Below are 53,549 nucleotides of genomic sequence, written 5' to 3' on the forward strand. Positions count from 1 at the left end.
GTTTCTCTCCCCCCCCCCAGTTCACATTAACACATGAACTGAAACTAAACGGCTCAAAAAGGAAAAACAGACCATTTCTGTCATTTTGGTATCAAATGTGTCTCAGTGGTAGCGTGCAGAGCAAACAGACTCAAACCCCATTCGAATCGAACCCACAGCCCGGGAATCCAGGGGCACCAGCGCTACCCGCTGCTCCACCATGCGGCCAAATGTGGAGAGCAGAGCTACACGTGACTTATACCACAGGGTCGGTGCGCTGCAGCGGAGGAACAGAAACCGTGGCGGAAATTCTCGCTTCTCGGCGTCGTTCCGTTTTACGAGAACTCCCTTCACAGACACAGGAGCCCTATTTCTTCTGCTCGCTTCGGTACGGATCGGAACACGTCGGTCCTCTTCGGCCCAGATCGCCACCCGACCCCTCCCCTTCCTTCCCTTCCCTTCCCTTCCCTTCCAGCTCATTTTTCCCCGCCGGAGGAAGGAACGGGAGGAAAAGACAACAGACATGGCGGCGGAGATCCACTCGAGGCCCCAGAGCTCCAGACCCGTCCTTGTGAACAAGATCGAGGGCCATCAGGACGCCGTGAACGCCGCCGTGCTCATACCGAAGGAGGACGGTCTCATCACGGTCAGCGAGGACCGGTGAGCGGCGCTCGGAGCTGCGGGGTTCGGGGTTCGGTGTCCGGCGGGGACGCGAACGAACGGCTCCACACAGTCAGTCACTTGACTTGACTTGAGAGTTGAGTTGAGTGACTGACAGCGAACTCTGTTGCTGTTTCTTTCTCCAGTTGTTCTTATTGTTTGTTTCTCTGTGACAAACCTGAAGTGAGCAAGCAAGGCGTTACCTCTTTTCACCACGGTAACTAGTCACACTAAGATAAGAACTAGTCGACGTTTGTTGGCGAAATCTCGTCTCTCGCCGACGCGACGGTCTTGGGTTCAAACTCCCCTGAGCGCCTCCAATTAAACGCCCCCTCGCGCCATCATCCCCCCCCCCGACCAAGTTTCTAATAATAATAATGACCGTGTTCGCGGTTGTGTGTTACATGATTGTCACATTTGGCTGCACGGTGTCTATAAAAGCAGCTACATCATCGTCCTGTCTTAGACTTAGAGGCTTAAACAGCTGAGCTTGTGACCTCTTTCAAGCGCTGAATTACATCGTGTTTTTATCGTAACGTTTGGCACGTATCCGCGATTTGTGCCTGGCTTGACGCTGTTCCTCGGAAGCGATTTACAATTTTAAGCTGCTTACACAGTTTATTCACTTGTTTAAACGGCTGCCTAATTTTACTGGAGCAATTAAAATATTTAGGGTAAAGTATGTTGCCAAATCGTACTATTTGAACCCGTGACCTCCGGGGCCGAAGGCAGCGGCTGTAACCGCTGCGCCACCAGTTCCTTTATTGCTCTTCGAACCGTTCACGCGCTTAGTTACGTGTTTTTAGTGATTAGTGACAGTGTTGTTGGTGTCGCGCTTTGATGACGTCACCGGTTAAGTTTAGTGGGTGTTTTTTTTTTTTTTTTTTTTTTTCTTTTTCTTTGGGAGTCTTTTCGTTGCTTTGTGGTCTTACAAGCATGTCTTCGTGTGAAACCGCCTCGAAGGTTTGTTTATTCGTTCATCTGACACTTTTCTCCAAATCGACTTACTGAAAACGCTTACAATTGTTTTCCCATTTTATACAGCTGAGTGAGTAATTTTACTGGAGCAACTTGTGATTTACCCTTCTTGTACAACAGCAGGGAGGGTAATTCTTACCGTATCGGTTCAGGGTGGGTTCCTTCGTTGGGGAACTACGGTAAGAGGTGGAGTTCAAACCCAGGTTTTTCAGTTGTAAGGCAGGGCTCCAACCACCACGCCACCCGCTGTCCTCTTTTCGTAACAACGTCGACATCCGACACCACAAAGGACTTTTTAAAGGCGACGCACAGTCTGTGGCTGTTGCAGACGGGTACGTGCGTTGGTCAACTGCTCGTGTCGTGCTTGGAGCTGCTGCCTTTGGATCCAAAGGTCGCAGGTTCGAATCTCAAGTGCTGCTGAGCAAGGTACTTGCCCTGCCTGAATTGCTCCGGTAAAAGTTACCCTGCTGTATAAACGGGTAAATAATAGTAAGTAGCATCCGATAAATGAATACATGTAAATATACGTGAAGCTGCACGTGGCTGTTGACGTTGTGCGGGTTTTTACAGTACATTTTCCATTTATTTATTTAATCAGACACTTTTCTCCAAAGTGACTTCCAATGAACTCTGTGTAGTGTTATCAGCCCACACAACTTATTCACCGCGGTGACTTACACTGATAGATGCACTACTTACACTGGGTCACTCATCCATACATCAGTGGAACACACACACACTCTCTCTGTCACTCACACACTATGGGTGACCCTTAACAGCATGTTTTTCACTGTGGGAGGAAACCAGAGCACCCGGCGGAAACCCACGCAGACGGGGAGAGAACATGCAGACTCCACACAGACCGAGTGAGGATCGAACCCGTATCCTCTCGCACCACCAAGGCGCTGTGAGACAGCAGCGCTACTCACCGTGTCACCAGATCAGGTCTAGTTCGCATGGCTCTCAGGAGACGGCGCCGCGCGGGTCTGTGGGCCTGTTTGCAGGGGACCGGCTCTCTAATCGGGTTACGAAAGTACGTTACGAAAGGAATCGGATCGGAAGGACGCAGCACGCGCAGGGGAGTGACGGGGAGCGAAGGGTATCGGCTGTCATCGCTCCCTCCATCCGCTTCCTTACGTCCCCTAATAAGACGGAGCAGAAGGAATGTTTGTCCTCCACTCTGCATGTGATCTGCTATTAAAATATTGAAAACTGTAGTATGTGAATATAGTGTGCTGTTTAATTTTATTATATTTATTAATTAATTAATCTAATGGCTCCCGTTCCTCCACAGGACAATCCGCGTATGGCTGAAGCGCGACAGCGGCCAGTACTGGCCCAGCATCTACCACACAGTCTCCTGTGAGTGCGAAACAACACGCTGTCTCGTCACACCGTGGAGTTCGTGCCGTTTCCGCACATTTGCCGATCGCTGTCCGCGGTGACCGTGACTTCGTACCGATAACGGTCGTCCCCGCCGTGGGAAACCCCTTATCCGTTGCGATTGTCTCGTCCCTGCGCCGAAATGTGTGTTGCGCACGGCGCCGCCGAAGGCGTGTTTAACACGGCATCTCTCTTTCGAAGCGCCGTGCTCCTCCATGACATACCACCATGACAGCAAACGCATCTTCGTGGGCCAGGACAACGGTGCTCTGGTGGTAAGTTACTGTGTTTTAGTGCGATCGCTTTGCTTACTGTGAGTAAGCAATTATTTGCTGTTCACTTCAGGACAATGACAATGACCATGACACAGAAATATCTTCTGGCTCATGTATTGTAGCTTTTTTCCCCCCCAGCCTTCTTTTTATTGTCACAGATTTCTATGGCATAGTTGGATTTTGAGCTGAGCTGCAGTTTGACTTTGTTCTTTCTCAGATCGTTTGATTCACCTATTATTATTAACTCTTTCCAGTGCGGGGTCATGGTTGTCCGGAACCTGTCCCGGAAATGGAGAGTGTGAGGCAGGGTAGACCTTAAAAGGGCAATCTCTCTCTCTCTCTCTCTCTCTCTCTCTCTCTCTCTCTCTCTCTCTCATACGCATACACACTCTGTTAAGGGCAATTGAGTGACTAGGTCACCTGAAACACTTCTCTTAGGACTGTGTGAGGAAACCAGAGCAACTGCAGCCAGCTGATAGCCATTCTTGCACTCAGTTAGGGATCTGTTTCAAGTTTGCCTTGAAGGTCACGAGTGTGTTGGCGTGTGTTAAAGGGACACACGCACACACTTTCTGAACCGCTTGTCCCATACGGGGTCGCGGGGAACCGGAGCCTACCCGGCAACACAGGTTGTAAGGCCGGAGGGGGAGGGGACACACCCAGGACGGGACACCAGTCCGTCGCAAGGCACCCCAAGCGGGACTCGAACCCCAGACCCACCGGAGAGCAGGACCCGGTCCAACCCACTGCGCCACCGCACCCCCTAATTGTTAAAGGGACACTTGGTATGATTCATGGTTCTTTGAGAAAATTACCAATAATCTTTTTGGTGTTAAGGTATTGTACTTTGTTCCCACATCTCTTTCAAACATGCTTTAACTGTCATCATTTTTCCTGAAACTTCTCTGGCTGAACTCTTCCCGAAGCCAGATAAATTGGCGGGTTTGGGCTGTGTGCGGTGACCTAACGGTGACATCATTGTCATGCTGTGCCGCGCGACGGATAAGAAGCTCGCCCTGCTGGGTCACGGTCACATTAAGATAATGGTTTTTTTCCAACAAATCTGGTGCCATTTTTCCAGCCCACACCCTGTTGGGAAAGTGCATGTTGGGTAATTTTTCTTTATTTATTTATTTATTTATTTATTTATTTATTTATTTATTTGCTTGCTTGCTCTTGCAGGAATTCCTCATCTCTGAAGACTTCAACAAGATGAACCACATGAAAACATACCCAGGTTAGGTGAAGAAATCACATTTTTAAATCACACCTCAGGGTTTCTACTGGAAACTGGGCTGGGAGTTACTGCTGGCTTGTGTCGGGGGGGGGGGGGAACAACACAGAGCTTCGCTAGCGCACCCAAAGGCCCTGAGGTTTCCGTGCTCCTTGGCTCCAGTCTCCACCCAGATCAGTCACAGGATTATCATCTGCTCTCTTCTCAGTGTTCTCAAGGCAAGCGATCCCATGTGTGCCGCTGCTCACAGGAAGTGCATGTTTGTGCGACCAGGGACTTCCCTGCGCTCTATAATAATTACATTATTTTCTTTTCTTACTACGCCGGCCTGCCTTGCACCGCAAAATGACCCCCCCCCCCCCCCCCGACCTCCCGGCGCTTTCCGTAGGATTTCGCCATTATTAACGAGTCGGGTTTGAGAGCAAAGTCGTCATGGCGTCGCTATGCAGTCCATGGCGTTTGTGGGAAAACGTTGTCGGGTTTTAATTCCAAAAAGCAGATGTCAGGGTAGAGCCCCCCATCTGTTTTTCCCCCGGCCTTTCCCAGCAATCAGGCAGAAAGTGCTGAGGTGCGCAGGATTGGCATTGCGGCACATGCAAGGGCACAGAGTGGTGCAAAGTGAATCGAATTAATTTTTTTTTTTTTTTTTTTTTCCTCTCTCTTCTCTCTCATCCCCCTCCTTCCCACCCCCCTCGTTTCTTTGCGTGCCGACAGCCCATCAGAACCGTGTGACGGCCATTGTGTTCTCCCTGGAGAGCGAGTGGGTGGTGAGCACCGGACACGACAAGTGCGTCAGCTGGATGTGCACACGGAGCGGCACCATGCTGGGGCGACACTACTTCTCCTCCTGGGCCTCCTGCCTGCAGTATCCTTCACCTGATGGGGCACCAAACAGCTGGAACGTACCCCCCCACCATTAACCCCTTGCACCCGTGCTGGAAAAACAGACCTGATTTCTTTGCAGTTCAGAAAGTAGGGCAGCACTTTTTTTTTGCAGCCACTTGGCTCACTGGCTGAATTATTTAGCTTTTTGTATTTATAGCTATTTTTATTCTAAATGAAAAGACCCGGGTTTGAATCCCACCTCCTGCTGTAGGACCCTTGATCAAGGCAACTGGCCAGAACAATTACATTAAAAATGATTCTGCTGTATAAATAGTTAAATCATTGTATGCTACTTTGGAGAAAAGTGTGAAATATGTATTTATAGATGACAACCTTTGCTGATCTTTGATCAGGGAAGATTTCATGCCGGCCTGTGCTTTTTCCACCTTCTCCAGGTGCACGGGCTGTTCACTCTGGAGTGTTACTGCTCGCTCATTATGAGTGCTGTCATGACACTGTGGTTCAGACTGTAACTGCTCACTGCTTCTCCTCCAGCTCTGTAGATGCTGGAGGTTTTACAGCTACCAGCAGCAACTCAGCAGCCCTCCAGGACCAGGTATGAATGCAGGCTTCCTGATAGTTAAGACATGGTCCTTTTAGGTGGTTATCAAAGGGGAGTTCTAGAATTATTATTTTTAAATTTTCTGTCCTATACAATATGAGGCTTATATAGTTGGCTACATACAGTGATTTACCCATTTGTATAGCTGGGTAACTTTTACTGTATCGGTTCAGGCTAAATACTGTGATCAAGGGTGCTACAGTGTGAGCTGGATTCCAGCCGAGGTCTTTCAACTGTAAGGCCATGTTCTAACCGCTGCGCCCCCTGCTACCCCTGTTGTAGCGTGTTACTGTCTCCGCCCAGTGCTGAGCGACGTTAACGGGGGGTCTAGCTGTGTTCGGAGATGCTCGTGTTTTCCGCGGTTGGCAAAGCTGCAGGATCCTTAACCGCGCCCGCAGGTACGACAACGAGACGCAGCACGCCTTCGTGGGAGACTACTCGGGCCAGATCACGCTGCTAAAGCTGGAGAGACAGACGTGCTCCACCATCACCACACTGAAAGGCCATGAAGGTGAGCTGCGAACACTCGCATGCATGGCGAGGAAACATGTTGAAGTCTCACACGTGCTGTAAGCTGTTCACCAGAGAAAAGGCTTTGTGTGCTGCCCGGGGGTGGGATCGGGGGCAGTGTTTGCTGTTCGCAGGATAGGAAGGCCATTGTCTACAGCACAAAGGGAGGAGATCACACGCGTCGCCTTTGACCTTGATTTCTCTCCAGCTTTTCGGTTATTACTGGCGTAGGAGTGACCCTACGTGGGCAGCATAGGTTCACATGGTTTCAAATGGGTAAATTGGGTGAATTAATTTACTCAAGTCTTTTTAATGCTCACGCACCCACCCAAGCACTTTCCGGAAGGGCTGAGCCATGATAAACATTATGCCTTAACTGCCCATTGTAGGAGGTTATTCCTGCTTTTCATGAATTTAACTGATTCCTGTCTCAAAAGTGAATTAGTGTTATGTACAGTGTAGTACTCTAGTTTAGAGATTAGAACTGCAAGGAAGTGATAGTAAGGGCAGCAGGTCGGGTAATGGTCTGAGCCAGTGCCTTGTGCTCTAAGGATCTGGGTTCGAATCACTGCACCTACCACAGTACCTTCGATCAAGGTACTTACTCTGAATTTATGCAGTAAGACTTGGCTGGCTCTATAAATGGGTAAGTAGTTTTAATAAGCATTGGAAAAAAGCAACGGACAAATTAATAAATGATAATGGCATAGTTTTTACACCAGTGGTGTCTCGACGCTGAAATGCGTCACACTTCTTTGTGGCCTGGTGAGCAAAACTCTGATGTCTCATGAGAAGAAATGCGATGGAGAGGGAAATGGTCCTGCGCTTAACGTCCGGTGCCGAAGAGGAAGCTGGAGTTTTCCTGAGCCAGACCCCCTCCGGCTTTGCGTTTTCATGGGAACTTGTTCACCGGGTTGTCATGGAAGAAGCGGACCCACGGAACAGGAGGCAAAGCGGCTCTCGGTCACAGAGGGCTGCTGTGCTGTCGGGGTCCCAGACAAACCGGAACAAGACAAGAATGTCAGTCAGTGACGGGAGAGGAGCTAGCAACATGAAGTAGCTGTGGCCAGGGGCGATGCTAGGATTTTTTTTAAATGAGGTGGCACGGGGGAACAAGAACCAGTCGGGGGGGTGTGGGGATGTCAGAACGTTAGCTAAGCCACCTACGTAATATGATGGGACTCTTGGGAGCTTTTGAAGTCGTTATACCCGCAAGGGTCGTCTTTATTGGGGCAGTCGAGCTCCCATACTGTTGCTGTTATCTGGAGTTGCAAATTATAGTATGCAAACAAAATATGCATATTATTGTTGCAGAGAATTACAACACTCCAGTCCACATATTTCAAAATATATAGTTGTGTGTACACACTATGAAGAGACGTGATTCGTCATCGCGGTCACCTGTGTGTGTGTGTGTGTGTGTGTGTGTGTGTGTGTGTGTGTGTGTGTGTGTGTGTGTTTGTGGGGTCACTCCTGGACAGGCAGCATCAGTGCTTTGTGGTGGGACCCTGTGCAGAGGCTGCTGTTCTCAGGAGCTTCGGACCACAGCATCATCATGTGGGACATCGGGGGCCGCAAGGGCCGCACTCTCCTGCTGCAGGGCCACCAGTAAGAAGCTCTTTTTTTTTCCCCCTTCTGCAAGGCCAAAACTGAATTTTTACTCTAAATAAAAAGACCGGTTCTGCCTTGCTGGTGTAAAAATTCGGCTCAAGGTAAATCACAGAATGAGGCTCCCCTCCAATAGCAGTATAAAAAAATATTTTATTATTCGGCCTATGCTGTAGTGAAGTAAAAAAAAAAAGGATTAATTAGGATGAAATAAAAGATAAAAATTAAATTTCCAATTCCAACACTTTTAACTAGAAATTTTTTACATAGATTGACATGTGTAATACATGATCTATTATACGTTTATGTTTTGACATTTTTATTTAAAGGCAATTTTTCTGTGTATAGTTCCCATGCTATGTCACTTCCCCACTGTGTGTGTGTGTGTGTGTGTGTGTGTGTGTGTGATGACTGCACTCTGTTCCCAGTGAGCGCGTGCAGGCCTTGCGCTACCTGCAGCTCACAAGACAGCTGGTGTCCTGCTCGGCGGACGGCGGCATCACCGTGTGGAACATGGACACACCCCGAGAGGAGGTGGGTCTAGAACATGTAACACGCGGTGCCGCAGACACACCCGGAGAGCGAGGTCCCAGTTTATGAGCCCGAGGGTCTTTCGGCGAAGTGTGACGCTCCTTAACGTATATCGTGTGTGCCTGTGCTATTAGTGCGTCGGGGAGCAAGTGTGAGTGGCGTGTTAAGGAAGTAGCCAGTGTGTGCGATTCTCTCAGTGCAGGCACCTCTGAGTCACACATCGACTCCTTTCTTTTCCCACGTTCTGTGCGTCTCCTTGGTTACGTGGCACTGAACTGAGCGCAGACTCTTCCGTGTTCCGGAGGAGAGTGTATCTATTGCTCTGGATCCCTCACCTTGTTTTATAAAAACATACTTATTTTACCCCCCCCCCCTTTTTTTTTCTTTTCTTTTCATCCTTTCCTCTGCAAGGCCCCTCAGTGGCTGGATAGCGACTCTTGTCAGAAATGTGAGCAGCCTTTCTTCTGGAACCTCAAGCAGATGTGGGACACGAAGACGCTCGGCCTGCGGCAGGTTGGTAGGGGTGGGTTCTTAGGGTGGGGACTGGGCTTTGTGGGGCCCTGAGATTTGATTTCATCCACTACCATCCCCATCCTCCCACTGGCAAAGCAGGCCTAATTTTTGCAGGTTACCCTTAGTGATGCGTATGTTACACCGGTGACCTGCGGTAACAGTTGTGCCATATGTGTAAAGCGCGAAATGTCTGAATGCTGCAGGGAACCGCTTTAACCAGGTTGTTTTGGCCTGTAACGTGAAGGCTGGTAGGGGTTCCGAAGCTTTCCGCGCTCTCAGCACCTCCGTCTCTCTGTCTCTTTCTTTCTTTCTTTCTTTCTTCCTTCCAACGCTCAGCACCACTGCAGGAAGTGCGGCAAGGCGGTGTGTGGAAAGTGCAGCTCCAAACGCTCCACCTACCCGCTGATGGGCTTCGAGTTCCAGGTTCGAGTGTGTGACTCCTGCTACGAGTCCATCAAAGACGAAGAGTGAGTTCGCTTTCGTACGTGACCGTAGTTGTGAGTTAAGCAGGTCGTAGTTTTTCTAATTTGGTGAGAGTAGCTGCTCTTTTATTAATTTTTGGTGTATGGGCTATGCCAACACATTCCTAGCATGCTAACGGTAAGTTAAAGGTGTGAAAAGATGAAATGTATTCAGATTAAAGTAACAGATCTCTTTTAAGAGGAGTTTTGCTCCCAACAACCTTGCTGTGAGATGAATCAAAGTTGTAGTTACGTTTAGTTTCAGTGATTTCTGTTGGAGCCCCATAGCTGAGACACAGTTATGGTGACAAATCAATCCCGTTGAAATGGGCAATTAATTATTAATAGTTATTAGTTGTCATAACGCAACACAAGAAAGCAGTTCCCCTTCGTTAATTACTCACATCCTGTCCATGACTATCTGTTGTAGAAGAGCTGCTCGTTCTAGACGTGCACGTCAAAGGGGCTGCGGTTTTTTTTATTTTTTATATAAAAAATTGGCTCTCTCGTTCACCTAACCCTTGGCGTTGACCGTTTCCAGTCATACCGTCTCGACTTGCCTCCCTGTGTGTGTTTCAGCCGCACCGCTCTGGCCACGTTCCACGAGGGCAAACACAACATCAGCCACATGGACATGGATCCCTCCAGAGGCCTCATGGCGACCGGTGGAAGCGATCGTGTGGTCAAGGTGAGCTGAATTGGCCTTCACGCCCGCTGACGTGGATTAACGTTGTTCTTCTCTCATATCCGGCATCCTGTTCTTGCGTGTGCAGATCTGGGACATGACCCAGGTGGTGGGCTGCAGCATAGCCACTGGATTCTCCCCACGCTGAGCGCCACCACCTTGCCCAGCCTTGGCTCCGCCCACTTCATCCACACTCCACTAAACTCCGTCCTCCCATTCCACTGGCAGACCTCCACCAAGGAACAATCGCTGTCAGGGGAAAACTCATCAAAACCCATTTGCCTCCTTTTCTGCTTACGTCTCGAACCCCGCACATCCACAGCACATACACTAAGTACCCTTTGTTTACACGCTCACATGCCAACCGAAAGTAAGTCGTCCCCCATCTCCGTAAAATCTCTTATATAATCTGACATGTGCTTGCAGCCGGTAGCATAAAACGCGTAGCTTGATCAGAGCAGTTCGTGAAACAGAGTCCGAAGGAGAGGACCGCACGCTGTGTAGGAGCTCCTACCCTGTTTGCACGCGCGTGTGTAGCGCTTCGCTCTGTACTCTGTTTGTTTGGCTCTTTGACAGTCCAAGGTTTTGGTTTTTCTGCAAGTTAGGGAGAGGTGTAGACTTTGAAGCACAGCGCAGAGACGTTTGTTCGGTGGATCGGGAAGGCGGTTTGTGTCCGGTGTGGGGTGGCGTGCTGTCGGCATCTACGTCTGCGTGCGATGAAACCGCGCGACAGCTAGGTGCGATGCGGCGCGCCGAGGAACGACCGCCGCGAGCGAGCAAGGGAAGGGATCCGTTGGTGGTCGTGCGGCGAACCGCGGACCCCCATCCCCAGGAGCGGTGTGCTGCGCCAGCCTCGCGGTCCTTTGTCTCGTTTCTTCTCTCGTCTCGACTGTGTTTTTGCCCCCGGGGGCCGAGGTGGCGGCCCCGGGCGCGGCTCGACTCTCGTCTCCTCTCTCTGGAACATATCTCTCCTCTTTCCCATTCCCATTTCTGCACAGAACCGTCGTTCTTCAGAAGAGCAAATTCCTTCACTAGGTGGCCTTACAAGTTCTCTATGTAATGCATAGTTTGCCTCAGGGGAAGCAGTAGGTGCTCACATGAGGACGGGGCTGATCAGGGAGAGGCCTGTGATCGGCCCTCCATTGCTCACCTGGGCGTGTCCAGCTTTACCGCATGTGACCGGTGTCAATTCACTACTTTTCAGCGGCAGTGATTTTGAATATATTTCTAAGTATGCTATATATATATATATATATATTACGAGATATTAAATACTAAGCATTTTCTCCATTGCCTCTCTGAAATAGCATTTAAGGAAGGCTTTTATTTGTAAGAAGAACATAATGTGAGTATAATATTCTATATAGATTTCTATCTTTGGGCGGAAATGAAGAGAAAATGGGATTTATTTGAAATGTTGATTAACGTGGTAGTGACTAAAATATTTTGATACGCTAGAAGGCCTCGTTTCCGAGGCATTGTGGGTAGTGTAGGCAGTGTGGAGAGGAAGCATGTGTAGCCCCTCTGTGACTTGAGCAGAAATAACGTGAGACTTTTTGTGCGAAGAACTGCTTATTCATGATGTAAAAACCATTCCACTGAGAAAATGTGCAGCACTTACTACTCTTAATCTGTATCTGTGGGCTTCTTTACTATGGTGGCCTCCTTTGCCTTCTTCGTCAACGCCTGTATGGACTTTCTTTGGAGTTGATGGACTTTTCCTTTGACTCTACTGCACTGAAATGCACAGTTAGTGGTTTTGTGAGCGAATAACTAATGTGTTTTTTCTTTCTCCCCACCCTTTTTCTTTTTGTCATTTTTTTGAACTACTGTAATATGCCTGGAAATTTTACTGCATAGGGTCTTTGAAACTGTATTGTAAAATATACTAATTTTGTGGTAGGATCAAAGTAAGGCTTTACAGTGTGTGGGAATCCACGTTTGCTCAAGTAACTCTAGTATCCATGGAGATCGGTAGCCTCAAGTTTTTTTTTTTTTTTTTTTTTTTTTTCCCTCTCTCTCTCTCTCTCTCTTTCTCTCTCTTTTTAAATGGTATACTGACTTAGCCTAAAGGGGTGTTTCTTTGCAAGTAAAAGGTTTTCCCTGAGGGTTCTTTCTCTCTCACACACACACACACACACACACACACACACACAGAGCTGATAGAAGCACTTGAGAGCAGGACTGATTTATACTTATTGCTACAGTACAATCAAAGTTCGAGCCCATTTGTTTGTAATTTTAAACACGACTCTGGTACTTCGGCAAATGAAGTTTTGACACTTATGGCTAGTTATGTCATGAAAGCTGTGTGAAATTTTTTTCTTGCTGTGGGCCAGTGAAGTTTACTGGTCAGTATTACAGTCCATCAGCGTATGAACCGCAGGGCCCAAGCAAGGATGTAGAAACACTCCTGTCATTTACTGTCACTACTGGTCTTTTAATGCAGCGGTTGAAACAGCTTCACTCAAATTCAAGGCATTTCCCCGAGTTTGGTTAGAGAAGCCATCCCGTATCTTAATTATTAATGTAAAGAATAGTAATAAGTTGTACAGATCTATGTCTTTGCTATTTAATCTGAATGGAACCCTGCAGGTGTCACATTGCATTATTCACGTGTTACTCTGTCCTTTGTAATGACTGTTTTTTAAATGCATATTCTTGCACTGTTTGTGCGCAGCCGCCCTAAAGGTGGCTTACTGAAGGGTGTTTGACCCGGGTACGACTGGGGGACCCTCCCTCACCGCGTTGTATATTGCCAACCGCAAAGCACTTGTACACTTGTTAACGTAAGAAAGTTGCTGAATTCCCACATGGTACCGAGACTAATTTCTGCTTTCATTTTAATCGCTGATGTGTACCGACGGTAATTCCGCAGATGCCGTCGGCGGTCGCACTGTTTGTTTGTCCATCTCAGTTTTTTTTTTTAGAGGAGGACTTGTTAATGTCTCTTCCAGGCCAGACCTTCTAGTTGTGGATGAGGCATGCGCTGAAGAACTATTGTATGTATTAAAAAAAAAAACTGCTTAATAAAGTTGTACACATGAAGTTTGATACTGAAGTTCAATTTTGTAACACATAGAAGATGTAGATCTTTGTTTTTTCAACAGGTCAATCCATTCCATTTACTTGTTGCCAGAAACCACTTGTCCATTTGAGGGTCAAGGTGGTCTGGAGCTTATCCTGGAGGCATATGGCAAAAGACAAGGTACACCCTGGACAGGATACCAGTCTATCAGAGGGCAGTTACACACACACACACACACACAGACACTTCTTCTTAGCAATTTAGAGACACAGGTCCACCTGAAACACATCTTTGGACTGTGAGAGGAAACCAGAGCACCTGGAGGAAACTCATGGGGACAACATGCGAACTCCGCACAGACTGAGCTGGCGTCAAACCCATGAGCTCAGTGCCTTCCCTTTCACTCACACGCACACTGAAACATTTACAAGTGCCTTGCGTGGTCAATAAGTGCAGTTTATTTCAACTGGACATCTTGGATATGTGTCCACGGCAGTCTGAGGGTACACTGACCTCCGGTGCCACACTTAAAACTTCTCCCAGACAAGAAAACAAACAAAAATGCAGTTACAGGCTCATGTTAACACACTTTTCATCATTACAGCAGTTCAGTTTATACACGCACACACACACTGAGTATTGCCTGTTTATTTATTAACAAGCACTGGAACCGCAGCCGTTCCAAGGACACTTGCCAGCTATACATTCTCAAGCCTCTTTCACAAGCTCATCCTGGAAGCAAAGCAGCTGGAACGCCAGTTGTGTTTCTCGATGGTGTTCCAGTCCCGAGCGACACAAAACCCTTTCGCCTGCTCGACGACGCAGCGATCCGCTATCGCTGTAAGCGGCCAAATGAATGCGGTAAAACTGGGTAGTGATTCTTTGTGCCAAGTTTTAATGTGTCCGACCCCCGTGAGACGAGCTGCAGATGTGCTGTCCTCTGGGCTGGAGCTGTTCCGATCTCTGTAAATTAGACGTTCCTGCCGCTACGCCCCTGACGGGAAGAAGGTCGTTCCAAACACGTGAGCTCATACCTCGCACCTCCCAGTTTTCCCAAGTTCAGACAGTCATAAGCCATTCTCTGCACCACAGCCGAGATCCCCTGCTCCGTACCACCGACTACAGTAAAACCACACTTTTGTGCCAGACATCCACTATACAAGTACTTCCCTCCACTGCTCTTCTACTTTTAGTGCTGCGCTACAAGGACACCGACTGAATTTTCAGGGTTAGACTTCAGACACACCATTCCAAACAGGCCATGTGTGAGGCTAGGAGAAAAGGTTATAGCAAATCTGTTAGGAAATCGACTTTCGGTCGATGCGGGGGGCCGTCCTAGGGGACCCCGGTTTTGACGCAGAGGTAAGTTCAGCTGGACAGGTAGAGATGGGGAGCCCATTATCTCAGTGGGGCTGGGAGGCCTTGGCCAGCTCCTCCAGCAAAGTCATGAACCTCTCCTTCTGCTCCAGGGAGCTGTGGGTCCAGGCCAGGGGCAGGTGGGTGGGAATCATCTTGCGGTCTGAAACACAAAGAGCCCAACAGGTGGTGTCAAGTTACCTTTTTAAATACCTTATAGAACTATGAATTTCTTTATATACAGTATATACATTTATACACATACACCTTATATGCTTATACTATAGCTACATACCCAATACAAAACCTTTATTGCCGAATTTGTACTTATAGTCTCTGGGAGACGGAGGGAAAAATTTTATTGTACGATATACATGTGTACTATGTATGCATTCCTGTAAACTCAGCTATTATTATTTATTCATATATAGATATTTAGCAAAAAGAACATATCTTTTCCCCAAAGTGACTTACAGGTTGATTTATACACTGAGCTGCTATTTTTATCCATTTATACAGCTGGGAAGTTTTTAACTGAAAAAATCCAAGGTATGTACCTTACTTAAGGGCACTGCTGTTAGAGCAGGGATTCGAACCCAGGTCCTTCTAGTGCAAGGTGATGACTCCGATCGCTATGGCAACCTAAGGAAGCTACTCTGACTCTAACCGCTGGCCGAAACTATGAGACACAATAATTCTCTATCACCGTCCGTTTGCTGAAAATTAAAATGAAGACCGGGTGGACGAGTCTTCTATCGGTTGCTTGCGATTAAGGATCTCGATGCCTGACGGACGATTGCTGGTTAAAATCCGACGAGTCGACTGTTTTTAACTCCCCGAGACCAGTTAAGTGCATGCGTTGCCTAAAGGTGAATAACACGCATATAAACAGTTTCGGTTTAGTGTTTTAGCAGTACAGCACGTACACACCTGCCACAAAGAGAAAGGAGAGGCGTGACTGCACTCACACACACACACACACACACACAATTATTACTATTATTACGCTATTATTATTATTGATGCTACTTCAGTGATTGGTTTGTTAGACTTCTCTTAGTTCTTTATGGTGACTGATGTATTTTAATGTATTATTTCTCCTTACAAAATTTTCTTCATAAATCTGTTGCATTGGCAATATGAATATGTAAATATCCAACTGCAGAAGTTAAAAAGTATGCTGATGTGGTAACTGTAAGCATACAGATACAGTACTCTCACAGATCAAAGTGCCCCCACCCCCACGCCCCGATCGGCGCTGAGTGAATGTATTGAAGCCGCGCTCCCATACACACGGGGCGGAGAATGAGCTCACACTGCGCGAAGGGCACTGCTCTCGCTGGCACTGTCTGTCACTGAGCGGCGTCAGAGCCCAGCTGCGCTGGACCTCATCCAGAGCCGGCCGGGGCGCTGACAGACCCCCTTCGTCAATGACAGCTTTCAGCCAGCGCCGCCGCCCCCCCACCCAGCGACGCCAAGGGCACTCCATGGGTTTTTTCAGAGCCTCTTTCAACAGCACTCCATTCCCAGAGGCCCGCGGTCACGGGGAAACAGTTGGTTTAATATTATTCGCCGTGGTTGCGTTCAGAACGTCAGTATGCAGAAAGGGGCCGATACTCAGTCCCATCATGCTTTGCGATCTCAAGCCAAGCAGTCATGCGTGAACGGTGTGCGTGAGAGGGTACTCGATGCGGGTCTACGCTTACCCTGGAAGAAACGGCCGCTCGGCTTGGCCGCGGAGGCCTCGGACACGGCGAGCCACACCACGGTGTCGGCACCCTGCTCTGGAGTGCGCAGCTTGTTCTTCATGGACTGGTAGAAGTCTGGCATGGCTTCGGCAGCTGCTGGCGGAGAGGGCAGCGCGAAGGGTTAAGCTGTGCTCTTCATTGCTTCTCTGATTTATGCAGACAAAAAAAATTGAATTTTTATATACAGCATGTTCACGCTTGCTCTCCTGAAAGAAAAAGGGTCTTGTTTGACTTGGTCTACATCCCATGTTGGACTTTAGATGTGTTATTAGCTGATGCTTTACACTAAAACAAATCACAGGACATTCCTCAGTGACGCTCCTGCAGTGATGGGGAACGGACCTCGAACTGGAATGTTCAGGTTACAAGTCCATGGTACCAACTGCTACGCCATCTGTTGCCCACACTGTATATAAGAGCTTAATAAAAGAAAGAAGCATCCAAGAGTAATAACCAAGAGACACCAAGCTTGCTTCCTTGGACCCATGAGATCGATCAAGGCAGATGGAAAGGTGCCGGATGATAGTACCTGGGGTGTCAACCCAGCCCGGGTGCATGACGGAGAAGTGGATGTTGGCATGGGCCTTGGCCAGCTGCTCAGTCATCACCACCAACTGCCTCTGAAAGGGAGGAAGTCATGGGACCTCAACACTGGTGATGTCTTCACAGATGGATGGTCAAGCATCACTTCCTCAAGTGACACTTCATTACACGGAATCCATTTTTAACTGGACAAGGAACACCTCATCAGGTCTTCTCCTGCACATCCCAAAAAACAAGCAGCGTATACTTGGAGTGACTCCACTGCTGATGTTCAGAACCAGTGCTGGGTACCTCTTCTCTAGTTATGTTTGAAAAATAACCACAGCAGCCATGGGCTAATGCAATTCCCAGCTTTGTTTACTTACCTTATGCTGTGCGTAGACCATGGTGCCATCAAAGCGCCCTCTCTGAGACTGCAGGTCACCGATACGGAGCTTCTTGACTAGCATTATTCCGGAGGACACCATGATCTGAGGAAGGTGGGGTAGGGGCCACAAGTGGTAGTGGTGAATCACAACAGAATATGAGACCCTAACATTGCAGGGTAGCAGGAGACAAAGTGGTTAGAGATGCCACCTTCAGCACAAAGAAGCTGGGTTCAAATCCCACCTCCTGCTCTGATACCTTTGGCCAAGGTACTTTGAGCTGCTCCAGTGAAAATTGCCCAACTTTGTAAATGGGTAAATAATTGCAGATTGGCTAACATTTTAAGTTGCTATGGAGAAAAGAGTTAGATAAATGAATAAGTAACTGTCAGCGAGAGGATCACAGGGGTCTGGGAGTTACTGAAGCAGCAGTATCTACTTCCTGACAAAAGCAGTAAAGCAACATCCTTTTCATGCCACATACAGTGCTACCAACTGTCAAGATCCAGAAGATGGTCTACTTATTGAAGAAAAATCTGAGCATGTTTTGACAATGACAGGGTGTGTTTAAAAAGAATGTTGTCTCCTTGGTTGCAAACCTCCAGTTATACATATTCTCTAAAGGAGATTAAAAAGATTGAGAGAACTTGCTGGTACACTGTGCAATGTGGCAAAGGTTGGGAGATGTTCAAAGTGTTGCACGTGCAGTGCGTTACGCATGTTACCTGGGGCAGGTAGCAGATGGCAGTGTTACGCTGCAGGTGCAGGTTTCATGGGTACCGTCTGTGCCGTGACTGCAGGCAAGACCTCTGGAGGTCTTGTGCTCCTTGCAAATGCCCTCTGGGCTTTAGGTGATGGAGTCGCACACTCGAATTACTCACCACCCGGGGATCGCCACTTTTCTCCAGCAGAGGAACCAGACTCTTGGTGAGAATGTATGGTGCTGGGGTGGGAACAAAGTCACACGAAAACGTTACTTTGAATCGCCGGATCTACTTACAACTTAGATCACTGACCTGACTTGAAACCATCAGAAAAGAGGAAGTTACCCCAAGTAGGAGAGCACTAGATATGATTTTCTATCCTCCTATATAGCCAAGCAACTTCATACAAACTGACCCGCTGATCAAATCCTTCATTTACCGATTACGTCCCATAATCCGCAAATCTGTGCCTGCAGAAAACACACCACCTCAAGGGTGATGCTCTTACCCAGGGTGTTACAGGCAAAGTTCTTCTCCAGGCCTTCGGTGTTCACCTCCCGCTGCGTAAGCATGCTGCCTGCATTGTTGATCTGTTACGACAGGTTTGCAAAAGTCCGTTGATAAAAGTGCATTACAAACAATTTTTTCATGCAAGCCACACACTTATTTCAAAACCACACATGCAGCTGTTTCAAACATACCAGAACGTTCAAGGATCTGAATTTTTTCTTGAAAGCTTCTGCAAATTCCCACACCTTACGAGTCTCGGTGAAATCCAGGATATGGATGTAAATTTCCTGAAAGACATGTTTCGCAGACATTTTTACAGGTGTTGCACTGCACGGTGACATTCACCGTGGACCATATTATTGGCTCAAACTCACTTTATTTCCTGTTTCTTTAACAATTTCCGCCCTGGCCTCTTCAGCTTTGTCCTTGTTCCTGCACACCATGTGGATTGTGCCACCTAGGACAGCAGAGCTTTCAGAATATGCGCAGCAGTCCAGATGGCAAACACTAACGCTAGACTGCAAACAACACACTTGACTGCTTCAATTCATGCTCCATTTGCAAAGCATCTGCGCTAATATCAGTGGCAACGAGGAACATGGGCACCGGTGTTCAGCTGGCTTCCTCAGTCCCTGTGTCAGACATGGTTCATCACCTCTTTTAGCAATGGCGGTAGCCACAGCCTTTCCGATCCCACTGCTGGCACCAGTGATCATGAAGGACCGTCCCGCAACAGACACATCCAGGTCCTTCTCCACAAAACGCTTGGCTGCAGACTCGAAGGAACTCCTGCAACACCCAGAGGAGAAGCATTGGTGAGAAGTGTAAGTATTGCATTTAGCGCAGCGTTTCAACTGAGTTCTGAGTGCGAATTTCTCAGAAAGGTTTTTCCGACAGGATGACGGTGAGGATGAACAAGTGGTTACTGAAAATGGATGGAAAGATTTGGATTTATTATCTGTTGCACCCTCAAGCCAGTGCTTATCATGATGAAAATAACAGATGGATTTTTTTCCCCCCTGTAAAAATGGTAAAACAACATTGCATAGATGACTACCAGCGCACACGCACACTGGCTGAAACATCTTGTCTCGAGTGGGCTCGCGGGGAGCCGGAGCCTAACCCATCAACACGGGGCGCAAGGCTGGAGGGGACACACCCAGGACAGGACGGCAGTCCATCGCAGGGCACCCCAAGTAAGGCTCGAACCCCAGGCCCCCTAGAGAGCAGGCCTGGGCCAAACCCACTGTGCCACCACACCCCCCTGCCAGCATACAGCATTCATAAAATTACTTTCTAGGACTCCCGTATCCTCCAACAGCACATCTAGCAAGTGGCTGCAATTCGCTTATTATTTTACGGGGCACACCTTTAACTTTCATTGGTTATTTAATCAGTTACTTTGAAGCACTTTAATGCGTTTACTGGTTAATCTGGAGCACTTCAAGGCACCTTCATCGAGTGCTTTTTTCTTTTTAATTTGTGTGTTTTCAGTGCAACCCTTCTTTTCTCTTCGGCTGTCACCCTGAGCCTTTCATTTAGCTGCCGACAAGGAAATAGATCCTTTAAATATGAAAATCCCCTAGTGTACCATCCGCACGTGACCATTTGCTGACCAATCAGGATTCAGTTTCATACCAATGAGAAAGGCCGTCGCTCACTCTCTTACGTTCGCAAATTTGGCTACGCGATGCAGTTTGGCTACAACTTGTGTGTGAATGTATGTGTCTGTGTATCAGCTACGCCATGTGAAACATGGGAAGTCTCTTACTCAGGTTTTCCCTGAATGGACTGAAAGTTGTCGGCTGACCTAACCGGCCTGCTGGGAAAAGTCCCAACTTTCCAGATTGCCACTGCCACGCTGGCCTGCAGGTATGGGATTAATGGGTCAGTGCATTGCTGAAGCGAGTGAATGAATGAGAGCTGAAAAACTATATAATGAGACCAAGAAACAAAGAGATCAACTGAAATTCTAACAGACATTTTATTTATTTTTACTACGGGGAAAAAAATCTGAAGGACAGAATACCACAGTGAAAAACAGGATAAAATAAAAATGAATTATTTCTTAAATACAAGCATTTGGATCCTGTTCCGGAAAATACTGAACAATTGGGGTTAGGACCTAATCTGAAGGGACAAATGTCTGAACACTTCTAAGAGCGACTTGGTCTATAGGGACATTGTTTCGTGCTTCCCTTGATGGGCGGGAGATGATGGGAGAGCGGAATGGCTTGGAATCCTTCTGGTAAATGCATGCTCTGTTTGTACTGATACATTGTGTGGCACAGCTTGTGCGGGTTAGTAAAGAGATCTTAGTGTCTGTAAAAAAATAACAACAGACACAGCGGTTGTACAAAGATACTGCAGCTTATGGTTTAGGGAAGCACAGCATTCTTCCAGCACTTTGTAAACAATATATTGTTTCACATCTATTAATATCAGCATTAATCAGGACATGAATCACTGCAGAATTAGTTTGGGTCAAATGTGATATTTACACATCGTGTAACATTTAATCGACAAAGCTAAAAATCTGTCCACCAGATCGATTATGGCTTATCGTTAGCTGGTATAGCTGGTATTTGGTGTGATTCAATCACTGGCCTCAGGATATCTTTTCATCATTCCTGTCTACCTGTGCAAGAGTGAATTCTTTAAGATTATTTGCATGTAAGCCCTACTAATAAATGTTATTTAATCTCAATGAAGAAGTTAACGGGCTCATTTTGTAGATTTGACTTTGGTTTAGTAATTTTATCCATATAAGTCGCTGATGAGGAGGTCAGTTGGCTGGATCTGATACTTTTTAAAATGCACATCTTTAAAATTGACATTGTTGATTGATAAACTTTAATGAAGATAAGTGTCACCATCACATATTTGCTGAAGCAGTTTTCCTAAAAATGTCATAAATGTATTTATTGTCTTCTACTTTTTGCATGAAGCGTCACAGTGAAATGAAATCCATCCGTTTAAGGGAAGATGAGGCTCACCTCATTCTGGGCCGGGTCCGGTACCATCCATGTGGTGCCATCCCCGTACAGTACCGGCCATGTACAGTAACATGTACCAGCATTACCGACTGACCACCACACGACTTGGCAAGCCAGGTGCATGAAAACACAGTTATTGTTGTTACTACAGTACTGTAATAAGATCACAGGCAGAACCGGAGGAATAAACTTAAAATGTGGACAAAACTGCAGAGGATCCTGTTTCAGAGTCAAGATAAATTTGTTTTCATATCTACTGCAGCACTGCTTGGAGTTGTCAGAAACTCAAATAAAGCAGGGAATTAAATGTAAACGCACAATTTACAGTGATTTTCCAGCGACAGACCATGGCATGTCTAGGAACAAGAGCTCCTTCACGCAGCGCTGTAGGAACTGTCATCCTAACACACACACAGGACCATGGAATAAAAAATAAAGAAAGATGCGCTGCTGATGTTTCTCGCAGCGGAGGACGCGCCTACCTCGTGTACTCGCTGAGTCCCTTGAGAAACCAGATGCTGCTCCTGTACAGAGACATGATGATGATGATGATGATGATGATGCGCGCAGTTCGAAGCCCTCGGCTGCTCTCGCGCCCTCTGCCCGTTCGAGCGCCGGCGCGAGCCTCGCCTCGTGTCGCCTCGCGTCGTGCGTGTGGGCGCGACCGGCGCGAGACCCGTGCGACCCCCCTGCCTGCCCCGCGGTGATTCTTTGAAGTGCCTCCTTGACCAGGCTCCCCACGTCCCCCTCGAGCCTGGTCTCCGTGACGTCGTCTCACTCCTGTCCATCACAGAGACGTGCGATCACCTTCAAAGTGACTTTTTTCTTTGCGACACCGTGATGCGAATTAAAGATTTTTCCCGTTTACAGTGCAAATTCACCTATAGTTGCGCGCACAAAATATGTTCATGGCATCCCGTCCAGAACTCGAACTGCATCCTGTAGCTCTCCTCCTCCCTGTGTCTTCAGGTAGGTAGATCACCTGGTTTACCTCACCTTTACACATTCATTCTCAAGTAAGTGTAAGAGACCTAAAGAATGTATTGAGAAGACAAGGCACAAAACTACCAGAAAGGGTATTAATTGTGTTTTTCAGTGGCTCCTGTATAATACAGTTCCATAACATAATTATTTTTTATCGCAGCCTCATTCATTGATCTGTGAACAAGAAAAATCAAATAAGGTACGTAATGTTTATACAGCGTATGATTTATTATGAAATATTCTAAGGTGGAGGTGCTCTTAAGACAACGTCTTGAAGAAACACCTGCATCGGCCCTGGCAGAGATCACCTTCCAAGCAGGTGCGCGCCCTGTGAAAGGCTGCGAGCGCGCTACGTCACCGGGAGCCAGAGCCCTGATTGGCCGAGCTTGCCGGAGAGGGAGGAGTTTCTTAACTTTCTCATCGCAGAATTGTGGGAAGGGCAGCGATGAGTCCCGTCGGCGGAGCGAACCTGGGCGACAAGTAAGGGGCATAAAAACTTAGGAATAAAAGAAGGAATAAAAGGAAGGAAGGAATAAAAGTGTGTGTCCGTGTCGGCCGCTGTCGGCGGAGGGATCCGCGGTTGCCCCCCGGGGGAACTGGGCACGATGGTGAGGCGCGTTCCTTCCTGTTGCGCGCTGCGCGCTGCGCTCTCGATGGAGGGGGGGTGGAGCTCGTGCTTCGCGCAGGTTCGCTCACCTGTCCGCGCGCCACCGCCGCCGCCGTCGCCACCTTCGAAAAGGACGAATCGGGCAAAACTGCTTCCTTCGCTTTGTCGACGCACGTTTATTGTTTCCACGTCGCGGCTGTTCGGCGGTTTCCGTTGAAATGCTGCGCTTATGTAGATTTTTTTTTTTTTTTTAAAAATGTTTATGAAAAATGTTACCTGTCGCAGGTGGCGCTCCAGGTGGCGGAACAGGTTCAGGAAACCCTGCAGGTGGTTGTTTTTGTGTCGGACCTTTACACTGATTCAGCTTTAAATATATGTTTATTGAAGAGAGCAGAGCTACACAATCGAATGCGCGTCTTAACGAGCTATGAGTATGAAATATTTTTTGTTTTTGCTTTTTCATGGCATCTGTTGTTATTTTTAGTTGTTACATAATAGTGGGCAGTATAATACAGCATCCTCCTGTTCTACTTGACAGCAATTTTTCCCCCCACTGACTTTTTTATTATTGTATGTCATCTCCTGTCTGTGTTGATAATAAATATGTGTTGTTATGCTATTGGAAATTACTACATGATTTATGTAAATTTATTCCATTTGTTTCTGCAAGGCTCCCCTCATACTGTTTTTCAAGTTTTATTTTGTGTGTGTACTTCCCCATTTTGGGTATTTATACTCATTAAAAAATTAATATGGTTCTGAAGCAGTTGCCCTGAACTGATTTTTTTTTTTTTTTTTTTTTTTTTTAAAATCAGTCAACTTTGTCTCCTGTTCTTTAGTTCACTGCCTTTGGAGCCGAGTTACTCTTTAATGTCGTGTCAATATGTGGGTTTAACCCTTTGCTCGCCTTTCTGGTGCAGTTCTGCTGGAGAAATGTGACTCATAGATAGGATCCCAACCTACTGAGCAGTGTGGTATCAGTGTTGGTGTTGGCAACCTTTTTTTTTTTTTTTTTTTCTTCCCTCCCTCAATAGTGCATTAGTGAGGCTTTGACATTTAGATGATTCAAGCTGAATAGCAGGTAGTGCCTTGGCCTGTATGTCTGTAATCTCACAGGACTGCTATTGTTTGTCTAAAAGGAGCAAGTCATTGCAGAGTGAGACACCCTGGAACACAGTAGTGCAGTTCATACCCCCCCTTGAATAAGAGTTTGCGTTAAACAGAAGGAGATGTTGAGGATCATAAGAAGAGCAATGCAAAAGTGTGTAAGACTGGATCATCTCGAGGATGTATTGAGTTGTACAGCAGGTCCTGCGAGATGAAGAGACGAGGAAAGCCATGATCTCTGGGTGCCGCTCAGTACAGCCCAGCTCTGCATGTTTGTGCGTGGGGGTTTTTTTCTTTTTTTTTCTCTTACTGGGTACCTGTGTATGTCCATCTGTCTGAGCTTTGGTCTGACTTTGTCTTTTTGAGCGAATGTATCTGCACGTTCCTGTCCAGCTGATCGTCTCCGTCTCCTTCCACAGATGCGCTTCCTGCTGCTCTTCAGCCGGCAGGGGAAGCTGCGGCTGCAGAAGTGGTTCACGCCCCTGTCGGAGAGGGAACGCAAGAAGATCATCCGCGACATGACCACCATGGTGCTGGCCCGGGCACCGCGCTCCTGCAACTTCCTCCATTGGAAAGACCTCAAGATTGTTTATAAGAGGTGAGGAGGTCGTGGTGCGGCCGGCAGGGCTCCCCGGGCCCCCTGCACATTGTTCTCCTCTCTGCTGTTTTAGCTGCTCTGGTTCTCGCCTGTAAACTCCGGCTTCCCTTTGTTTTTTCCTCGTTCCTGCTGAACCTTTTCCTCCACCGGTAATTTAAAAAATGTCTCCCATTTTTATTATAAACTCCTTTTAAGGTTTTTTTTTTTTTTTTGAAGTTTAAATAAAAAAAAAAAAAAAGATTTATTTTCTCTTTCCATTGATGTTGTCAGGTGACCAGTTGGTGGTGAAATCCAGATTTTTTTCCTCCTTGTACTAATTTCTAGAGTTTTGTTTCCCGCCCTTTGTTTTATTTTAGCTTTTTCCTACTATTGCCTTTCAATATGTACGTCTAACTCTTTGTCTCATTTGTTCCTGTCCACCATGTATTATTAATATTAATAATAATAATAATAATAATAATAATAATAATATTACTACTACTAATTCTATTTGTTCGGTGTTGTTTTGAAGCATCCATATAATGAAAGGTGTTATATTAAATTCATGGAAGTTTTATTACATCATGGCTGACTTGTACGAGCCAATGTCTATAGGCCCTTTGAAACCCATCGCTGAGTACATTTGGGCAAGATGGGTGCATTCGGGGGTCGAATGCAGTGACGTCTGGTGTTTCCCCTCCAGGTACGCCAGCCTGTATTTCTGCAGCGGCCTGGAAGGTCAAGACAATGAGCTGCTGGCCCTGGAGGTGCTGCACCGTTATGTGGAGCTGCTGGATAAGTACTTTGGCAATGTAAGAGAAGAAGCCCTTCGTACGCATCACTTCGTGCCCCCAGTCGCAGTTTAAAAACACTTGTTTAGACCCAAGTGAAAAAGCCATATTGCAAAAAACTCTGCACACATGTGGTTAAGTAAGAAACAGCATCCTCACCTGAAGTATGTGACTGTTGTTTGGATAATACTGCTTCATAAATATGAGTAATCAGTTGATCACAATAATGTTTGGGGTTTTGCCTAAGCCTGTTATGCCCCTCTCTTCAAACTCTCCCGTTTCTGGTCTGGAATCTTATGTTGTTGATTTGATTTCGCTCACACTTTTGTTCAAAGTGACTTAAAATGTTAAGATCCTTACGCTGATTTATACAACTGGATAATATTTACTGTGTTAATTCGAGGGCAGTACCTTCCTTGATAAAGTATGGCAGGAGCTGAGGTTCAAACCTGGGTCCTTCCAGTGTAAAACAAACTCTGACCAGTTTTTTTTTTTTTTTTTTTTCCTCTTCTTCTTTTTTTGCCCTTAGGTGTGTGAGCTGGATATTATCTTCAATTTCGAAAAGGCCTACTTCATTCTAGATGAGTTCCTCATGGGCGGAGAGGTGCAGGAGACTTCCAAGTTGCTAGTGACCAAATCCATAGAGGAGTCCGACATGCTGCAGGAGGTGAGGGACCTATAGATGCCGGTGGGGTGGTGCCGGTAGCGGCTGAAAGCGGTTCGAGTGTCAGACAGTGCAGATGTATGTGCCGTGGGAGTTGATCTAAATCAGCAGAGATGCCAGGGCTGTGTCTGAAAGCAGTGTCCTACCGGTACATCATTAGCTCCACCAAATCTATTCCCTTGCGTTTTTTTTCTTTTGTTGCGGCGAGATGTTTGTAAGAACGCTTAATGGATGATGAATTTTTAAAATGTTGTTGATTGTGGATGAACCAACATTAGTATTTAAACTTGAGAAAATCAACAGTGCTCTCAGTCTGAGCCACAGTGTGGGCTGCGGTGGAGATGGGGAAGCGTATCGGTTCAAATAAACGGATTACTCCGGAGTCCCATTTGACTTCTGAAAGGCCTTTGCCTCCAAACAATATTTGCCTTTTAGTGTAGGAATTGTCAGCTTACTTTTAAGATTTCTCTTAGTTTCCCTGTTGCTTGCCGCTCCCTCCACCGATGCGCCACTACATGTGTCCCTTTGCATGTGGCTGGGCTTTTTCCCCTGTTTATCATATTGCGAACAAATGGCTTTGACGTGAAATGCAAATCTGTACTAACTGTGCATATAGTGGCCTTTGGAGGACAAAACGCACAAGGTGCTGGAGAAGATGCGTGAATCAAGGACTAATACGCTTTTTTTAATGTTAACTCTGGTTCATCTTTCCCTTGTCTTCCTCCTTTCCCTCACTCATTATTGTGTACATTTCATAAACCTCTAATATGTTAATATTAATTTGTTCTTTATTATTATTTAGCTGCTGAGTTTCTCCAGAGGGGACTTAGAATGTTTTACGTATTTACCCAGCTGGGTAATTGAACTGTATCGGTTCATAGTAAATACCTTGAGAGAGGGTACTGCTGCAGGAGGTGGGATTTGAACCCAGGTCCTTCCAGTCTTTTTAAATATTCCTTTCTTTTCTCAGCAGGACACACCTCTGCACCTTGCATTTTGCACTGGTGTCGCATTTTTCCGCCGGAGCAGAAATCCCAGATACTTCCAGACGCGGCGCTAATTGTGTTTTACAAACTGCCCTTTATTGGATTATGATGCTCGTGACAAGTGAGCCTTCGGGCACCGAGCTGACGTCCAGCCGTTTTCGATTTGAATTTGGAGGATACAAAAAAATCTTCCTAGATGTCATGAGCTGTCCCTCAGCGCTGTGCTCTTGGTCTCGGTTAGGAAGCGGAGACAGTAGGTTGAGGATATTGGATGTTCACACATTCCTCAGAGATTGGGGTTAATGGGGGCAGCTTATAGCGTAGTGGTTAGAGCTTTTACCTTCGGTTCTGAAGGTCGCAAGTTCAAGTCTGACCTACTGCTGTAGTACCCTTGAGCAAGGTGTTTACCCTAAATTGCTCCACTAAAATTACCTTGCTGTATAAATGGATAAATAACTGTAGGAGACTTAACATCGTGAGTCTCTTTGGAGAAAAGTGTCGGCCAAATGAATAAATGGAAATGTCGTCGTTCCATGCATTCACCCCGTGAATTGTGTGAATTCCTGTTGTCGGGGTATATTACCATTATTTTATTTATGGAGGGTAAAATTTATTCCCAGATGTGTAATATCACTTAAAATGAAATTCCAATATAAAAGGAATTTTCATGGATGACGGTGACTCTATTTGTAACTATTGTAGGTTCATGTTATAATAACCACTCGTCCAATGCAAGGGCACGAAGGTCTGGAGCCGTTTATCATGACTTAATGATATAAAGAATTAAAGTTCGCAAGGTCGCTCCATATGTTGTTCACTCTACAAAACCTGTGGATACCATGGTCTTAGAGAGCAGCGTTGCCTCATTAAAAAATGTTTGATCCCCACTCCTGCTGTTGTACCCTTGATCAAGGTACTTTTGAGTCGATAGAGTAAAAATGATGGTGTAGTGTAAATGATTGTAATAACTTGGTTTGGTGAGAAGTCGAGGTATTAATTTACCTTGATTGGTTGTTGTGGTTGGTTGAGATTCAGCGTGATGGGAAAAGGGAAATATGGTTTTGTTATGAAAGAATCTTGACTGTAATAAATCTAAGGGAAATGGCCAGATTGGCTCCACTCAGGTAGAAGTTTGTATTTCATTCCTGGAGCAGCTCCTTGGCGAGAAGATCCTCGGCAGGAAGACCTTCATGTGTATGTGCGAGTTCTGTGAACCGCACGACACAGAACTCGCACCTGTACATGAAGGTCTCTAACTGTGGTCCTGTTCTGTTCATAGACGATGGAGGAATACATGAGCAAACCTGCCTTCTAGAAGATACGCAGCGGTGCCGAAGATCCACGGAGGTATACTTGAAAGACACTGACAGAGAAGATATTTTTGGCTTTATATTTTTACAGTTCAAAGATGTCACAAAATTTAATTTCCATTTAAAGTAGAATCTTAACTGCTGTCTGCTTAACAAACGGAAATATTCTCGAAGTTTTTCTGAACCACGTGGGGCCTGTATCTTTTTGTACTTGATTTTTAGCAGATTTACAGTATGTATGTATGTATGTATTGAGGAGCGTTTTGCACAGTCGATGTCATTTTGTCATGTGTGGAAACTTTGTAAGATTCGTGAATTATGCGTGTGGGATGATGGGTTTGGGTGGGAATGTGAGTTACACGGAGAAATGATTTTTAACCCGAGTGTCATAGGCACCCCTCACGAAAGGGCTTCATGCTGTTAGGATGCCTACTCTAGCTGGATATTACCATTGTAGGGTGTTCCGTGCCTTTTTAATAATAAAAGCCAATTTTTAACCAGAATATTTGTGCGCAATCTTCCATGAAATGTAGCGGGTTTTACTAACACAATGTTGCACAAAAAAGGGAGGGAAAGTGGTCATAGCAGCTGTTTCTGAATGAGTGTCATACTGTAATATGCTGCAATGGGTATTATGTGTTTAAAATAATAAAGTCCTGTTTTCAGGTTGGGGGGGAGATGTTTGGAAGCCTGTGTTCTTTTGGTTGTTGGGAGGAAGAGTAGGTCCGTGCAACGCGTGCCCATTTGTCCCTGACTGAGCACATCGTAACCCTGGATGGGAAACAGATTCCTTTATTATAAGGACCGTTTTTCGCGCTTCAAATGAGACAACACTGCACAGCAAGAGGAAAATAATACCAGTAAATGCTTTATTAATTTCATATACTTAGCACATTACCGAGTACACGTAGGAAACATGGTCCGAAGGAGAACAACAGGCCCGAGTGAGTCCAACACTGACTGGTCTTGGCGTGTCTGTGCGCTCCGGCAGGTATGGCATGGCAGGTAAAGCTCTTCAGTCTCAGGTGTCCAGGAGGAGTTGTCATAACTGATAAAACATATCAAATACCACAAACTCTGCAACCACAACAAATAAAATATATTTGTAAAATTCCTAATACAACAAATTAGACTCTGTAAACAGCTTATCCAACTTAACTAGATGAAGTACTTCTAATCTCTTGCATTTTTTTGCCAAAATATTTTTTTGTCATTAAAACAATGTGACGTGTGAATCTCCGCCCCCTACATTCCAGCTACCGTTTTCCCGTAAAGGTCCCTGTCTTCGTTCTCTCCAGTCTCTGGGTTCAGGTAGCCCAGCACTTTCAGCAGCGTGTCGTCATCCAGGTGTGGCCCCTGGGGGGAGTCTCCCGTGCGGTCGGGCTCCGACATCCTCCTGGACGGTGGGTTTTTATCGGAGCCTGTCTGGTCAAAGTAATCCTGCATCAGAGTCTCGAAAGCGAGCTGCTGCTCCTTGGACGACGGCTGAGAGGTCCTCTTGAGGTCCATTTTCTTGAGCACCTTGGGGTACTGGGCCAGCATCTTGGCCGCAAGGTAACTGGCCAGCTCGTCTTCGTCAACGGCGTCTTCGTCCTCCGATTTCCTCTTTTCGGACACGCTGGGTTCCGAAAGGATGAAATCTCCTCGCCTTCCACTGGGGGCGTAGTATCTCGACAGGGTATTTTTAGCCTGCTTTTGCTTCAGCAAGTGCTTTGCTTTCAGGTTGCCCTGACTTTCCAGCCCGAGAATATTTAATATGTCTTCTGTATTGAGGTCGCTAGGGAGGTCGTTGGCTACCATCTCCGGCAGTCTTCTGTTGTAAAATTTGCTGGGATTTCTGTCTTTGCCGTAAGAGGAGACGCGTCTCAGTTTGTCCTCGGCTCTCTCCAGGTCGTCCGGCAGCTCTGCCTCCTCTTCTGCCTCCAGCAGTTTGTCTTGCGGCTTGATCTCCCCGCTTTTCAGCATGTCTATGAGGTCCTCGGGGGGGATTTGTAATTTCCTGGAGATGTCAATCAGCTGGTAGATGGCCTGCGGATTGACGTCGTACGAAGCGGGCGCCACTCTCTTATCGGCGCTCAGCTCCTCCCTCTTGTGCTCCGCTTGCTCGGACTTCTCCAGGATCTTCAGCAAGTAGTAATCCACCAGCTTGGTGAAGTTGTCTGGCTCTTCCTTGTCGTCGTACTTCGCCGGTGGGCTTGACCGCTTAGCGGTGTTGCCATCGCTTTCCTCCGAGCCCCTGTCGATCTCCTCTCTGCTGCCTTTGACCTCCTCCTCCGTCTCCACTTTCTCCTCCACCGGGGTCCAGTCCTCACCCCCGGTGACGTCCTCGTAGGCCATGTTGTTAGCCCTGTAGATGTCATCGCTGTCACCCCTGTAGATCCTCTGCTCCTCGCCCAGGCTGTGCCTTTTGTGGCTCTTTGGGGCGGACAGCTTGCCCAGCTCCTCAAAGACCGACTGCAGGGTGGCCAGGCTCTGTGGAGTGTACTGCTCCTCCACGTTCTCGTTGGTGCGCTTGTAGGGGCTCTCTCTGGAGTCCTCGTCCTCAAACATCAGCGGGTACTTCTTCTTTGGTGGCTTGCCAGGCTCCAGCCAGGGGCCACCCTCATAATCTGCCCCATCTCCTGGCAGGTTGTCGTCATCTTCCTCCTCTTCCTGCTCCTCCTCCTCCTCCTCCTCCGGTCGCTGCCTGTTACCAAGCACATAGCGTGAGCTGGGCAATACTGCCGCAGCCTTGGGCTCCTTCCCCGCTCGCTGGAGCGTCCTCAGCATCGCCTTGAGCCACTGCTGGGAGCGCTCGTCCGGCCAGCCGGCAGCCTCGTCGGGGCCTGTTTCGTCCTGCTTCGGCGTGGCGGCGGCCAGCGGCAGCAGGGAGCGGAGTCGACTCAGATCGTCGTAGTCCAGGGCTGGTCCCTGGTTGCCACGCGTCTGTTGTCGCAGACTCTCTATGTACTCCAAGGCCTTGACCATGTCGGCACTGGGCACCAGGTAGGGGCTGTTGCTACCTCCCTCGGGCTCGTCTCCCCGCAGTTTGGGCCCCCGCAGGGAGGCACCCAAAACGCCGCATGCGTGGAGGAGGGTGGTGAGCAGGAACAGTGCTCCGGCTGTGGGAAGCTTGGGGAGCGACAGCATCGTACTGCCTGGAATCGACAAGGCGACAGTCACAGCATCAGCACCGGTGAACAGCCTGCTGCCTCTTACCAAGTCAGATGTTAACTGGCTATTTACTCTGAAGAAAGAAGTAAATCAATGCAGATTTTTTAAAACAGATTTTACGGCTTCGCTCTGTCTCCACGATTTGCTTATTAAATCCGACGCGTACGTATTTGCAGGGAACCAGCTTTCGTCCACCCCCCAGTATAATTGCACCAGTGACTGGCATCGTCCTTCTATATGGGCTAAGAATGCCTCTAAAAAACTGGTTAAAAAAAAACTGGTGAAACTGATATTAAACCTACACAAGCAAAGGTTTTTTTTCCCCCTACTAGTATTTGCCTTTTCAATTGCTACACATTAAGCATGGTAAATACATATTAGCTCAGTAGCGCTTAATCAGATCATTTAATCAGATTACTTTAATAATAGGAGCCACCCATTAATAACATTTCATTAATATTAATGTATGGTAGGATTATTGTTTTCTGTGATTACCCACAGAGGCATGAATCCAGCTGTTGGGGGAGGGGGGTTGGGGGCATGTTTGCGGAGCAGTAAGTAGAGGAGCGTTTAGCAAAGCTGTAAAATCTCATTAGGGTTCAAATTGCTGCTCCGCTGTGAATGAGTCACTGCTGGTTGTCAAGGTAACCAACCCTTCGCTCTTCGTGTTGTTGCGACGCTGCTACACCCAACATACATTCTCATTTACTACCCCATAAAAGAGAGACAGACGCAAGGAAAATGACGCTGTTTAAAAAGCACCGTCACTTTTCAGTTCGCTGAAGGTGAAATGACGCCGTTGTAAAATAAATCCGCACTATTTTATTACCGGCGGATCATTTTAAAATGAATCTCCGTTTAACTGGAAAACTTGAAAAATTACCCGGCGTCTCTTTACTTCGATCATTTTATTTTTCAAACATGACGAGAAGAGCAAGACAAGAGGATATCAGTGGGAATAGACGTGGCGGAAGGGCGTGCATCAGGTTGGCAAACAAAACGCAAAGATGGAGAGAAGCTCTTGTGCACTTTTCCGACATCGACCTTTATTTCTATTGATACCTATAATGAAACATACCGGACAAATATAAACATGTGCAGAAAATGATAACGAGGAACGGGGCGGGGAGGGGAGGGGAGCACCGGGCTTACCTTTACAACTAGTTGAGGAGCAGAGTGGCGAGCGTGCAGAGCATCCCCCCTGGTCCGTTCTGTGCGCGCGCTCGGGTGGTCTCTCTCCAGCACCGGACAGCGCCTCCCGTTATATGAGGCGCCACCTCGGTCCCTGCGTCACCAGGACGTACGCAATAGCGAGTCCACACACACACACACACACACAGACACACACATACGCGCGCGCGCGCGCGCGCGCGCTCGCACGCACACGGACGGAACACGCGCAGACTCGCTGTGTGTCAAAGGAGCAGCGACAACACCGCGCTCTTTACGTTTTCACACCGCAGAGTAACTCCGCAAATCTGTTCGGCCGCTCTGCTGCGTGCAGGACGGCGCCGGGCGCGCGCCGCCCCGCGGGAACGTGCAGGTGCCGACGCGTTGCCGACGGTGTCGTGACGCGCGCTCGCCCGGGCGCGCGTCCCCCTGGCGCACGTCCGACACTATTTATATTCATGTGTTCCGACAGTTTGCCATTATTGCTTCTCATCTGTAATTCTGATGCAGCACCATTAAAAGTCCAGTCTCCAGATTATATTTGAGATGAGGGCGCGTTCTGTTTCTCGCGCCGAGAAAAGCAGCACGTGCGGGCGGCGGAGACGCGACCCGTTCTTTGATTTCTGAAGATATCATACTGATACTGCACCCAAAACTATGCAATTCCCACGTGGAGGTGAACTACAAGCCCATGATGGAGAGGAACACGTCCGAGCGGGACGCCCTGCCTGCCCCGCTGTTGTATGTTACAAGGGGGGGGGGGACGGGACGGGGGACGAAATGCTCGGGGTTCGACTCTCGGGATGAATGAAACTGATTTAAATCTGCGTGGGCCGTGGCTCAGTGCTGTGATGAGGTCAGGAAGGAGAGGGTTAAGTCCAGCGATGAGTCACACACCGAATGCGCAAAGAAGAGAGGGGGACGCAGATACCTCCACTGCAGGGAGGAGGGCTCATGGAGGAGAGGTGGTGGAACATCGCTCATGGAGGAGAGATGATGGAGGAGGAGAGGTGGCAAAGCAGGGCTGATGGAAGGGAGTTGATGGAAAAGGGTTGATTGAGCAGAGGTGATGGAGCAGAACTGATGGAGAAGGGTTGATAGAGGAGAGGTGATGGAGAAGGGCTGATGGATGAGAGGAGATGGAGGAAGACAGGTGATGGAGTGGGGCTGATGAAGGGAAGGTTATGGATGAGAGGTGATGGTGAAGAGTTGAAGGTGGAGAGCTGATGCAGAAGGGCTGATGAAAGGGAGGTGATGGAAGAAGACTGATGATGACTGATGGAGGAAGGCTGGTGGAGAAGAGGTGATGGAGGATCGGGGGGGGTCTCATAGTCCACACTGACCACTAGTTAATAGCATACAGCCATTTGTTTCAAATATTATTCTGGCTTCAAGAGATATGAACGGCAGTGAGCACCACTCAGATTAAGATCTTTCTGCAAAATCAACCTCATTTCCTCTTTAAAACATTTGCTTCTAGGATGAGCACCCATACGGAAATGATGCTTTTTAGAGGTTCTCTTTGTGTACCCATGTTCACATGCAATGTGGAGTAAGTTTTGTTTTTCGAATATTAAAAACAATACTTTAAAACCTATTTATGTTGATGCGTTGGAGATCTGATGACTTATACGCAGTCAGCCTCTCCGTGGGCACTTTGATCCATCTGCATCGACAGCTGTTATAAACACAGCTCATCCCTCCCACCCCCACCCTTAATAGGTTATTAATAAACAAGAAAACACAATTTCTGAACGCAGTGCTTATTGCAGGTTGCTGATCCACCATAAACTCACGCAGGGCTGTTGATGTCTTTCCCATTAATGCTGAGGAGATGTGCCCCTCCCCTCTCAGCTTTTCATAACAACAATAATTTAAAAATGCATTTCATGCAAATTACAAATCAGTTACGTTTGGTGTATTTTTTCCTAACATGAGAATAAAGCACTTAAACAACATGTATGCCATCAGAGTTCCCCCAAACACCCCTCTGTCCCACCCAGCTCTGGGTCTGAGTGCATTTTAAACCCTGCCGCCCAAGCTAACATATTACAGCGAATGAAAAGAAAAAAGGGATTTATGAGCTGGAAAGCTATGATTGTGCTTTTATTATTGCTATTACACACACACATTTTCAGAGCTGCTTGTCCCATACAGGGTCACAGGGAACCGTTGCCTAACCCAGCAACTCAGGGCGTAAGGCTGGAGGGGGAGGGGACACACCCAGGACGGGACGCCAGTCCATCACAAGGCACCCCAAGCGGGACTCAAACCCCAGACCCACCGGAGGGCAGGACCGTGGTCCAACCCACTGCATCACCACACCCCCTACTTATTACTATTATTATTAGTTAATTTATCTGACACTTTTTTTTCCAAAGCATATAATATTAGGGTTGTGCACTAAACTATTTCCAGTGACTTACATTTATACAGCTGGGTAAATTTTATTGCATCAATTACGGGTAGGTACCTTGGCCAAGGGTACTGCAGTAGGAGGTGGGGGTTCGAACCTACATCTTTTGATTGCTCCCTGCTGTGTTCTATTATACTCATTATTGGTAATGAATAAAATTCTGAAGGGGTTAATTTAATTAACTTTACTAGTTAACCACTGCTTATTATAATACTGTAATGACTGTTCAAATTGAATTTGAATAACCAGGTAGTTAAAAGCTTTTGACAGATCATATGTCCCTGTTCTGTACTTGGGTGTGTTTCCAAAAACTAGTGTAGCACTACTATGGTCGAAAGTCCAGTGCATTAAACTGCAGCACAACAGGTCAAGAGGGCTTTTTGGAAACAACCTCAGGTTTGTTATTCGTTGTTATTTTGCTTGTCTTTAGCAGCAAGCTATACTCACTGGCTATTACTTCTGAGGTGCAATCGACATCAAATTTCACCCATGTGGGCAAAAAGTGCGGGGATTATTCACTATTGCATAAAACAAGCATTATGATTTAGCGTTTGATGCAATAATCAGTTTTAAAGGCAGTTTCTTGCAAATGGAATAGGATGAAAATGTAATTAGTTTCCGTTAATGCTCATGAATGCCATGTAGAAAATTCTTGAATTAGGTACTGGCAACTTTCTGGATGCTTGTGTGGTGTGTCTACCGTCTACAAAGGCCTCTGCCATTGGAGGCGGTTCTTACTGCAGAAAAATAAGCAGCACTGATGTCACATGTGGGCTGAATGCAGAGAGACCGGTGCAAGAATTTCAAAAACCGGTGTATCAAGATCTGTTACATCCAGTCAACATTTAGTGCATCATCATCTGACACCGAGAAGTTTGCCATCTTGGCATCTCAAACAGAAGCCTTCGGCCCATCGTCCCACCACCTTGGACTGTTGCACCTGGGGTTCAGGAAGGTATGCGGAGGGTTTTTAAAAGCATTTTAACGTTTCACATGCTATCGCATGATGTTGCTTCTGACCCTCAGCACATACGTGAAAGAGTGTTGACGGAGACCCGTGGAATTTCCATTAGGAGGTCAACCGGGGATGTTGCCGTGCTGAGCCAAATGGCTTCAGGATGCTTCTCTGACTCTCATTAGCCTGGAGGTGTCCTGCAGTGAGGTTGCTCTCTGATGTTTCTCTGTCCCTGGCTGTTTGGCTTCCTTTAAGCCCCCCGTACTGCCCCCTGCCTGCCATTGGCTGTCTACATGCCCCTTACTCCAGCCTGCTGCCATGCCTGAGATGGGTAATGGGCGGAGGAGCTGTGCTTGCTTTGGTGGGGGAGGGGGGATGTCTTGACGTCAGAGAGTCTATTTGCAGCTGGGTAGTGTGTGTGTGTGTGTGTGTGTGTGTGTGTGTGCGTGTGTGTGTGTGTGTGTGTGTGTGTGTGTGTGTGTGTGTGTGTGCGTGCTAGGGGTGTGGCCGGAAATGAGTCACCCTCTGCTGAGAATTCCGTGCAGCAGCACAGAGGCGTGGCCCGATCCGGATGGGGCTGCTGGAGGTCGGCGCGGAGGAGGGAGGGGATCTATAAATAAAAAATATGCTTTCAGCCCAGCGCCATCCATTCATAAAAATCCACACACAGCCCTAGAGCTCTGCTGCATGCAGACAGCAAAGAGAGGCAACTGGAGGTAAGCAAGGCTGTTCACCTGTCCATCCAGCCTCTGATACATCAGAAATCTCTGAGCACCAAGGTGTAGTGGCACAGATTGATATGGAACAACAAAAGTGCTCAAAAAATTCAGTTTTCCATGTATCTGCTATTTGACATGTACATTTATTCATTTAGCAGACGCTTTCCTCCAAAGTGACATACATCTCATAGAATCATCGCTTTGAAATATATGTTAGAAACAATTGAAAACATAGACTGCATTACAAACGTCAGGCACGGAGGCCGACTATAAATATACGATGTTTATAAAGCTGCTCGTTTAAAGAAAAGAGGCAACACTGATTGGTTTTGGCTTCTTCTCAACTAGCACTTTTGTTTGATCACGTTTGTGATCATTATTAGCTATGTCAGATCTTCATATTTCACCCAGAAGTTTCGAAGCGTCGACTGTCACGATCACCCGGCACTGACATCAATCGAGTACCACCCCCTTCGCTTGCATTCTAAAATATCACACATTACATAATGGTAAAACATATAAAGACATTCATATATATTACCATTGCATGTGTTACTATTCATCATACCTTATTCACATCAGTATTATTTTAATGTTGCTAATTTTTTAAGTTTTTGAAGAACTTATCTTTCATTTTTAGAAGTAACCGTAAACAAAATTATAACACAATCCTTCCAGCTTATACAGTCACTTGCTTGGGGGGCAGCTGGTAGGGTGGTGGTTAGCGCTGCTGCCTTTGGACCCAAAGGGTGTAGGTTTGATTCCCACCTCTAGCTGTGATACCCCTGCATAGTGTACTTACCTTGCTTGCGTGAGTAAAATTGCTCAGTGGTGTAAATTTCTGTAAGTATCTTAACAGTGTAAGTTGTGTTGGAGAAAAGTAGCAGATAAATGTTTATGGATCATCGCAGTATTTTATTAATGTATTTGATGCATTAATAAATACATAGACAACAATGACGATGTTACGAATGTTATGAAACAATGACAATATTATGAACTTGCTCTGTTTGATCTGACTGTGAACTTGCTGTTTCTAATATTCTAAGAGATGAATTGTACTCGTGACAGCGCAAATCTGTTAAATAAATGAAAAGAGAATCGATTAGGTTTGGCTCCTCGTTTGGCAGTACAGTGAATTCGCCGGTTCTAAAAGCCATCCAGTGTGATCGCTAATCTGTTTCCAGGGTGATGCTCTACATGGACATCACTCAATCTTATTCTGGTGGTGACAGTCAGAGATCAGAAATAAACAAATTTGTCACAAAATGATGTCATACCCTGTTGAATGCGTCATAATTGCCAATTCTGATCCCTTTTGTTTGTTTGATCGATGAGAGGCAACCAGCTTCGTTTGGATGAATGCAATAAACAGGATGTTTTCGTTTATCTCTGTTTTCCGGTTGATTTGCCAAGTGCTCCATTTGCTGGATGAGGTGATGATGACTGGATGCTATTGTAAATTTGTGTGCCCACATGTGGGTTTTTGAATGTACGTTTGGGGTTGTGGATTTGTGTGTCCATTTGTGTGTGTGTCTGTCCATCTGCATCTTTGGTGATTAGTGGCTTTTAGCAGTGCAGAGCGAAACGGAAGTGCGAACAAGTACGGCTGAGCAAGTGTGGAGCCTTTTGGCTGGAGAACGTACGTGAACAATCCTGGCATCTCCTCTGAGATCTCCTCTGGGACACACATCTCCACATGCTCACACCTGCTGTCCTATAACCACCCTGCTGATCTCCTGCCTTCCCTGTCAAGTGGCTCTTGTAATTTTAACTCATCTCAACGGCCTTACCACACTGTTTACGTGTAAACAATATGGGAACAATACAGAAAAATAAAGCAATGCTTTCTGTCAATGCATAACAGCTGGGCCAGATTCTGAGGGATTTGCTTACTCAGATTTGAAGAAGACGGGGCTACCAATGAAGAATTGAGAAAAAAACTGCAATACACTGCTCACTTACCAGAATACAGGCTGATAAAAAATACGGTTCACAGTAAACATTGCGGCACCTTTCAAATGTCATGCCCAGGCAAAGCTGACAGATGTCAGAAGGCCCTCTAATCATCTTAACAAGTCCAAACGGAGGTTAATAAAGGTGGCAGAGCGGTGGTAAAATAAGGGACTAATAGGCTGACATTACCTCTTATGATGATTCAAACACTGGAAATGTGTGAAATCATAATAGAATATAGCTACTAATTTTCCATATAATGACCCATTCATGTAGGGATACTGTATTGCACCTCAGCGTCGTTGAACACTCACACTCACAGTCATGGAGCACGCACGCACGCACGCACGCACGCAGAGCCAGCCTAAGATATAGAACTGGAAGAACAACCCGGAAGTCAACAATTCCCTATGACTCTGCCCAATGGTTGCTCACCAATCTATTTACAGCAGCAAAGCATTATGGGAGAGCAACAGTTCCCTCAACACTCCCTCAATATCAACGAAAACTACTACCACTACTGCTAATACTACTAGTACTGCTACCAACAGTGTGTTGTATTTTGGGGGAGACAAGCGGTATGAGTCTTGGTTGGACATATTGAAAAGCATTTTCTCTTAAGAGACCAGCTGCCCCAATGTCCCACTGTTCCATCTGCTATGCATAAAGCAGCTGGTAGTGATGCCGCTTCCACCTTAACGCAGTGTTATGAAGCCGTAGATCCTGTGGAAAACATTTATGGGTGGGGGGGACATTGTTGATGATTCTCAGGCATGCGGGTGTTACAGCTGGACTGCCATGACACTGTCCTGGATCATTTCTGGTGCGTTAGACCCTCTGCTACGCTTGACTTGCTGTTGTTTATAAATAGCTGTGTGTGTATCCCTCCGCGTTCAAACCTGTTATGACATAGCATGTTTGCCCTGCAGACAGGAGCTCTGTTCCTCCTCTCTGGGCTTTAAAATAAATATAGAGGAGAAAGTGTCACCTCTGAGAAGTACTCCGTCTGATACGGAATCCCCAAGGTCATGAAGGGTGTAAATCCCCCTTTGGCCTTTTTCATCAAGCCTAAAGCTCAACCTTGAATCTACATACTGAAGAACATAGGGTCTAAAAAGGAGGAATAATTCCATCCATCCATCCACCCATCCATCCATTTGTCAATCCATCCATCCATCCATCCATCCATCCATCCATCCATCACTGATAATCCTGCTTATCCAGTGCAGGGTTCTGGTGGTCCAGAGCCCATCCTGGAAGCACAAGGTGTGAGGCAGGGCACACCCTAGATCGGACGCCAAGCCATCACAGAGGAGAAATAACTGGATGAATGAATTTACAAACAAACACAATCACTCGATTATCTTTCTATCTGTGGGGGTGTCAGAGGTTACGGGTGAAATTCTAACGCGCTAACGTGTCCCCGCAATAGCACAGGAAAAGCACTGGGGACTCATTTCTAGATGTCTGTGCTTGCGCTCAGGCCCTGCTGACACCTTTTCCCTTACGGTGCTGCTGCAGATGTGATTGATGATTTTGCTAATTGACAGTGCGCCACGCCGAGCGGGACGCTGCACATGTCACAGCTGTCTGCTCTCGTCAACCGTCTGTCGGAAGCGACCTGCGCGAGAGCGCGCATCTGATGACTCATAGGTCACGACTCAGCGTGTGCGAGAGAGAGATAAAGGAAAAAACGGAACGAGCCGCTCTGCATCGAATGCCTGCGCCTCCCTCACCTGCGATCGCTGCATAAAGTCCTGTGAAAGAATCCCCATTTGAGACAAGTCCGCTGAGTTAAAGAAGACGTCCAACATTTCCCCTGCTAAGAATAAAAAAAAACGTATTTTACTTTTCATTCTTATCTCATTCCCGGTGTTCCTTGTCACTTGTACCTGAGACCAGGTCTACGGTCTACATGGGGGGGGGAATCTCAGAATTCAAATGACAAATGATTTTCAAGAGATTCAAAATGTGATTGAATAAAAATATGATAATATGATGAAGTTAAATAGCCAGTAGCTCACATTCATTTATTTTCATGCTATTCTCATCTGGTCAATGTTAAGCAACAGCAACGGAGCACAAGGTCGAGTGTTAAAATAAGAAAAACAGAGGAAATCTTTGGCGGAGAATAACAAGAATTTCTCAAGAGAGCAGGTCAGTCCCGGGGTTCTCGGTGCCGCTGGGCAAGAATCAGTTCAGTACCCCTTACACCATCCCTAAGTTTGAATTTATGGTGAAGCTGATGTTTAACAAAACTGAAATAGGAATGAAAACTAAAAGTGTTTTCTTTTTTAAATATTTTAAAATTTTTTTATTTTTGGGAAAACAGTTTTTTTTGAAAACTAATCTTATTTTGAATTTTTTAAGGGAACAAACAGCTATACACTATTTGATGTGTTGACCAACAGTTCATTTAATGGAAAATATCACCTACAAAGCTACGACTTTTCAAAGACATGCGGTCCAAATGCATCTACTAATCTTTAAACGCTGTTTGACTAATACAGGGAGAGCAGGTAATGCAGTGGCTAGAGCTGCTGCTGCCTTTGGACCCAAAGGTTGTGAGTTTGACTCCCACCTCCAGCTGTAGTACCTTGAGCAACGTGCTTAGTCTGAATTGCCCTAGCTCTACAAATGGGCAAAAAATTGTATGAAGCTTAATGTCCTAAGTCACTTTGGAAAAATGCATGAGATAAATGTAAAGTGTCAGATTCTGAGCCATTGGAATAAAACCGTTGTTATGATAAATCAAGGTTTTTCATTATTATCTTTTTCAAGATGACAATTTTTTTCCCTATTTTAGTAGCAAAATGTGGTGACCTCAGATTCCGGTCCCCCTAGGCAGTTGCCAAGGTTCGTCTTAATATAAATCCAGTCCTGCAGGAGACACAGTTTAGTTGCTGCAAGTTTATTAAAAAAACAGAAAGATCCTCATTTGTCAGAGTTTAAAAGTGAGTGAAACACAAGCTCAGCGCTCTCACACTCCCACGCCTTTAGTTCATTTCCTTGACTCTTTCAAAGGCAGCTAATTGCCTGCTTTCCATATAATATTTGCAGAAAAGTCCAGCAATGAGCAAAGACATGAGCTCCTTCGCTTGGAGAAGGAATAAATTCAGGTGCCGCTCTCCCTCTCGTCCGTTGGGTTCCAATTCGGTCCTCATTTCCCACCTTTGACTTTTGTGACAGTGTCTCGGTGTTATCCAGAGGTGGTACACTGCGACCGCGGTAAAAGACGTTCATCAGAGCAACGTATGCCTGTCTGCCTCTCAGACTGGGCCTGAGACTCAAGCTGAGGTGGGGCTGACCATTGTGGAACTAGCAGAGATGGATGGAAACTGGAACTGGGTGTCTAGGCGTCACGTTTTGGTGTCATTAACGATCCCTTCGCTCAACGATTTTTAATACGGCAGCACAGTTCCGCTGTGGGAGGGGAGAGCTCTCCTTATTAGCGGACCTTCATTTCCTCCTTCATCAGCCCAGGCCCAGAGACGGGCTTCTCAGCCAACAGAGGAACTGGTGCGCCTTGACAAACAGCATCTGACAGGCAGAGAAATTTGCTTGCCATCCTCTGTGGCTGCGATCTGCTGCGCGGTTTCGCCTTCACGGTTTGTGCCCGGCTGCGGCGCCGTGGAGCGACACGACGCGTGAAACGCGTTTTTCCCGCTCCTCCTTTCTCTTCCTCTCGCGCTCCAAAGTGTCTCAATAACAGGCTTATCCGAAGTGGGATGACACGAGTTCATTTAACGATTTAATTAGTTACGATGGAACTTTGCTTCAGATGTAAAAACCCCTGTATTTCACTTGTCATGTGGGCCGCCGCTCAGTAAATCCAACAAAAGGAACTGATTACAGCGATAATAAATTACTGTAATTACGTACAGCGCTTGTGAGGGATCATCACGGGCGTTTTCTGCCTTCTGTAGCACCACTTCAGTGTTTCCACATCCTCTTGTATGTTCGCAGACAAGGCAATCGATGGAAATGGCACATTAAGCAGCCCACAGAGTGCCCGTCCATGCCTATGAATCATTGACTATGCTGGGGTTCGAACCATTGACGTTTATGCCTGACCAAAGAGCGCTTCCCTCACAGGGGCAGGAGACTGGAATCTCCTACCATTGAGTCGTATGTATTTCTGTGTGCGCATACACGTTAAGTGCAGCAGAGAAGCAGCTTGGGTACCCTAGTGTTTTATTTTCCAGTGTAATGGCAGTTTGTGAGTGTTGATTTTGTTATTTTTTTTTTGTTTTTTTTTTAAGTTATTTTGATGGGTATAACTATGGATCTGGTTGTCATGCTATTTAGCGACAAGAGAAAACATTTCAAGACTTTTAGTACCTCCCATGAAATGAAAAAAGCCAAGGAGAACCAGAGCCGTATGATAGGATAGGATAGGATGGCATGGGATGAGATGGAATGGGATGAAATGGGATGGGATGGGATAGGGTAAAGTAGGGTAGGATAGGACAGGACAGGACAGGATAGAATAGGATAGAATGGGATGGGATGGAATGGGACGGAATGGGATGGGGTGGGATGAGATGAGATGGGATGGGATGGGATAGGGTAGGATAGGATAAGATAGGATAGAATAGGACAGGACAGGGTAGGGTACGCTAGAGCATGGTAGGATAGGATGAGATAGGATAGGGTGGGATAGGATGGGATAGGATGGGATAGGATGGGATGGGATGGGATGGAATGGAATGGGATTGGGATGGGGTAGGATAGAATAGCATAGAATCCTGTATCCTATTGTATCATATTGTATCGTATCCTGTCCTATAGTATCGCATCATATTGTATGGTACCGTATCCTGTCCTGCCCTGTCCTAGCATCTCCTATCATGCGGCTCCATCTGTCCTGCATTTTTTTACTCTCACATGAGGTACTAAAAGTCCCGAAATGTTTCCTCTTGTCGCTTCCCAGTGGACATGTTAACATTCCTGCCTTCTGCTCAGTGACAGCCAGAACTCGGAGGTGTGAAGTGCTCATGTCTTCACTTGTTTTTTTAAGGTATAACTCGCTCATAGTCTCCTGGAGACTGCGCACCACTGAAAATATCAATCAAAAAAACTACACGTTTTACTACATGTTGCATGTAACTAGGAGAGTTAAATACACTCGCTGTTTAATTTCTGCTTCCCTTCTTTCTTGTGTTTCCGTCACCGCGGGTACAGTCAAGGAGACGAACGTGCGTTAGCAGCTGCAGCTGCACATGCTGGAAGGCAGGTGGAGGAGCTGTTTACAGCAGTCAAAGTGTGGCAGAGCAACTCGCTCCCTTCATTACTGTCGTGACCAACACCACCGCTTCGGCAGCCTTTAGCCGAGGAGCGGGAAGGAGCAGTCCGGGGGGAGGGGCATCGCTAAGGAGCAGGAACGCTTGTTAGCATCTCACCCCCCTGTGTCCTGTGAATTTACTAACTGAAGGCTATTTTAGTCTCCCATCCAAACTTTAATTTAAAAGCAGTTGGAGAGAAGACTTCTGATTTGCCCTTCTGCCACTGATCTGTTCAGCAATTTGAAGATGCAGCTGTATACAGGATAAGACCATATGTGATGAGCATACGGGGTTTTGAGAAGGCAAGGCGCTATCCTCCTCCCTGATATATGATTCTCTACCCTGCAGACGATTTCTACAGAAGCCTTCGCAATAAGTCCAGAAGTACAAACTTAAAGTAATTACTGATGACCGAATGGAGACCACGAGGACCGAGTACATCAGTCTCACGTCTCCGTAGCAATTGCAAGGGCTGCATTTCTAGCCACGTGCATGGATGATCATCAGTCTAGGGCTTGTATGAGAATCGCACGCATGCAAATGCAGCTGCCGAGGCTCCGGCTGGTCAGTGGCAAGAGAAAGTGATGATATACTTAAAAGCTCTATTCCAGTCTCTCTGCCTTTATTCCCGTCTCCCTGCCTCTCCTCTTTGTTTCTTCCTCCCTAACTACCGAGCGAGCGCCTCTCTGGCCATGAAACTCCAGCTGGTAACAGGAACTCGCACAATGCTTGCATTCAAGCTGGGAGAGAGAATGTGGGGTGGAGGGTATGGTAACCTTGTAACCTCTTCCTACTCTGGAAGCTGAACTGAATAGAAACATAGATGCATGGTGTGTACGCATGGAATGTGTTTCATTAGTTCGTTTGCAGCATGTGCTTTGTCTTTCATACCCAAACCCACATGCACACACACTCTCACACACTTTATAGAGGCTCTACCAAGGAGGAGCTCTCCTGATGGTGTTTCCAACGCATGGTGTGCTGCTCCTCTACCCAGTGGCAATGATCACCACAGTCCAACACCCTCCAGGAGACAACTGATAGTGCAGTGGTTAGAGCTACTGCCTTTGGATCTGAAGGTTGGAGGTTTGATTGCTGCCTCTGGCTGTAGTACCCTTAAGCAATGTACTTACCCTCAATTGCTTCAGTAAAAAAGACCTACCTGTACAAATGGGTAAATAACTATAACCTTAACTTCCTCAGTTGCTTTGGAGAAAAGCATCTAGTAAGTGAATAAATGTAACATTGTGGTTTTATAGTAGAAGAGAATAAAGGTGGGAAACAGAGGAGAGATGCTGAGGAGACATCTCATGTATCATGTTAGGAGAGGACATATGTGTTTTATGTGCAGATACCTCAGATGATTCTCCTGAAAATTCATTCGAACAGAGCGATGGAGGGAAAGATGTCCTCCAAGTCACAAATATGTTACGGGATGAAAGGCAGTAATAAAAAAAAAGCAGGCTGTCGAAGGCAGGGAAGTGAATAGAACACTGCAGTCCCCAGACTAAGGTACTTTCCTTACCATCTGGCAACCTCGGAAGCCAACCAAGGTTCAGCAGTGCTAATGGGATCTTTCTCCTTTGAAAAAGATCCCCTTTCTACTCCACTGGCCTGCTCGGACAAACACAGAGTGGCTGTTTTACTGCAAGTGCTAAATAGTTTTCGTACTCTGTTACAGCGAACCCACGCTGTCTGACCACCAATGTCTCGGTAAGCGGATGTTTGTCCAGTCTAAGGGTAAATAAACTCCACCTCGTCCTATAAATCCAAAGCCGTTGTCCAAACAGACACGCTTTTAAGCTGATTTTATTATTTTTAAGAAAGATAATCCACACAAACTCAGATTAATTAAAAGCTACCCAACCCAAAAATAGCAAAGAAAGACATGATCCTCAGTCGGCTCCGAAAACCCATAAACCTTGTTGTGTCAGTGTTACGTGAAAAAAAAAATATTATCACGTAATAAAGACTTAATTGGAATTGGCAATTATCAAAATTAAAATTAGACACACATATGTTTGCAATAATTGTTTAATTTTATTAACCAAGATATAGCTGAGAAGAAAAGAAGCTGGGAGGGCTGATAAATTTGCATGTATTAATTTTGCTGGAACAGCTGGTAGTGTAATGGTTAGTGCTGCTGCCTTTGGCTCTAAAGGTAGCAGGTTTGGTCCCTACCTCTTACTGTTGTACCCTTGAGTGTGGTACCTTCCCTAAATTATGCATGCAAAATTACCCAGCTATATAAATGGGGAAACAATTCTGATCATAAAAGTGTAAGTGGCTTTGGAGAAAAGTGTCATGTAAATGTAATTAATGGTTAGCAGTGAGGCTCTAGTTAGGTGGCCTAAGAGGAAAATGGCAAAACAAAATTTAAAAAGTGAAGCCATTTCTCTTGATCCTGGTTGCTAGAACAGTAATTTTAGCATGTTATTGCCCTTCCGTTGACTATAGGCCATTCTTCTTTGATTTTGCTTTGTCTTTGGACTCTGTTCATACACACACACACACACTTTCAGAACCGCTTGTCCCTTACGGGGTCACAGGGAACCGGAGCCTACCCGGCAACACAGGGCGTAAGGCCGGAGGGGACACACCCAGGACGGGACGCCAGTCCATCACAAGGCACCCCAAGCGGGACTCGAACCCCAGACCTACCGGAGAGCAGGACTGCGGTCCAACCCACTGTGCCACCGCACCCCCACTCTGTTCATACATTGAGCTCTTTTTGGTTTTTTGAAGTTGTTTTTTTTATATTCCATGTTTTTCTTATGGACCATTTTACATTTACATTAACATTTATTGATTTAGCAGACACTTCTCTCCAAAGCGACTTCCAATGAACTCTACGTAGTGTTATCAGCTCACACAGCTTATTCACTGCGGTGGCTTACACTGCTAGATACACTACTTACAAGGGGTCACTCATCCATACATCAGTGGAACACACACGCTCTCTGTAGTCACACACTGTTTTATTGGCTCTGCAGTTGCTGAGTGCCAATAAGACTTATGTTACTCTACAAATGTGATGTGAATGTTTTTGTTTCAAATGTGAGGGTTTGGCCTTGGTAACGCCTGCATGTGTTATTTTTCCCGGAGTTGCAGCTGATCACAGAAAAATTACAAATGGTTTTCAATAATTTTTCAATAATGGTGAATCATCTCATTTGTCCGTATAATACATTTCCTGCTGCTCACCAAAACTTCTTTGGTTTCTCTGTAACCCTTTGATCTGCGACAGCTTTGGCACCAAGCAGCCATGAGTACCATTGACTATAACCAGACTAAGGCGAACAGGGGTGAATGGAGAATCAAAGGATTTATAAATGAAAGCAGGAACCGATTCTTGCACAAACATGCAAAAATGTACACAGATGTCTCACAAAATGCACCAAAACATAGTTATTGCTGTCAGAGCTGTAAGGCATACACGGATCTGTATTGTATACAAGCCTGGTAAATGAACAGGGTGACACAGAGAAGCCCAGTTATGTAATGACACCAAGCAAGAGGAAGTCAACACAAGGATGAGCACACTCCTGCACCGTGGAAAATAAAAATAAAGCCGGGATGCGGGAGTCCCATGTTTATATTCTTAGTCACAGAAGAAATGCTGCTGTCGCCTCCACATCTCGATAAATTATTCTTCACATCTCATGAAAATGAATTGCAAGAAAAAGCCTTTTTTCATTCTCTGATTTCTGAAGGCATTATCATTCACACGTTTAAAGCACTAGAAAAGGCTTCAGTCATACTGTAATCTTGTAATTGTGTTTCATCAGATTTGTGTTTATTCTCCTCTATCTTTTTTGGCATTGCCATGTATCATGGCAGCAAAAGAAAATGTGAAAAAAAGGATAAGGGAAGTAAATTAGTGTGAAGTTTTGGTCTAGAGCAGAGCTTCGTAACCTTTCCTAGGCCATTGAACCTATGAAGAATCCAATGAAATCTAAGGACTCTGAGGAAAGTGTCCCACTCGTGTCTAGACACACATACCCTCTGAAACCACTTGTCCCATAGCCAGAGCCAGAGCCTAACCCAACAACACAAGGCATACGGCTGGAGGGGACAGACCCAGGACGGGACAGCAGTCCATCACAAAGTGCCCCAAGGGGGACTCAAACCCCAGACCCACCGGAGAGCAGGACCTGGTCAAACCCACTCTGTCACCTGACTCAAGTCTATGCCACTGAAAATTGTTTACCTTCACATAGAATTGTCATAGATAGTAACAGCACTGTGATATTTTCTAAACTTTTACCAGAGGCCGTTATTTTAAAAGCAAGCCAAACCATCACGGACCCCTTGAAGCCCATCGATGGGCAGCAGTTTAAGAATCCCTGCTCCAGAGACATCGATTTAAATTATACTCTTATTAAATATAACCCTCTTTTCAGGGTACTGGTGGTAGGATTAGGGGATTTTTTCCTTGTTAATTCTGATGCGCTCACAAAACCAAAGCAAGAGTTGCTGCTTGCATCATTCCTATGAAAATGTCACGAGTACGTGTTAACAGATTTTGCATCAATCAGAGCTGAGGAGGGTGTTCCGGGCGCCCTCAGGCACTCGTCATCACCGCGCCGAAGTTTGGCACCAACATAAACCACTTTGATTGTGTCATCTTAATGATTGCTTCTCAGTCCTGCCTTTGGTTGCCACTCAGACACTGTTCTTCTCTGGGTTCAGACTGTGCAGAATCAAATGTGGGTGTGGAGCACCTGGCGTGCTTTTCCAGGTGTAGGAACCCAGTGTGTTGCGATGCTACGAAAGCACGTTATCACCTGCTGCGCTCGGCTGGATGCGATACGTGTCTCGTGACGCATTCCGTCAAAACCCTAACGAAGGCTAAATTAAGGCCTGAAGCAGATCTGAAACCAGAGCACCCTGTGAGGACCAGGATTGATTACACCATGTTTAAGACACCAAGTGCAACTTACACATGTAGCCTCCTGTACTAATGGCCCTTTTGACATAGTTCATTGAGGATTTACATTTATTTGATGATTTTTTTCCCCAAAGCAACTTACTCATTTACACAGCTAGGAAATTTTACTGGTACCATCAAGGATGAGTACATTGCTTAAGGGTACTATAGGCAGAGGAAGGAATAGAACCTACAACCTTGGGGTCAAAAGGCAATAGCAATTGCCCCTACCTTTCTGCCTGGTTTCTATTTGAATGAAAAAGTTCAAACGTATTCAGTGGCTCAGCAACAACCGCACGGTCCTGACATCTTTTATGAATTGCTAGTGGTATTTTTACAGTCTTGGATGATTTATGAAGGCTTCAAGAGCCGAGCCACTGAGACGGCGCGCAACCGAACGTCTCTGTAGAAAAAAAGTCTGCGATCGCGAGTCACCTTTGCGTTTTCACTGTTGGAAAGTTTTGTGCATAAATTGTATGCATATGCAGACCTTCAGAGTGCCTGCAAGATTAAGAATGGCTGTTGGAATATTAAATGCAATACACAGTTCTGTGAGCCCCGCACAATTGCATTAGAGCAGCGATAAAGAAATTATTTATGCTTTTGGCCGCGGCTCATTTTTTCTGTTTAGTCTGTGAACTCTGGTCATTAATAGACGGCCGGCTGGACAGCGGCGTGGGCCTCTGCCAGGAGTCTGGCTGATGTCACTCGTTCGTTCTCTCCTCTCACACAAACAAACCGCCTCCTTCTACCTACCGTATCTGAACTCACCTTGGCTCCTCCGTCTGTGACTCATCCCTTCTGCAAAACTGCAATGACGCATTTCGGCACAATCTGAAGAAGTTGACACTTTCTAGTTCCCTCTGTGTTTTGTTGCTGCTCGCTGGGATTCTCGGTGTCTTGTCTTGCTGCAACAATTTATATTTTTATATTTTTCTTTGAAGAGGGGGGTGCAGTGGCGCAGTGGGTTGGCCTGGGTCCTGCTCTCCGGCGGGTCTGGGGTTCGAGTCCCACTTGGGGTGCCTTGTGATGGACTAGCGTCCCATTCTGGGTGTGTCGCCTTATTCCCTGAGTTGCTGGGTTAGGCTCTGTGACTGTGTGTGTGTGTGTGTGTGTGTGTATTTCTTTGAAATGTACATGGGGGTTCAGGCCCCTCCCACTTCTGTGTAACTTTCAGTTTTTTTGTCCCTGTCTCTGAGAGAAATGTTATATACATCTTTTTAAGATGAGTCCCACAGCCCTTATGGCTCTTTCACAACTGTACTGGGTTGCTAGGGCCCATACTTTGTCTGGAGCCTATCACTGAGCTGCATTCCATTGACACATTTAGCTGAGGCTTTCCTAAAAGGGACTAGTAATGATTTACTATTTATATAGCTGGGCAATTTTTAAGAGAGCAATTCGTGATAAGAACCTTGGTGGGAGGTAAGATTCAAACCCCGGTCCTTATAGGCCTTATGGAAATAAACTGTAAACATGTTGCTATTGTCCCCATAATTTAAATCACTGCAGTATTCTTTCAGGGAACAAGTCTGTGGACAAACTCAAGGTGTGTGTGAAACTCCTGTTTTGCTCAGACTCTTTAGAGAAACGGTCGGTGGTATAACAGTGACGGACTTGACCCTGGGAAGCAGGAGGTGATATTCTAGCCTGCAACCTCTGAATCTCATAAGGAGAAGCTTTCACTGCTTTACTACGTTCAGCCAGATCTGAGACCACCACCTCTACCCTGTCCAGAATGGACATCTCTTTGCCCTTTAATTAGCATCGTTTGGCTCTTGACCTTTTCTCCATTGTGATTGATTCTCCAGAACTTCGGTCTGATGTTTTTTTTTCTTTTTTTTTTTTTAAATCTGTGTGAGAAACAGGGCTCATTACGTACAACAGGAGGACCTTTTTTGTGCTCTTTTGTGTGGAGGGTGGAGCGTGGAGAAGATTGGGACACATCGGTACATCTATGTCACAGGCAGCTACATTACTGTAAATCAGTGACTAAACACTAATAGCGGTAAATTCCCTATAATGTTACAATGGAAAATGCTTTTGAATCCCAGTCATGTTTAGTGCTCATCACAACCCGAATAAGGATAGTTGTTGACAAAACAGTGTTGACACTTAGTCCAGATGGGCCTCTGCAAGTGTCATGGCCCCCCTCTTGGGTTTGTGAATTAACTTTGTTGCCTCATATACAAATGACCCACGTTGCGCCAGAGAGCTCTCGATATTGTTGGCTTCTCATCAGTCAAGAGGCAGGTGGTCCTTTTGGCTCTGCTGGGGCTGCTGCTTCCAGACCGCTCTTCTGGTCTCATCCAGTCCTGCTGGAGGGATGACGATGGACCGTGTGTTTGTGCTCCATGCTGCGTGAGAGAAGTTACCCAATAGCAGGATGCTCATGCGCTCAACGAAGGCCACACCATTGACCATAGCGTCACCCTGCGACGGGGGGGGGCACATTAGAAATGGTGTTGCCTTTCTTTTCCATCGTTAAAACTGGCAGGTTGTGTTTATAGTAGATGTCTAAACGTGAACTTGCATTCTGCACCCAAGTCCTTGCACACATGGATTGCTTCCAGTCCCAACCAGTTTATGTCCCATCTGTAGACATTGATCCACAGTCAGTGAAAATACTTTATCGATATATAGAGATGGGGGGGGGGGGCGGTGAAAGTCCACATTCCTACTCAGGGTCATTATGACTTCTCAAACTTTACTCCTCACTTTGGTGCAGTGGGTTTGACTGGGTCCTGCTCTCTGGTGGGTCTGGGGTTTGAGTCCCGCTTGGGGTGCCTTGCGATGGACTGGTGTCCCGTCCTGGGTGTGTCCCCTCCCCCTCCAGCCTTATGCCCTGTGTTGCCGGGTTTGGCTCCGTGACCCCGTATGGGATGAGCGGTTTCAGATGATGTGTGTGTGCTCCTCACTTGCTGTCCTGAAACATAACAGGTTTTCTAATGCTAGGCAAAGCTGAGGCTTCCAAAAGAATGCAAATTGTCATTTTATGAAAGGGAATCTGAAATGTAGGGAACAGAGTTTATGTGATGTTTTTTACCCTCCTATCAGCGGTTGCCTTCTGCTCCCGCTCGCCACTGGTGGCGCCCTCCTCCGCCACCTCGGCACCATGCCTGTGCAGAGGATGCGATTGTGACAACTTTGCCTGCCGTTTCCTGCAGAGCCCCATCAGGAGTGTGCCTGCCCCCTCCTCCTCGGCCGAGCGCTATAAATACCGCCGCGGCGATGATTCATCTCCACTGTGTTCTGCGTGCCCGTGTCCGTGCATCCTTCCCCGCAGCGGAGACGTCCTCTCATTAGGGCTCGGATTGCCTCTGCCTTGTTACTGCAACTTTCCACAGTCCACAAAGACCAAAAGTCGAGCTGTTTGCAGATGTAAGTCTAACACCTGGCCGATTTCTAGCGCTACAGTCATGAAAGACCCCCGGCCAGTTGGGACTGTTATGCTAATCACAGGTTTTGATGACATCATCCTTCGCTTCAGCTGGATGGCCATTAAAGCTCTTTGTGAATAACCAAGAAGATGCCACACATAAGGCAGATATTCCTAGAATTCATTATTTCTGCCCGGTTTTGTTTTCCGTCTCTTAAAAGGATCATTGGGCTGTTGTAAGAATGGTTCAGTTAAAAAGTTTCTAATAGCCTTTTCTGATACCTGTTTCCGATGCCCTTTTCTAAGATACGTTCGGTGCCATTAACAGGAGAGTGTAACACATTCACTGAGTTCTCCGCACGTCAGCGATGAAAATGTACTTTTCTGCGTACGCTCAGTGTAACAGTGTTTAAAAACAATAACACACACACACACACACACACACACACACACACACACACACACTGTCTGAACCGCTTGGCCCATACGGGGTCACGGTGAGCCGGAGCCTAACCCGGAAACACAGGGCGTAAGGCTGGAGGGGACACACCCAGGATAGGACGCCAGTCCATCGCAAGGCGCCCTAAGCAGGAGTCGAACCCCAGACCCACCACAGAGCAGGCACAGGCCAAACCCACTGTGCTGCCATGCCCTCAAAAACAATAACGATGACAAAAATTTAAAACGATCATTACACAATGCTATAACTAAAGGCGTACAGCACTTTTGGAGATGGGCAGCAGGTGGCATGGGGATTGAAGACATGGCCTGAATGTTGACACGTCAAATCTCAAAGCCTAAAACCCTCAAGTCCAACTGGAAACTCAAAGCCGCAGAACATGTTAGCATTATATAAACACACACACACATCATCTGAACCACCCGTCCCATTCGGGGTCGCAGGGAGCCAGAGCCTAACCTGGCAACACAGGCCATAAGGCTGGAGGGGACACACCCAGGACAGGACACCAGTCTGTCACAAAGCACCCCAAGCAGGACTCAAACCCCAGACCCACCGGAGAGCAGGACTGCGGTCCAACCCACTG

General features: G+C 46.5%; 4 protein-coding genes and 1 long non-coding RNA gene across 7 annotated transcripts; 3 read left to right on the plus strand and 2 right to left on the minus strand.

The window, feature by feature from the left end:
* Positions 1-242: 242 nt before the first annotated feature.
* On the plus strand, positions 243-13,304 carry wdfy1 (WD repeat and FYVE domain containing 1). The gene is made up of 12 exons (XM_018748867.2): positions 243-639; positions 2,912-2,979; positions 3,202-3,275; positions 4,458-4,512; positions 5,224-5,374; positions 6,355-6,467; positions 7,948-8,074; positions 8,503-8,608; positions 9,017-9,118; positions 9,455-9,585; positions 10,159-10,267; positions 10,353-13,304. Exons 1-12 carry the CDS (start codon positions 503-505, stop codon positions 10,410-10,412), a joined length of 1,233 nt encoding a protein of 410 aa, XP_018604383.1. The 5' UTR covers positions 243-502; the 3' UTR covers positions 10,413-13,304.
* Positions 13,305-13,734: 430 nt separating this feature from the next.
* Positions 13,735-22,311, minus strand: dhrs12la (dehydrogenase/reductase 12-like a). Of its 2 annotated transcripts, none has more exons than XM_018748924.2 (10): positions 21,997-22,311; positions 19,174-19,307; positions 18,893-18,975; positions 18,710-18,805; positions 18,517-18,598; positions 18,186-18,247; positions 17,305-17,409; positions 16,926-17,016; positions 16,355-16,492; positions 13,735-14,811 (listed from the first exon to the last, which is right to left on the minus strand). In XM_018748924.2, exons 1-10 carry the CDS (start codon positions 22,050-22,052, stop codon positions 14,696-14,698), a joined length of 963 nt encoding a protein of 320 aa, XP_018604440.1. In that variant the 5' UTR covers positions 22,053-22,311; the 3' UTR covers positions 13,735-14,695. The 2 variants fall into 2 exon arrangements, with proteins under 2 accessions (XP_018604440.1, XP_018604441.1); XM_018748925.2 differs by having other exon boundaries at positions 16,355-16,489; positions 21,997-22,309.
* A 100-nt stretch (positions 22,312-22,411) lies between these two features.
* LOC108932484 (uncharacterized) lies at positions 22,412-22,797 on the plus strand. The gene is made up of 3 exons (XR_001966000.2): positions 22,412-22,483; positions 22,659-22,697; positions 22,745-22,797. It is a non-coding gene; the product is annotated as an uncharacterized LOC108932484 (long non-coding RNA).
* A 71-nt stretch (positions 22,798-22,868) lies between these two features.
* On the plus strand, positions 22,869-29,043 carry ap1s3a (adaptor related protein complex 1 subunit sigma 3a). 2 transcript variants are annotated; one of them, XM_018748927.1, is made up of 5 exons: positions 22,869-22,978; positions 24,632-24,810; positions 25,493-25,601; positions 26,110-26,247; positions 28,510-29,043. In XM_018748927.1, exons 2-5 carry the CDS (start codon positions 24,632-24,634, stop codon positions 28,543-28,545), a joined length of 462 nt encoding a protein of 153 aa, XP_018604443.1. In that variant the 5' UTR covers positions 22,869-22,978; the 3' UTR covers positions 28,546-29,043. The 2 variants fall into 2 exon arrangements, with proteins under 2 accessions (XP_018604443.1, XP_018604442.1); XM_018748926.2 differs by having other exon boundaries at positions 22,873-23,106.
* A 352-nt stretch (positions 29,044-29,395) lies between these two features.
* Positions 29,396-33,155, minus strand: scg2a (secretogranin II a). The gene is made up of 2 exons (XM_018748393.2): positions 32,846-33,155; positions 29,396-31,677 (listed from the first exon to the last, which is right to left on the minus strand). Exon 2 carries the CDS (start codon positions 31,667-31,669, stop codon positions 29,786-29,788), a length of 1,884 nt encoding a protein of 627 aa, XP_018603909.2. The 5' UTR covers positions 31,670-31,677; positions 32,846-33,155; the 3' UTR covers positions 29,396-29,785.
* Between the last annotated feature and the right edge of the window lie 20,394 nt (positions 33,156-53,549).

The sequence above is a fragment of the Scleropages formosus genome, chromosome 10 (assembly GCF_900964775.1).
Source record: "Scleropages formosus chromosome 10, fSclFor1.1, whole genome shotgun sequence".
Taxonomy (NCBI): domain Eukaryota; kingdom Metazoa; phylum Chordata; class Actinopteri; order Osteoglossiformes; family Osteoglossidae; genus Scleropages; species Scleropages formosus.

Bases quoted from the DNA above. Each gene is read 5' to 3' on its own strand.
- wdfy1 (XM_018748867.2), top strand. From the start codon at position 503: ATGGCGGCGGAGATCCACTCGAGGCCCCAGAGCTCCAGACCCGTCCTT. The intron at 640-2,911 runs GTGAGCGGCGCT...GTTCCTCCACAG, and splicing joins ATCACGGTCAGCGAGGACCG to GACAATCCGCGTATGGCTGA. The intron at 9,586-10,158 runs GTGAGTTCGCTT...TGTGTGTTTCAG, and splicing joins GAGTCCATCAAAGACGAAGA to CCGCACCGCTCTGGCCACGT.
- ap1s3a (XM_018748926.2), top strand. The intron at 25,602-26,109 runs GTAAGAGAAGAA...TTTTGCCCTTAG, and splicing joins TGGATAAGTACTTTGGCAAT to GTGTGTGAGCTGGATATTAT. The intron at 26,248-28,509 runs GTGAGGGACCTA...TTCTGTTCATAG, and splicing joins AGTCCGACATGCTGCAGGAG to ACGATGGAGGAATACATGAG.
- scg2a (XM_018748393.2), bottom strand. From the start codon at position 31,669: ATGCTGTCGCTCCCCAAGCTTCCCACAGCCGGAGCACTGTTCCTGCTC.
- dhrs12la (XM_018748924.2), bottom strand. From the start codon at position 22,052: ATGTCTCTGTACAGGAGCAGCATCTGGTTTCTCAAGGGACTCAGCGAG. The intron at 18,248-18,516 runs GTAAGAGCATCA...TTCCCACCCCAG, and splicing joins CTTTGCCTGTAACACCCTGG to CACCATACATTCTCACCAAG. The intron at 17,410-18,185 runs GTGAGTAATTCG...CACCTTCCTCAG, and splicing joins AAAGTGGCGATCCCCGGGTG to ATCATGGTGTCCTCCGGAAT.